The sequence below is a fragment of the Lycium barbarum genome, chromosome 3 (assembly GCF_019175385.1).
Source record: "Lycium barbarum isolate Lr01 chromosome 3, ASM1917538v2, whole genome shotgun sequence".
In the NCBI taxonomy this organism is placed as follows: Eukaryota; Viridiplantae; Streptophyta; class Magnoliopsida; order Solanales; family Solanaceae; genus Lycium; species Lycium barbarum.
Genome location: NC_083339.1, coordinates 123842466 through 123914554, shown reverse-complemented (window position 1 = coordinate 123914554; position 72089 = coordinate 123842466). Strand labels below are relative to the sequence as shown.

General features: G+C 36.1%; 3 protein-coding genes and 1 pseudogene across 6 annotated transcripts in view; 3 read left to right on the top strand and 1 right to left on the bottom strand.

Moving 5' to 3' along the window:
* The window catches only part of LOC132632220 (aluminum-activated malate transporter 4-like), a 7527-nt gene extending 3 nt beyond the window's left edge, over positions 1–7524 (top strand). The window contains exons 1-6 of the mRNA XM_060348067.1: positions 1–628; positions 1261–1398; positions 2758–3021; positions 3116–3252; positions 3708–3854; positions 6600–7524. The exon at positions 1–628 is cut by the window's left edge and continues 3 nt beyond it. Of these exons, the coding sequence (XP_060204050.1) occupies positions 256–628; positions 1261–1398; positions 2758–3021; positions 3116–3252; positions 3708–3854; positions 6600–7259 (1719 nt within the window). The 5' untranslated portion in view covers positions 1–255 and the 3' untranslated portion in view covers positions 7260–7524. The remainder of the gene's footprint in view (positions 629–1260; positions 1399–2757; positions 3022–3115; positions 3253–3707; positions 3855–6599) is intronic.
* Positions 7525–26233: 18709 nt separating this feature from the next.
* LOC132632219 (uncharacterized) lies at positions 26234–31951 on the top strand. 2 transcript variants are annotated; one of them, XM_060348065.1, is made up of 10 exons: positions 26234–26628; positions 27493–27571; positions 27654–27748; positions 29054–29158; positions 29286–29365; positions 29566–29656; positions 29773–29880; positions 30266–30352; positions 30936–31004; positions 31345–31951. In XM_060348065.1, the coding sequence occupies exons 1-10, from the start codon at positions 26413–26415 to the stop codon at positions 31498–31500; spliced, it is 1086 nt and encodes a 361-aa protein (XP_060204048.1). In that variant the 5' UTR covers positions 26234–26412; the 3' UTR covers positions 31501–31951. The 2 variants fall into 2 exon arrangements, with proteins under 2 accessions (XP_060204048.1, XP_060204049.1); XM_060348066.1 differs by having other exon boundaries at positions 26517–26628; positions 27467–27571.
* Positions 31952–33872: 1921 nt separating this feature from the next.
* Positions 33873–45530, bottom strand: LOC132632217 (uncharacterized). Of its 3 annotated transcripts, none has more exons than XM_060348062.1 (12): positions 45429–45530; positions 43386–44631; positions 41956–42108; positions 40653–41174; positions 39677–39832; positions 38743–38991; positions 37655–38104; positions 36746–37048; positions 35920–36111; positions 35297–35509; positions 34875–34936; positions 33873–34606 (listed from the first exon to the last, which is right to left on the bottom strand). In XM_060348062.1, exons 2-12 carry the CDS (start codon positions 44578–44580, stop codon positions 34136–34138), a joined length of 3966 nt encoding a protein of 1321 aa, XP_060204045.1. In that variant the 5' UTR covers positions 44581–44631; positions 45429–45530; the 3' UTR covers positions 33873–34135. The 3 variants fall into 3 exon arrangements, with proteins under 3 accessions (XP_060204045.1, XP_060204046.1, XP_060204047.1); XM_060348063.1 differs by lacking the exon at positions 45429–45530 and adding an exon at positions 44801–44929; XM_060348064.1 differs by lacking the exons at positions 41956–42108; positions 45429–45530 and having other exon boundaries at positions 43386–44899.
* Positions 45531–56772: 11242 nt separating this feature from the next.
* On the top strand, positions 56773–63311 carry LOC132631263 (ABC transporter B family member 19-like; annotated as a pseudogene).
* The last annotated feature ends 8778 nt before the right edge of the window (positions 63312–72089 follow it).

Genomic DNA, 72089 nt, shown 5'->3' with positions numbered 1-72089 from the left:
ATTAAATCCTTTTTCTAATTTTTTTTTTTAAAAGTTGGAGACCAAAAACAACCGATCTCGAGATCCAGTTGACGACAGCAAACCAATTTAGAATCTCAATAAATTTAGTAGTTGAATTCAGATCACACTAATACACCATTAATTTCCTTACCAAAACAAGAGAATATGAGCATCTAAAAAAGAGAATCATGCAACTCCCTTAAATCCTTATCAACTGATCCAAAAAAACAAGAACCAAAAAAAAAATAAAAAAAAATGGCAACAGGCAATGCATTTTTTGGTTCATTAAAACAAAGTTTTCATGAACAAACAAACAAACAAAGATTACTATCCAATAAAGGGTACTCAGAGTTAGGAGTAGGTGGTGCATCTTATACAGAAAACGAGAATTTTCTACAACGTTTGCGTTATGGAGTTTATCAGTACTTTAACAATGTTAAACAAGCTGCAATTAAAGTAGTTCAAATGGGTCATAATGATCCAAGAAAGATTATCTTTTCTGCCAAAATGGGTTTTGCTCTTGCACTTGTTTCCATCCTTATTTTCTTTAAAGAACCACTTCCTTATATTGGTAAACATTCCATTTGGGCGATACTTACTGTTGTCGTCGTGTTTGAATTCAGTATAGGTACGTAAGTTTTTTTTTTTTTTTTTTTTGCATCAAATTTGCAGCTCTTTTACTCTTTCTGTTTCCTTGATTTATGTGATAAGATTCAAACTATGAGTCTGTTTGGATTGACTTATTTTAGGTTTTTTTTTAAGCCAAAATAACTTATGTGTCACTTTTTGCTTATCGAGATTTAACTACAACAACATATCCAGTATAATGTAATCCCACCAGGTGAGGTCTGGAGAGGGTAGAGGGTAGGCAGACCTTACCCCTACCATGTAATGGCAGATGGGTTATTTCAGATAGACCCTCAACTCAAGGAGAGAAAAAAGACCAGCAGTAATAATAGTTTTCGCTTATTGAGATTCAAACTTTGTAAATTTTGACCAACATTTTAAAAGATTTTTTTTTTCATCGTACTGACATGAGAATAATTGCAACTTAGTTTTTTTCGTATAGTTTTTGAATATCTAAATTTTAATTTTATAATATTGAGTTGATCGAATCTAACTTAGCTTCAAAGATTTGTCAAATTAAATCTCGAGAAATGGAAAAGTGCCACATAAATTGGGACGGAGGGAGTATATGTTTTGTTCAAGGAAAGGAAAGGGTTATTGCTGATTTGAGATTATTATAAATTAAATGTGTAGGTGCGACACTTAGCAAAGGATTTAACAGGGCTTTGGGGACATTATCTGCTGGAGGATTAGCTTTGGGCATTGCTGAACTGTCTCTTAAGGCTGGAGAATGTCAAGAGATTGTGATTGTGATCAGTGTATTTATCGCAGGTTTGGTTTCAATTTTAGTATTTAGTTTACTTCAAGAATATCATAGAAATTTTATAATTGGTTTATTTATGAATCTTGATGAAACAGGTTATGTATTCATTTTGTTTCTAATTTTATCTTGTTTTTCTCTGCTTCTCTTTACTAGCTTAGAGATTGTAAAAGTAAAGTGAGAATCAATTAGCCTACTGATTTAGCTAGAAACTTAGTCAAAACAGTAAGTGATTGAATACTTTGCATTATTAGTTAATAAACTTAAAAACAAATGACAAATTGGACAAAAAATGGAAGTTTGACAATATGTCAAGTTTCCAATTTTGATGAAACTTGAGCACATAATTCGTGTCTCTCCGTTAATTAGGGTTCAATTCTTGAACTGTTCAATGCAATGTGAATATTACTTAATTTATGCTCTTAATAGATTTCATGACTTCAGAATATTGAAGGGGGCAAAAGGCCAAAATATCATAATCATGGCATGAAGGCAGCGGCTTATGCATAAAGGCGTGAACTTGCTTCTTCATATAATGTTTATAGTAGAAGTTAAATTTGCAGTTATATTGCTTGTCTCACTTTCTGCTTGGGGTAGATTTTTTTTTGGAAACTTAAGTTAGAAGGATCTTTGAATAAAGGTGATGAACAAGGAAAGTAATATAGAGAGGATCTTCTTCCAGCCTGGAAACTGGGTGACATGAACAAAAAGAAGAAATTGAAGAATCTGACCTAATAACTCCTCAAAATAGGCTCCTACATTAGGCGCAACGCCGCAACTAAACCTTCATTTGATAACTATGTAGACAATAGCCTAATTCTCCACTCTTGAATAGAGTGAACCTTTTGAAACATATATGCTCCTCAGGTTCTAACTTCGTAGAAGAATGAACCACTCAGTATCCTTGATAGAATGCTTAGATTCAATAGCTTACTGAAGAACGTTGCATTAACTTAGATTTCAAGACAATCACACATATCTATTACACTGATTGAAACTTCAAAGTAAAGGAAAGCGTTTTTCAGCTTTTCTCTCCTCACATACCTTACGCATCGATATTACAACCAGAATCACCATTTTTCTTCTTGTATCATTTATAAGCGTTAAATGAGCCATCGAGAGGAAGAGTTTACTTGATTACTACATGGGATAGAAGCTAATAAAGCCATTTACTATATATGTTCCAAGGCTAATACATACTATATCCTAATCTGCAACCTCTCCCTCTTGCTCCCATAATAAATAACATACACACACACACACTCTCTCTCTATTTCCTTGTATGTTGTGGTGAAAATATGCATGTATATATTTTTCGGGGGAAACAATTTCTATACTGCGCTAATCTCTACATTCTCTCTTCCATTCAGGATTTTGCACGACTTATTTGAAACTGTATCCTGCACTGAAGCAATATGAATATGGATTCCGGGTCTTCTTATTGACATATTGTATAGTGCTAGTATCGGGGACTTCAGATTTTGTTAATACAGCTGTTTCTCGATTGTTGCTAATTGGTGTTGGAGCTGCTGTTTGTTTGCTTATAAATGTCTGCCTCTTCCCCATTTGGGCTGGTGAAGATTTGCACAAGTTGGTGGTGAAAAATTTTAATGGTGTCGCTACTGCTTTGGAAGGTGAAGATTCTTTCATCTGTTATCTTTAATTTTGTCTTGGGACATAACATAAACATGATATTCTTGACTAATATCTTCCTTGCTTCTTTTTTAGGTTGTGTCAATGACTATTTGCAATGTCTTGAATACGATAGGATACCATCAAAAATTCTTCTTTACCAGGCATCCGATGATCCCATCTACAGTGGTTACAGGGCTGCTGTAGAGTCCACCAGCCAAGAAGAGTCTCTGGTAAACCTATGTTGCTATTGATGCTTAACTGTGAATATGTTGAGTTTCCTCCATTCCAAATTGAATGTCCTATTCTGGCACTATATTATGCTAAGGTCTGGAAGTGTTCAACTTTAAATAGGTAACATGTGGAGGCTGGTAAGTTTTCTGTATTAGAGAAATTGAAGAATAAAGGTAGAGCACATGTAACTTATTAGAGTAGCTTTACATTATTTTGGATGGAAAGAGAAAAAAGATGAATTTGGACATTCATATGGGATGGTGGAAGAATGCCTATTTTCTTGGGTTGCTAATTTTAGAGAAATTGAAGAATAAAGATAGAGCACATGTAACTTATTAGAGTAGCTTTACATTATTTTGGATGGAAAGAGAAAAAAGATGAATTTGGACATTCATATGGGATGGTGGAAGAATACCTATTTTCTTGGGTTGCTAATTTTAGTATCCTCGTTCAGTTAGCTTTTGCTGTGTGGGAACCCCCTCATGGACGTTACAGAATGCTCAAGTATCCTTGGGGTGAATATGTTAAAGTCAGTGGTGCACTAAGGCACTGTGCTTTCATGGTCATGGCAATGCATGGGTGCATTCTTTCGGAAATACAGGTATGGTTTTTTCTAATCTTCTTTAACTTAGCTAAAGCAATAGGCAGCGCAGATTCTTTTATTATTCTATATTCCATAAATTTGAAGCCTAACTCATATCTGCCACTTCTTCTTTTTCTGTTTTTAGAATGATATGGAATTAGGCAGCTTATGAATAAATAGGAATATTTTAGATGTCTATGAGAGAAGTACAATTAATCAGCATATGCATAGGAGAGAAGTACTTAAATTAATCAGCATACTCGACCTGTGCAGTTCTACATAACTTTTTTTTATAACGGTGGTGTGCCAGTTGGCTTACATGCACCTCGACTATTCCACCAGGCCTGCTACCTCACACCAGCGTAGGTACTAGGTAACTTTGCCCACCAACATTTAGGCATATACGAAAAGATCACCTAGCGTGTTAGATTTGTACCCTAGTCTCCAAGGTTTTCACCCACTCCATTGACTTCACGCAAACAGATACATAGGAACTAGACTAAAATTAGTACCTGTCAAGGGTTTGCCCTCCCTCTATGGGTTAAACATAAAGGTGTACACAGAACTGTTTAATAATTTCTTCATCAGATGAAAACTCAATTGATTCTTCAGTACTGAATGTTTTCGAAATTGTAGACATTAGTTAAGTAAGTATGTTGACAGGGTTCATTTATTTAACTAACCTATTTCGGGATAAGAAGTAAGAACTCAACCGTGGAACTGCAGTTCTGGTCTGCTATTTCATAAAGTGTTCAGAGTTTGCTCCTGTTTTAATAATTTTACAGAGTAGTCAAATATTGAATATAAGTCTTTTTGTGGCATCACAAAGATAAACACCATCAGGGCCGGCTCGACCATAAGGCCAGTAAAGCCATGGCTTGGGTCCCAACTTTTTGAGGACCCCATTTTTCCTAAAAATTACATATATATATATATATATATATATATATATATATATACACACACACACACACACACACATACTAATTTCTCGCTTTTACTGTTCTTATTATTAAATATTCTAATTCCGTACTGCTTTAATATGCTTTGCCTTGCGCCGAAGGTCTGTGGGAAATAACCTCTCTACCTCGCAAGTTAGAGACAAGGTCTGTGTACAGATAAGGTCTGCGTACACACTATCCTCCTCAAATCTCACTTATGAGATTACCTGAGTATGTTGTTGTAAATGTTCGAATTCCAAAAAGAGATATATATATTTTGAAATAAATAATTAGATCTCAAAAAGGGGCCCTAGATAGCCATATTATCAATTGAAAAGGATTTGTTAGAACAAATAGACTATAAAGCAGTAGTTAATGACTTCACATCTAAAACAGCTAGAAAAGTATACTTTAAATAAAACATATATATGACGATCTTTCATTTCTTTAAAAACAAATTAGGGCCTCTCTGTGAAGTTTGGCTTTAGGCCCCCGATCTTGTTGAGCCGGCTATCAACACCATGCCACTGGATTGTTTAATAAATAAATTTAAGAATTACTTACTGAAAGTAGATGCCCATCTTAGATCCAAAGATAAGTTGAGGAGATTTTAAACCTTGAAGCTGCTTGAATCTTTAGGTCGAACGTTTGGCCTTTAATACAAACACCAAGGCACTGAGGCTTTTTGCTTCTTGAGAGTGGCAAGAAAATGGAAACCTAAGGGAGGGGTGGTATCAATAACGGCCAGCTACGCCAAATCCTTAATTTGAGGATATATTCTATGCTATTTATGGAATTAAATAAGTAGTAGTAATAAATAAGTTACTACTTTCTTTGGACCTTGGGAGGATACGAGAATCGAATCCGCATAGCAAAGTGATTCATAAATTACTAACAAAGATATGAATGAATGTTTTAATGATCAGGACTAATAAGAAATTTGAACTGGAGTTAAAAGTTTAATATAAGCAAACCAGTTACTCAATACTTTGAACTACATCTTGACATCTGAATTAGAAATTTGAACTGGTTGAGCTTTTACTCTTATATTACATATGTAATTTTTCTTTTTCCCTTCATTAGCACCTTTCTTCGCTAAAGCCCATGCTTTAATTGCACTTTGTACTTAATGCCCTACCTGGTCGTGGTGCTTTTCACCTTTGATACTTCTGGCTGAGATTATCAATTAAGCATCATTTCTGAATGCCAGCTTGGCTGAACCCTTGCATTTTGGCTGTAACCTTCCCTTCTGTTAATTAGCAAATTTTCTTTTTTGCAATAAGTGTCCTAAAAATGTTGAGATGACCTTTATCCGTTAGTGACATCCTTTTGCTACCTAAACTGTTTGAAGGAAGCTTATAAAGAAGTATTTATACAGATAACCTCTTAACGTCAGCTTCAACTAAGTAACATGACACAATAATTTCCTCTAGCTTGATGGAAGTTCACCAAGCAATGCTCTGATCTCGAAGGAGTTTTGTCCAAACATATGTCATCTCACAAATCGCATTATATTTGACTATTGATTCAAAATATGAAAGTGATCTTGTAAATACAATTTTCTGATTCTCTACTTAATAGACATAATATACATGTTATATCCATTTTAATATCTTTTCCTCTTTTTTTTGATCAAGTTAATGTCTTTTCTTCTTAATAAACTGAAAATTCAAGACATCAGTGACAGCTAGCTGCATGAAATATATAAGACTGATCTTGCAGCTATATTTCCTGTTTGAACTTGTTATGGTCCTGTTCTTGATTTTAGATAAAAAAGATTGAGAATTTATGCTCTCTTCGTGCAATTTCTTTTGTCTTGTAGGCAGCATCTGAATTGAGGCGGACTTTTATGAAGGAGATTCAGAGAGTTGGGATTGAAGGAGCCAAAGTGATACGGCAGCTTGGAGAGAAAGTAGAAAAGATGGAGAAACTAAGCCCTGGAGACCCTCTCAACGAAGTTCATAAGGCTGCTGAGGATCTCCAATTGCTGATTGACCAAAAATCTTATCTTTTGGTTAATGCAGAGAATTGGGAAAGTTCAAAAAGACCTAAGAAGTTTGAAGATCCTGAACGCCTTCAAGAACTGAAGGACAATGAACCTAAACCCATGGTAATTAACTCCCTCAGTGAAGCAACTCTCCATTTAAGGTCTGCTCACACGTTGAAACACATGGATACTCTTAATCCAAATGTAAGTGTCAACTTTTCTACTTCACAATGGGGTTCCTCAGCAGATGTGTTTGGGCAGCAGACAATGTGGCCTTCACGGCTTTCACTTATTGGAGATGTGATTTTAAACGAACGTGAAGTACGGACTTTTGAAAGTGCTAGTACGTTGTCAGTGGCAACATTTACTTCCTTGTTGATTGAGTTTATTGCAAGACTTCAGAATCTTGTAAGTGCATTTCAAGTGCTCAGTGAGAAGGCAAAATTTAAGGAACCTGTAGATGCATCTGATACAAAAGAGGCACCCACTCTTTGAGGCAGGTTAAGGCTTGGAGTGAAATCTGCTTTTTTGAAGTTAACAATGTTTTGAGATGATTATATATGTACTATATTAAGAGTTGTAGAAATGTCAAGGACAGATTTCTGTTCTGCAGCTTGTTTTCAGAGACTGTATGAGCTGTTAATCCAGGAGATAAAGATTTCCTTGACCCAAAAAGTGTATTAGTGCGTGAAGTTACATGTACATAAAGATTTATACTTGTTTCTGATGAATCCATAAATCATGCAAGATTTTTAAAGAACATTAGCCGGATAATATGGCCTTGTTATGATATTCAGATTGCATCACTAAAAGATGCTTTAAGAATGACCTACGTGGATTCTTAAGTAATTTGCCAAGTTATAGAAGTTGCCATTCTAACCATCTTCTTTATTGGAAGTTTGTGTTTTAAACACCCTAAAAGGAGATGAGAAAGAAATTACCAACATACATAACATTAATGTGTAACTTTATTAGTGTGAATTATAAACTAAGGTAGCAGCTTCTTTTATACATTCACAGTTTACACAATCATACATTACCCTGAGAACTATGAACAACTATTACACAATGCTCTACCAGTGCTAGAAGTTGTTTGGAGCTAAGCAAAAGCATGGTACCTTTTCAGCATCAGCATAATTCAAGTGAATAGCACTCTCAAAGCCCTAAAATGCAACAAAATGCTGTCACTGTACTTCCCATTTCCAAAATGTAGAACTATTCAAGTTTATACAATCACCCGTGTTTTCCGATGAAAACGGATAATCAGTTAGAGATTTGTATTTCAAGGGTTTAAAGACAAGTGGGTCGTATCCAATCCCGGAAACTCACCTTTCGGGTATCGTGATTACGAGAGTTAGATTGAAAGAACCAAACATAAAAAAATAAGAAATCAAGCAAGATAAATATGTTCACAAGAATAATCGGTGTGCCCGGATCAATTGTTTTTGAGAAATAATTAGGAATATGTTATAAGAGATGAGATGGATATCCCTTAGCTTACATGATAAGTTAATCTATATAGAAACCAAAACAAGATTTTTCAACCCTAACAGTCGGCTGATGTGACCTAACTGTACCCCACATGCTTCTCTGCCACAACACACTGATCAAGATTTGTTGATATGACCCGAGTAGGTGGAAGTGGGTGCCAGCTATGGAGACCTCCCGATCTCTCCGAGCTCTCGGTTGCGGAAACTAGCTGAATACGGATTTTACCCAATACAGCCATTGCTCCCACAAACGCTTATAGGGAAGCAAAAGAAGTAAAGACATTGAGGTAAATAAAAATATATGTCGCAAGAAATAAAGACTCCTCTCAAATGCACATCACGTCCAAATTCACACTCCATTTTGCATAATTAAAAACGAAGTACGTTAAGGAAACTTTTTTTTAATCAAAATTAATCATGCAAATAGAAGAGAGAAGGAACAAAAGTAGTAAGTGAATTATTTTTAGATCTGATATGGCGAAGACATAGCTCACGTGTAATACACCTCCCAACATGCAGCTGATTTTATATGTCCTAGGATGGCGTTAATTCCACTTAAAATAAATATAAGGATAATAAAATAAGAATAAGGGTATTAGTTTGAAAATCTTTATAACTAACGCGAGTTATATGGCTCACCTTTTTGTCTCACAAAATTGTGAACCCAAATTTTACATTTTGGGTCCACATTTTTGTGAGACAAAAAGATGTCTCACACAACTAGTGTAAGTTGTGTAACACATATTAACAGAAGTGTAAATTATTAGGTCAAAAGAGGAGACAAAAAATAACAGAAGTGTTAGACAAATTTAAACTTCAAATATGATGGCTCCAAGACCACAGGTAGATCAAGTACAATAAGTAGGTGTATCAACAATATTTCAAATTATGATGGAATTTTGAGTTTTACGGATGAAATTCCATGACAATCTCTTAAAATTTCACATGTAGAATTAAACTTTACGATATTAGCTATTTTTTTTTTTTCAATCACATAGGCTGAAAAGTGACTACTTATGAATCTATCCATAGTCAACTATTGAAGCTACATCCTACAATATAGTGCCCTTTACAATATTGTGATTTTTTTTGGAGATATAATCCAAGAGAAAGCATATTCTTTGACTTTTATAAATTTAATATAATTGTATAATATTTGTCTGGCCGAAATTATCATAGATATTGTTCAGTGGCAAATAGTATTAACGTTTGAACTTCATCAACCTTAAGGTATGGAACCAATCAGCCATATGCAAGCTATTATGGGCTCTTAGTCAACAGAAGGAGAAACTCTGGATCACATGGGTGCATACATATTACATCAAAAATCAAGATTGGCTGACAATGGGGGTGCCTAAACAGGCCTCGTGGATGATCAGGAAGATATTTCACATGAGGAAATTCTGGCCAGTGCTTACAAGCAACCAAACACTATTTAGCAGGGACAAATTTCAGATTCAAAATGCATATAAGATGCTGCGGGGGGACATCACGATAGTACCATGGAGAGGACTAGTATGCCACAATGTAGCTTGTCCGAAACATGTGTTTATTCTCTGGCTAACACTCCTGGGCAGATTACGTACCAAAGACCTGCTATTGAAATGGGGAATGGGCATCAATGGAACCTGTGTACTCTGCGACAACCAACTGGAGACCTTGGACCATCTTTTTTTCGAATGCACATACTCACAGGAGGTCTGGCAGCAGATACTGAACTGGTTGGGCTGGAAACGACGTATCTTAGCATGGGCACTGGAATGGCAGTGGGTACAGCAACACAGCAAGCCGAAGAGAGCAAAAAATATGTTACTAAAGGCTTGTTTTGCAAGCGTGGTTTATGAAATCTGGTGTGAAAGAAACTGTCGGGTATTTCAAAACAAGAAGAGTACGACGACAATGTTAATACATACGATACAGAACCATATATGCATACGAGTTAGACGAAATAGGAACCTTTTTGATACTATTTGTTCTTTATAGGAGTTAAGTTTGGTAGGAACATAGGAGATATGCGATGAGCAACCGGGATGTGGTGCGCTCAGGTTATGTAAAGCAACACTTTGGTGATTAATAAAATCTGTTAATTGCCAAAAAAAACAGTTACGAATTTTAAAGCAGGACGAAAAATCTCAAAGAACAACATAATAAATGAACAATAAATGGGGAGAACTGAGCAAGTACAGGTTTGATTTTATTTGTAATGTTTTAGGTCTAAAATTGAGGCTATTGATCTAATAGTTAGTCAGAAATGGTTTCACGTAGGAAGGCAGCCCTATCGAATTTTCAAGGCCGCGTTTGTTTAAAGTTTTGTTTTGAAATTTTGGAGCAAAGTGTTTGTTTGATTTTTGCACGATTTTCACACTCAATTTTTCAAAAGCTCAATACAGGTTAAACAGAAATGATACTAGTGTACTAAAGAGTTCAAGGATTTAACTTTTTTTTATCTCCCGTTCCGTATTGGTATCCGTATTGGGATCCGATTAAATTTAAATTGACGTCAAAAAATCTTATCAGAGATCTTTGATTAAAGATACTTATCCCATGACCACAATCCTTTTTGGTCATGATCTAGGTCTACCTTATTGCAACTAAAGGTTTGGCATAATACTTATTACTTTGTTGTCATTCTCCCTTCTTCATATTTCTTTTTCCTTCTATCCCTTATTTCCTTTTTCTTTTTGGTCGTCGCACAACCAAGTTAATTCCATTTAACTTGTACTACATCAGTTAGCTTAAATCTTGGATAAATTCGCACTATTATTCAAATTAATTGCAGTCTTTACGTTTTCTTTATTTCATTGCGTAGAGATACTCAATGATCCCATTTGTCAGTGGAGCTATTGGTCCGAATTAGTATATGCATATTTTCCTTCCTTCAAAATTCAAATGAATCGATTTTATATATATTTCACGTGAACGGAAGATTTATTTTATAAATTGCAAAACGTATAGTTTGAATCAGAAAGTAATTTAATACTCATATAAGTATTAAATTTATAGAGTATAGTTTTTATCAGAAAGTAATTTAATACTCAATGAAATAAGGTGCCAAACCAGTAATAGCAATAAGGTAGACCTCGATTATGACCAAAAGCAATTGTGGCAAAGTGATAAGTTCTTCTTTTCTCTAAATGCCTGAGGTACTACTTTCGTGACAAATTATTGAGATTTTAGGCCATATGTTATTAAGATCACCGTGCTAATTTTTACTCCTTCCATCTCAATTTAAGTGTCTTTTTTTTTTCTATTTAGGAAAGGAAAATGGGGAAGGAGATTACGACATGGGGATTCGAACTCTCACCAACAAGGTGAAAGTTCAGGTAGCCAATCAACTGAGCTACTAGATTCCTACAATTTAAGTGTCTTAGTTTGATTGAGTACAGTGTTTAAAAAATATAGGGAAACTTTTGAATCTTGTGGTTTAAAATTAAAGATGAATGTAGTCATTTAAATCTTGTGGTCTTAAAATTGTCATGTATAATTTTGGAATTGAAAAACTTTCTAAATATAAAAAGAAATACTCTTTTTGAAACAGACCAAAAAGAAAAGTAAAACACTTAAATTTTACGGAAGGAGTAACATTTTTATTCCAGTTTAGTCCCTCGATATGTTTTTTTCGGTTGCAAATTAGTCCTTTAATTTGCGAGTTTGTTTTATTACGTGTCTTATTTAGCTTTGGCAAGTCTAGGAGCTTGGGCCTCCATATTAATGATGTTGCATTGTTGGGTAGCGGAGAAACACATTAATGAACAAAAATAAATTCTGATTTCTTCCCCATTTTTCTCCTCTCTCACTTCGTTCTCTTTTCCGCCTATGCTATTACTATACCAAATTAATTCGGTAAGTTTCGATATTTTCATAGGTTTCGATTTATTATTTATGCCGATAAGTTGGTAATTATGAATTATTCGACTTTAACTTACACACGTGGAGGATTACTCCCTCCGTCCCATTATAAGTGTTGTTTTAGCAAAATAATAGTCGCTCTAGAAATTCAAGACAAAAATTAGTATTGTTTCTAACTATATCTTTATATGGAAGAAAATTACTTCTTCTTCATAATGCTCAATTTTCAAGAAACATTTAATAACTAGGATTATTTACTAAACTATACGTTGTGTTTATTGATTTCTTAATGAGAGTTGTTTGCAACAAATTTTTGATATGAAGAAAATAAATCGCAACCACAGACAAAATATAAAGAAATAAAGATTTTATTGATGAATATTTGTTAGTACAAATTTGCTTATCCCTTGATTATCTCCGTGATTGAGGGCGAAAGTAGCGTCTTTCTCGAACTTATTTAATCTCCATGAAACGAGTATTTTGTGGATCTTAATCTCTCTGTGAATATTACATGAGTTCATGAGATATTCGAGGTATGTCTTTTTCAAGAGAATATGTTACACTTTATATAGGCGTGAGCTAAAGTTTAGAGTAGAGTAACCTCCAAGAACCCTAACAGAGATTGGACTCGTCCTGTAAAGTCCCACAAAAATTCGATGTCTACCAATACCCCTACTTCGAGGCTTGTCGGAGTGTAGACTCGCCGAAACACAAAGACGAGAGTTAAAGTAACCATAAAAATGGAGCTTCCCATCTTTGTGATTTTATGGCTCCAGATTTTGCAGATCTGATTTGTGAGAGAAGAGATAAAGGCCAAATTTGGTCACACTGCGCGTGCCAATTTGTTTGCAATAAATTTTTGATATGTGAAAAATAAAATGCAACCATAATAAAATATGAAAAAAAAAACATAGATTTTATTGATGAGTATTTATGAGTACAATTTTGCTTATCCCTTAAGTCTTCCCTCTTGATTATCTCTGTGATTCGAGGGCTGAAGCATATTTCTCGAACTAGGATGATGCAGACCTCCTTCAGATTTATTTGATCTTCATGAAACGAGGATTTTGTGGATCATGATCTCTTTGTGAATATTCCATGAGTTTATGGGATATTCGAGATATGTCTTGATCTCTTTATGAATACCTAATAGTTTATGAGATATTCGATATGCCTTTTTCAAGGGAGTATTTTATCCATTATATAGCCGTGAGCTAGAGTTAGTGGTATCCAAGAACCCTAACAGAGATTGAGCTTGTCTTGTAAAGTCCCACAAAATTTGATGTCTACAAACGTGAAATGAGTTAAAACGAGACTTATTTTGAGACGAAGGGAGTAAAACTTTGGTAATAGTAAAAGCTTTTTTCACGCTTAAAGTAAATGAAAATTGCTTCGCGATTGGTTGGAAAGGACACACATTTGCTCGACTTATAATGGTACTCCCCCCGTCTCATATTACTTGGCTACATTACTAAAAATATATGTCCCAAATTACTTACTCATTTACAAAATAAGATAAGATTAATTAAATCTTTCCCATCTTACCCTTAGTATTAAATGTTCTTGAAAATAGTCAATATGGATTAGAATGTATTTATTGAAGAGAGATATAAATAAGGTAATAAAATACATCTTTTATTTATAATTTATTAAGAGACGGGCAAAAAAAAAGTGATCAAGTAATATGAAACGGAGGGGAGAGCCTGACACTTTTGTAACCCAAAAAAAAAAAAATTTGGAACCAAACTAACCCATTAAAAAAAAAAGAACCAAACTAGGCTTCACGCACAGATTCTGTCTGTGCGTGAAGGGCTGTTGACACCCAATTTTGTCCCGCCTCTCCTCCGAAATACCTATTTACGCTTCCAATATTTTGGCAAATTAAAAAATATATTTATATTTTACTCTTATCAATACTGGCGTTTCATTATTCTATTACAGTTACTAGCTATTATTATTATTATTATTATTATTATTATTATTATTATTATGATGATGATGATGATTATTATTATTATTATTCACAATTTTTATCATTTCGGCATTTTACCAGCTTACGCACACGCATCGCATTTATCTTCGCATAATTAAATAATAGTGTTTATTTACTATGGACTTTCGAAATATTATTGAACGGCTATTACGACGGCATATAATTTTATTATCTGAGCACTAATAATTGCATATTTTATATTAAGTAATATTTTAACACACTTTAGTATAGAGTTATTTAAATAGGTCTTTTATTTAAATGTAGTAGCCCAATCAACTCATACTATTTTCGGACCAATTCATAAAATCAGCCCACATTTTATTCCCAGCCCACATCTTCAAACCACCAGCCCAAATAATTACCCAAACGGACTAGCCCAAATAATTATCCAAACGGACCAGCCCAACCTAAACACACCACCGACCCGACCCGCCCCTTTCACTTAACAAAGGAAACCATTAGGGTTTCCTTCATTTTTCTCCTCAGCCGCACACCCCTTCCTCCGTCTCTCTTCTTTCACCTCTCTCTATCTCATCCGCTCCTCTCCACGACGCCTCTGTCCCCCACACTCCTCTTCCCCCCCCCCCCCCCCCCCCCCACTTCTTTCTGTCCCCCACACTCCTCTCTCTCTTCCACTTCCCTTTGTCCCCGCTCATCTCAAACGAAAACCCTAATCCACCCTATAAATAATCCTGTCTTGAGTCGTTTAGGACAGGGTTCTGGAATGGCAAGAATCCCCTGAAAATACGAGTCCTCAGCCGCACAAGATTCCCAAAATATTAAGCTTGGCAGTAGTTGTGATAATTCAAAACATCGAGTCAAAATACTAGAACATTTGTTTTCTGCTTTTCATCTGCTTTGTGTTGCTGTGAATCCGAGCATCGCAAGCTCGAATTTGGTAGTTTTAGAGGTAGATCGAAGATTCGAGGCCTCACTTCGCTGCACCCAAAGAAGGCAAAACCTCCTCCTTATTGTTTAGTTTTCAGTAGTTTTAAGGGTGTTCGCGGATTTATATGTATTTGTGTGAAATTAGTTTGTAAATTAATTATTGGTTCAGCCTGTTATTAGTTTTCGCATTAGAAATCTGCTTTGGTTTAGTCTGATATAGTGTCATTTAAATTTTTTATGTGTTGGCTAATGGTTGTATTACATGATTAGTTTGATTTAGTTTGATTAGGGTAATGTCAGTTTAAGTATGTACTGTTTAATTAGTCTTTACGTATGTCAAATCTAAAATTCGTATATGTTTGAATGTCAGCCAACATTAGTCTAGTTCCTTGTTACATAAACATGTCATTTGTATCACAAGAAATATGTTGTGTTAAAATGATTGGCAATGTTAAGATTAGTTTACAAGCTGCATGTTTATTTAATTCATTTACCTTGGCCTTTGTTGGTTAATGGCAGCTCAATATGGTTATACACTCAGATTCAATTGAGGTCTAGATAAGGATATAGAGATTTGACTTTTAAACTATGATGTTCAATGCTGTTGTTAATCTATATCCCATCTTCAGCATGCTTAAGGGTCCAATTGACATTCGATGTGTTTAGAATGCTCGTCATTTATTGATTCCTCAATGGTATTAGTCCAGTCAATGTTCAAATAGGGACTGGGTTCATTACCTAGGCTCTCCATTTTGTTGGAATTAACTTAAATGGCATGAAAACTGTCTAGTATAGTTTTGGTCATGGTTTCACTTATATTTGATAAAAGAAACTGCCAAATAGCATTGTATTGAGTTAGTATGCCTCTATTGTGGTCTGTTAATGAACCTTCTTGTTTGCCTTCAATAAATTTGAGCCTAGTATGGTATATGTGTCTGGTCTAACTCTATAAAGGATGATATGTTGGTATGTGCGTCTGTTTGATGTCTCGGTGCAACTCGATGTATGTATCAGTGTTGGGTTGTGCTTACTTGGACTGGTCTGTATGTCCGTTAAGCTAATCTCACATGTTATAGGACTTTGTAATCTTGCTCCTTTATTTCTTAGTTCCTTTCAATGTAATTTTTTACTAGTATGGTGTGCATTTAGTTCATAGTTTTGCTTCTGTTTTAGATTTATTGATAAGTAGCTCTCCCTTCCCTTTTAATTTCCTAAATTCTATGTTTATCGCATTTTTATTTTAGTCTCTGCTTCTATTGTATGGTGGTTTCCAGTTCTGTTTTAACTTTATTTCCAGCTCTATTTTCTCTTTACTAGAATATGTTGGCAGTTTAAAAAATATGGTTGAGTCTTGTGTGTATAGATTTAGTTTTTCTCTGTAAGTGCAAAACATATGCAAAAAAAAAAAAAAAAAAAGTCACTTTTAGTATATGCTATAACATACAACAACAACAACCCAGTGAAATCCCACAACGTGGGGTCTGGGGCAGTTATATGCTATAACATGATGATAGAAATTTGGTGTTGATTCCTGATCGTTTTAGTGTGCGATTTCAGTTGTTATTTTGCCATTCCTGCCTCGCTTGTCTGTTGTTGTATTATATGAACCATGAATCATCTCAAAATCTGCAGACCCAATACTGCTAGTGCTAGGCAGATGTTGCCTTAGTATATATGAATACTTTAATGTTGTTTGCCTTAGCATATTGGGCAGTTTTTCTTGCAATATTCACTGCTATTGTTGTGTCGATGTTGTTTGCCTTAGCATATTGTATAATTTTTCTTGCAATGTCCACTGCCATTGCTGGGCAGATTGTATGCCTCAGTACGTTATAAATGCTTTAATGTTGTTAAGACAGTGAGATCGTATACCTATGTATACATGAGAATACTTCAAATATACATAGAATATACACGATCTGCTGATTTGTTTGAGTTTATATTTTACATGTTTTAACAGTATACACTGATCGTATACTAATTATTTTCCTTTTACTTTTTTTTTTATGCATGACCTTCGCATACGAGTCCGAGGAACTCGTCTTCCGCATTCGGTGTTGGGCCAAGGCCCAACGAAAATACGATTTCCCCTTCTGTCCAGTTCTGTCCGCAGCCAAAGAAATAAAAAGTGGAGTTCTGGGTCAAAGCCCCAAATAAAAAAAAACAGCAGCAACAGTCCTTAAAAATGGGCTGAGCCCATTTAGCTTATTGGCTCTTCTATTTTATTTTTGTGCATTTAATTTGTATGGCATGATTAACTCTTTATTTTGTTTTTTTGTTTTCTTAACTTAGATGAATTCTAGTAAATTTAGTGGGGTTTAGTTTTAGTCATGGGTAGTTAATTTAAGATAAACATAACCATTAATTCCATAAGTTTTATTCCCTTCTTTTCACGTTAAAACTATTTATAATGTCTAATATTTATTTTATTTGGAATAATCGATTTGCAAAATGGCAAGACTATATATTTTAAGTAAAGGGAATCATATTTTATTCTTATTATCATATACATTTTAAAACGTCACTAATACGCAAATATAAACTCTAGTATATTTTATAAATAACTCTTCAAGTTTGAATCAATCATGCGTTTTTAATTAAGCATAGTTAATAAAAGATAATCAATCGCGTATTGTCTATATTCCTAAACTGCAAAATCAATTAATACCTCGCCATTTGAGTTGTTTCAAATATTTATTAAAACGTTGTAACCCACATTCTCTTCTACTTATATGCAAATTATCATATTTATAAATCTTATTTTAAATAGCATTATCATATTCTTTCTTCAAAATCTTAACAACCTTTATAAGTTTTATTTTAAAATAGCCTTTAAAGTTCTCCTTTTATATAAATTGTTATATTTTTTGTAAATCTTATTTTTAGCTAACATTATTTTCCTTTAAAACTTTAGTAATATTTGTAAGCCATTTTCTAAAATTTAAGCACTATATTTAACCTTAATTAATTAACCTAAGTTTGGTCGGATAACCGTAGTTAACGGATTCTAAAGGATGCCTAACCCCTTCCCTTTAGGATAATATAGAACCTTTACCTAGAATCACACTGATTAAGCAGACTATTAACGGAGGTTTAGTTAGCTTTACCTTAGTTAATAAATTGGGTGTCCTAATTCACCGTTAAATTAATTAGGTGGTGACTCCTTAAAATAAAACAAATAGGAATCACCAATATCTTGTACTCTAAATTAACCCGTTTAAAATAGGGTATTTCACAAGGGCCAAAGTGTACATTTATATTTTGTCCCTTTCACGCACAGAATCTGTGCGTGAAACCCTTCCCTAAAAACCCCGACCCACCACATGCATTCTCTTCTCTTTCATTTCCTCCATCTTCACCCTTTCAACACACTTTTGCACTTCCAAAAACATGTCTCAAAGTTTTAAAACTTCAATGTTTGCTATACAACCCGATATTTGCGAATGCAGTTATTACTGTAAACTAAAAACATCAAAGACCCAAGATAATCCGGGTCATCATTTTTAGCGTTGTAAAGTGCCTGAAGTAAGTGTTTTTACATTTTTTACTTTTTTTTTTTTCACGTTATCCACATATTTTACTTTAAAAAACTGATTTTCTTGTAATGTTTATAGGATATGGGCGGTTGCAAATACTTTCGATGGGAAGATAACATTCACGTGGATAAAACGGTAGCGGCGAAGTTTAAAAATCCAATTTTGGATAGAGATACAACGACTTCACGTATCTCTAGAGATACCGCTAAGTTGGACTCAGAATTGAAGCTTGTGGAAGCTGAAGAAAAAATTGAAGGTTTGGAGGTGTTGCTCACCGATTCCGAAAAAAACGAAATTTGCTGAAGGCTAAACTTAGAGAGGCTCAACACGAGAAAACAACTTTGAAAGCAAAACTTAAATTGTGAAAGATTATTTGTGCTATGTTGTTGTTGTTAATTATTTATATGTATTTTGTTTATTAAGTTTAATATTTCTATGGATTATGTTTTTTACAAGTTGTACCCTTTCCCCTATAATGTAATCCGCACCCTTTATGTACTAATTTATTTGTGTTTATTTGTGAAATTGTCAATTAATAATAGACTTTAACAATAAACATTGAAGAATTAAAAACATGCCAAACTAATTCAAATTTATGACTTCATCATAAAATAAAAATACAAATTAACAGTCTTAGTCCGAAACTTAAATGACCCATAATCTAAGACAGTGAGCCTAAATAGACCCTAATCGTCATCAGAATAGAAGTCCTCAATATCGTCCTTAGAACGATATTGGCGGCCTCTTAACACACATCTTTTTTCAGGAGATGTTAGTTCTCTACCGGTTGATGATGCTTGTTCTTCAACCAACTTTAGCATGTAAAATCTACAACATCTTGCCAGCATTTTGTTGTTTTCTTTTCTAATCCTTTGTACGACTATCTCGCAAGTTACTGGACCTCCTCGAGGCATGGTTAGTGAGTACCTTGTTGGGATTAGAGCGTTGAGATTTTCCAAGTCACGAACAAGACGTTCTGATTCGGCAATCCGATGTGACCATTATTGGCGTAAACTGCAATAATATTCTCGCGGATATGAATATTTCACACTGCAGAAATCATCATTACGCTCTACAAGAAGGTGCGGATTTAGCTCGTCTAGTTTGAAATCACTGGTATCACTCGAAAAACTGCTATGATTTGAACTCTCATCATCACTCTATTTGGTTCTTTTGGAAAGAGTAAAGACCAAGCTGAGTTTCTACTACTCGACATTGAATATGGTGTAGTCTAATAACAAAATAAAGGGCTACTTATATAGTTGCAAACCCCCAAGTACCCTCGGGGGGGGGGGGGTCTTTATGACCCTACCTACTTACCTTACTATAAGAAAAATATTAATCTTCATTGGACATTTCACAATCCGAATTCCACTTGGATCTAAATCTTGTGCTACCATGTATACCATATTCTACCCTATGGTAACGTATTTGCATCCGACTGTTCTCTTCGCGAAAACGATTAAGAGCAAAATTAAACTCTTGTGGAGTTCCGCGAGGCATTGACATAGCAACTTTTTTTGGGCGTTTAAGCCCTATTGAAGCTAACTTTTGCTCCAGTGCTTCAGCCTCCCTAACACGCCAATTCCACTCCTCTCTCATTGTTTTATTGTATTCTTGATTGAATCTTTTGTTAGGGTTATTTGAGTAATGAAAATCATCATCATCTAGTTCCCATGTACTACCCATTGCTTCAAATATTTTTGCTAGGGTAAAACATGTAATAGAATCCAGATTTCCAAATTGGTTGTAGAATGTCATGATAACTCGTTTTAAAGTGAATACTAGTTGTTTGTCAATTATGTTATATATAGTCATGCATTTTTTGACCGTTTATTTGAATTAAATTCATATTATGCAATGTTCTTGTGCGCAATAGGACATGATTTGACAACACATCATGCATGCCAATTTCAGCTTTTTTTTTTTTGACACGTAAATGACCGATTTGACAACACAATGCTGCATTTTTGACCGTTTATTTGAATTAACTTCATAATTTGACAACACATCATGCATGCCAATTTCAGTTTTTTTATGACACCTAAAGGACCGATTTTGACAATACAATGCTGCATTTTTGACTATTTATTTGAATTAAATTCATATTACGCAATGTTCTTGTGCGCAATAGGACATGATTTGAAATCACATCATGCATGCCAATTTCAGCTTTTTTATGACACCTAAAGGACCGATTTTGACGATACAATGCTGCATTTTGACCGTTTATTTGAATTAAATTTATATTACGCAATGTTCTTGTGCGCAATAGGATATGATTTGACAACACATCATGCCTACCAATTTCAGTTTTTTTATGACACCTAAAGGACCAATTTTGACAATACAATGTTGCATTTTTTACCGTTTATTTGAATTAAATTCATATTACGCAATGTTCTTGTACGCAATAGGGCATGATTTGACAACACATCATGCATGCCAATTTTAGATTTTGTATGGCACCTAAAAGACCGATTTGACAACACAATGTTGCATTTTTGACCATTTATTTGAATTAAATTCATATTACGCAATGTTCTTCTGCGCAATAGGGGTGACTATGAATCTATTTAAGAAGAATGTTGGACGAGGTAAAAACTCATCCATTTCATAAGTTTAAGTCTCTTAAGTCATTCAAAAAAACCTATCTTAAGTCAGACAAAAAATGGCTCAAGATATTCCACCAGTTAAGGTTTCAATACATTGGGATGGTATTATCCTTGATGACAATAGTATAGTTCGTTACAATAAAAGACCAAACGTTTATGTTAAATGTCCACTTGAAATGTCTTATGAATCACTAGTCACTTACATATATGAAAAAAATGAAGGTTAGTACAGATGAGTACGAAATCTCTATAACAGGCAGATATCCACAATCAGTTTCCAATGGTATAGTGCTTTATGGTAGGCATTATATCAATGATGATGATTCTTTAAGAGATTATTTGAATGCGCCAGAAGAATTAAAACATTTAGTCGCTCTTAATGTTCTGGAGATGTATGTTGAAAAGATAACCAGAGAGGTCCCGCAAGAACAGCCCAGTCAAGCTAACACGTATGGAGATTTTATGTCTTACGGGGATATTTTGAGTGGCCAGGTGCCGCTGAAAAATCTCACCCAACAATTAAATCAAACTTGGTAAATATGCATTCTTATATTATTATTTTGTGCAGTAGCACGTGTTTATTGTATGTATTATTAAATAACCATTTTTAAATCTTTGTAGGGGTTATAGACCTGATATGAGTAATATTGGCCAGTCATCTCAATTTAGTGGAGAAAGTCATTATTATCATAACTCTCAATCCAGTGGAGCTGATTATTACAATAATTCTCAGTTTAGTGGAGCTAATTATTATAATAATTCCCAGTTCGGTGCAACTGATTATTATCAAAACTCGCCAGTGGTACCAACTGTGAATGAAAGGCAGTCCTCTCAGTTTGGTGGAGTTGATCATTCTCCACACCATGCTCATCACCTAGATGCTAAATAATATATATATATGTGTGTGTGTGTGTGTGTGAATTTGGAATTTAACATATACAATCTATCGTGTAGGAGGAGGCCTTTCTTAGATGGCGCTGATTGTCCAAGTTATGTGGATACATCAGAGAGTGATGGCGATGAACCAGCTAATAATGCAGAGGTAACCGATGATGAAGATAGTGAAGGGGATGAAGAAAATACACATTATAGTCCCCAAAAGCAACCAGAACCAACTCACCACCACGTACCACCTCCGATGGCCGAAAACCCAATTCCTGACAGCTCAATGCAATGGCATTCTGACTATATTCCATATCTTGACAGTCTCCAAGGTCGTGAGGATGCATTTGCCTTCACAAGAGATGATTATCAAAGTCACCAAAAAACGTGGATTGAACCAAAAAATCCCATGACTGATGAATGCGTCATTGCAAAGGAAATGCAGTTCACATAAAAAAAGATGTTGCAACAGAATGTCAGAATGTATTGTGTAAAGGATATGAGGGAGAAGGTTGAAGACTCAAACGGATCGGTATGGAGGCTGATTTGTAAGCGACATACTCAAGGCTGTCGGTGGTTGCTTCGGGGAATTGCTAAGCCAGATGATCTGTGGGAAATCACAAAATTCCATCCGAAGCACACTTGTGATATGGGACAAAGTCAAGCAGATCATTTTAATCTAGATATAAACATGATTACTCATTTGTTAACTTAAACACATTGAGGAAACTCCAAGGTAATTTATCTGACCGTTTACATTATATATCTTATAGCAATTAAAATATCATTGTTAAATGTTGTTTGTTTAAACTTATGTAGGATGCCTATCAAAACTTGTATTAGCATGGTCCACTCAAAATATGGTAAAATCATAAGCAAGAGAAAGGGATTTCTCGGGCGTAGACGTGCTTTTGAAACGATCTTTGGAACTTGTGAATCCTCTTTTCAGGCGTTGCCGGGGTATATAACGGCTCTACAACATGCTAATCCTGGCACTGTTGTACAGTGGCGACTTTTAGAGGGCAGAATTTTTGACTTCGTCTTTTGGGCATTCAAACCAAGTATTGATGGTTTTGCTCATTACCGGAATGTGATATCGATAGGTGGGACCCATGTATATGGCCGATATGACATTAAGCTCCTAATTGCAGGTGGTATGGATGCCAATGGGTCAATATTCCCTCTTGATTTGGCAATTGCCGCCAACGAGAGCAACGAGACATGGGGGATGTTCTTGACTCATCTAACAAACTCATGTTATTAAGGGTCGTCAGGGCATATGTGTCCTATCGGATCATTATAAAGGCATATTGCACAATATACATACTCTGGAAGGGTGGCAGCCTCCACATGCTTACCATCGATATTGCTTAAGGCACTTAAAGGCTAATTTCCAAACAAAGTTTGCAAATGGCACTGTAAACAAATTGATTTGGGGGGCTGCGATGCAGCATCAACAAAGAAAATGGGCTGAAAAAATGGAGCTACTAAAGGAAGTGAGTGAAGAGGCATATGTTTGGTTGATGAAATTAGAAGTTGAAAAATGAACGTTTTATGCTGATGGAGGAAGGAGATGGGGCATGCTTACAACGAACAACTCAGAGTCTTTCAATGGACTCCTTAAATCTACTCGAGGACTACCTGTCACCGCAATGGTAAGACTAACTTTCAGACAGGTCGTGGAGCGATTTGCGGATAGGACAAGGCAGGCAAGAGCTATATTAGACGACGAGAGAATATAGATGCCAAAGCCCTATAAAAAGATGGAGCACCATAGAAGAAAGGCAGAGGGTCACCAAATGACCGAGTATGACGTCGTTCAACGAGTGTATGAAGTTAGAACGGGTTATTGCGATGGCAAAGGAGGAAACAAACATATCGTTACTGAGCGTACACAATCATGCACTTGTGGTAAGTGGCAAACGTACCACATGCCATGTTCTCATGCAGTCAAGTGCTTTGAGAGAATGACCAGAAATGTAACTGATTATGTGGCGGAGGAATATATGGTCGTAAAATACCTTAAAGCATATTCGGGCCAATTCCGTCCCCTTGGTGATCAAACTTATTGGCCAGCCGCGCCGTTTTCTATGATTGCGAACAAGAACCATATCCGTAAATTGAGAAAAAATAAGCTAACCCGTTATCACAATCAAATGGATGTTAGCGAAAAGACTTACTCTCGCAAGTGATCGACATGTAAGCAATTTGGGCATGATAAGTGTTCATGTGGGCAAAACTCCCATGGTGGCAGCACATTTGGAAGTAGAAGAGTGTCTAGAACTTGATTTTTTTTTTAAGACTATTGTAATTTATGATGTATTTCGTTGCTAATGGAATGAAATATTTTTCAATTATTATGAACCTCTCGTCTTGAACCAAAAAAGTACTTTCATAGCTTTGGGAGTAAAACAAAAGATATTAATCAAAACCCTATAAAATATGACACTTAAACCTAAATATAACAAGTTTTCAAACGTACTTCGGAGCACTTTACAACCCCTAAAACGACGATCCAAATGTATATGTATACTTGATGTAATGAGCCGATATTATTGTACACTAAAAATAATATTAAATTCTATATAAAATATTTATATTCCAGTGTTTTGAAACGTGATTAATATTCGGTCAAAGTACGCAAAAAACCTTAATTTTGAGTTTGATTTCCAAAGAATAAAGGTTGGGTCGGGGGGTTTTAGGGACGGGTTTCACGCGCAGATTCTGTGCGTGAAAGGGTCAATATGTAAATGTACACTTTAGCCCTTTCATGCACAGATAAATGTAAATGTACACTTTAGCCATTTCACGCACAGAAATTCTGTGCGTGAAGCCTAATTTGATTTTTTTTTTTAATGGGTTAGTTTGATTCCCAATTTTTTTTTTTGGATTACAAAAGTGCTAACACATTGCAGCACGACGGCAGCGCGACAAAATAGACTAGCACACTCTTAACTAGGACACTCCAAATTTGGGCTATGTCGACATTACGACATAGGAGTTTCAAATTTTTATGACACATTGATGCTGTTCGCTATGAAAGGTGTGCAAAGTTTCAAAGCGTCATAATCATATTGATGTAAGTTGCATCAATATTTTATGAGAGTTCGTAAATTATTACACCAATTTGATTTAAATTTGACCATATTTATATAAAAATTATCATAATTTTTATTGTATAATTTTAAATTAAGATAAACTTTGAGAAGAAAAGATAGAAATGATATTAAGTAACCATAAATTATTAAATTTAACCTAAATAATCATATGAATTTACCCATTTATATCATTGTGGCCAAAATAGTGCGGCCAAAAAACCTTATTGATATTTTATTCTAAAACAAGCTTTTTGTTCAACGTTATGGATTAGATTTTAGACCAAAATTACACACTTAGCCCACCCAATTTCAAGCCTACCCTAAAAATACACGTGTAACTACAGACTATAGTATGGGATATAGTTGGTGAATTGAAGTCTTCAAGTTGTTGGAACTATTTTGAGCTTCCCAAAACAACTAACCTACATCAATTTTATGTGAATTTATTTATTCGTCTGAACATATTATATTTAAAAAGTACGTTTTCCATTTTATTTTATGTCATGTATTTAATTGGATATAATTTTTTTTAAATTTATAATCTAAAATAAGTTATAAATATATTATAACTATAACTCATTTAATTAAGAGTACAATGAGAAATTTAAAGTTAAAAACTATCTAAGAATATAACAAAGTATTTTTTTTTTTAAAAAAACAAACTAAAAAGGAAAGTGCTCAAGTTGGGACAAGAATAATTTTTTTAAATTTTGTAATATAAAATATGTTATAGATATTCTTATAGTATAATCAATGAACAAAGCACTATTTAAAAAAAAAAAAAAACTAAAAAGGAAAGTGCTCAAGTTGGGACAAGAATAAATTTTTTAACATTTGTAATATAAAAATGTATTATAGATATTCTTATAGTTATAATCAATGAACAGTTTTAATTTATAAGTATTATTTTTAAATATATTATTTTTAAAATTACCTCCTTTTTAAAAAAAATAAAAAATTACCCTGAGTATGAATTAAATCCTCATTTTTGGGGAAAACAAACACAAGAAATTAAATTCACTCCTTTCAGCTAACGCTGATCGGTCTGTGACTCGGTGGGCCCATCTCTCATATCACTTGGTTTGCCCTTTTTCTCCCTCTTTCTAGATACCCTTTTTAGCTGCTTCACACCTCTCACCAAAATTTTATATCTATTTAATTCAACGACGTACATACATACATACATACATATATATATATATTTGTATTTGTATTCAATTAGATTAACGGTGGATGTGAAAAAATTATTAGTTTTAACCATAGAATTGGATCGAGATTGTTGTTGTTGTTGGCGGAGATGGGCGATTCTACGGGGGAACGAGATTATGTGGAAGAAGCTTCTAGAATCGTGGAACAAGCTAAGGAATTGCAAGACGCTGCTTCTTCCTTGATCTCGAGAACCACTCGCGAAGAAGATTCGTTAAGGCAGAAAGCAAAGTCGCTTGATTCCAGCGTTCAACAACTCCGTTCTTCTGTTAGGAAAAGCAAATTGGATTCTAATCAAGCTGAAAAGGTAATGATATTTTAATGAAGTGATTATTTTGTTGATTTATGTGCACATGCATGTGCATTACAGTCTTTTGGTGCTCGTACATGTGATTTGTGTTAGAGATAATGGGCAAAAACACACATCGACTATATTTTTTTCGCGAGTTTCACACACTAAGTATTAACTGTTTCCTTTTTCCTACCTGAACTATCACCATATATGAGTCTATTTGGATAGACTTATAACTTATGGCTTATAAGCATAAGCCATAAGTTAGGAGTATGACTTTTAGCTTATACAAAATATTACAAAAGTGCTTAAACGTTATTTTGACTTAAAAGCACCTAAAACAAACCAATCCAAACAGGCTCTATGTAGTAAAGCACACCTAGTTGATAGTTCAGGTAGGAAAAGTTGGCCTAATCAGCTTCGAGGTGTGTTTTAATACATAGATGGTGGTAGTTCAGGTAGTAAAAGGGAAGAACTAATAGTTTGCCTAATCTGTACTATTGGTGTAAGGAGGGCTTGTTAGAGGATATGGATCAATATCTTGATTTTCTAGAGTTGTTAGGGAGAAGCATGGAATGATTGATTGGTCTGAGTTCCTCTTTCTGTACCAACTTGGTACTTCATTAATAAAATTTAACCTACCTTTAACAATAAATAAATAAATAAATACCCAGATGATGATAGTTCAGGTACTAAAAGGGAACAATTGATAGTTGGCCTAATCAGCTTCGAGTGTGTTTTAATACATAGATGGTGATAGTTCAGGTTGGAAAAGGGAACAACTGATTGTTGGGTGTGAAACTCGCAAAAAGTAGTTTAGGTGTGTTTCTAACCATTAACTCTTTGTGTTAAGCTCTTTTCATGCTTATCCGTTCTCAGTTGGAAGAGGAGTTGTTTAAAGCTAGTTATGTACTGAGCGAGGGAGATGCTGCAGCTTTTCTTCCAAGCAAATCTCATGGTACGCTTCATTTTCCTCTTTGTTAAATTTGAGATTCTATTAGTAGTTTGTTAGTCTTGAATCTTGATGTGGTCAATTGCAGGAGGGTTCTTGAGGATGTTTTTGGGTCCAATCAATGTTCGTGCTAATAGAAAGGATGTGCAATTTAAAGTGAAAGAGGAATATAATAGTTTCAGGGTACGTCTTCCAAGCTCTAATTTTTAGTGATTAGCTCTGTTTAAGTTCTGTCGTTTAACTCTGTGTAATTTCTGCATTGGTGTGGCTGCACGGGTGATTAGTTACTCTTTGGATCATTGATATATCAATCTAATGGTAATTGGACACGAATTGGTACTCCCTCCATCCCAATTTATGTGAAGGTGTTTGACTGGACATGGAGTCTAAGAGTTAAAGGTGACTTTTGAAACTTATGCTCTAAGAGAAACCATAGATATTTGTGTGGTTATAAATATCTCATTAAGGGAAAAATGAGAAGTTTAATGATAAATTGTTACTAAATATAGAAAGGTGTCGACAACATCTGGAAAAAACTCGATTGGAATAAAAGAAATCAGGTAAAAAAAAATACCTCGCTGGTCACATAAATTAATCACCGAATTGGAACAACAATTGGGTGAATTGAAAGAGGGCGTATCTTCTTTTTGGGACTGACTAAAAAGGAAAGCGTGACAGATAAATTGGGACAAAAGGAGTACTCTTTTGGAGAAGTCGTGTTACTGTTAAATAATTTAATTTGCATATGCTATCTACTTGTCAGTTGAAAAAAGAGGATGGTGAGCATGATTTGCATGTACTATCTACTTGTCAAAAATAAAAAAATAAAAAGTGAAAAAGAGAATATGGTGAAGTGTATCATGTTCAAGTTACATTGCTTCTGCATGCGTAGAACACTAGAACTTGGATATGTTTCAATGCAAGCCCAGCTTTTGAGAATATTGTATTTATCAATTGTTCATATGTGCTGTGCCTGTGCATGTTACTGAATGATAATTGAGGAAGTTTAAGATTTCCATATTGGTGGATAAATTTAGCATCTCCTGTAAACAGATTCTTGTATATGGAGTAGACCTTGAGGCCAATTTCCTTGACAAAGCCTGGTTATTGTAAGTCCCAGACAATAGTTGGGATAAGCAGGAAATTACACCCAATGACCTTAGAAATGGGTGATCTTGAACTTTTAAGTTTTAACCCCCGTTTGCCCCATGGGCAAAACTTCAAGGTCAAAAGGCAAAACTTGTTGACTTTCAAGTTTTGCCCATGGGGCAAGCAAGGTAAAAAATTCAGGATCACCCACCTCCAAGGCCATTCTTGGAGAAATCACCTGTTTTTCAAGAATTGTTCGTTCAAGTTCTTTCTAACTTGAGCTTGAAATGATTCCGCCCTCCTCAGATAAAATGCATAAATGACCTGGGATGCATGAAAAGCATCAGTTATGTGGAAACCTCTTTCTTGTAATTACGACATCCAATCTTCTCTTGACAGGACAGGACAGCATATCTATTCCTTCTTTTCCCATCGTTGCTACTAGGCTTGAGGTCTTGGATGTGGGATGGATGTTTACCAGCGTTGCCAGTGCAACTTTACCAGGTAGTACAATTTAAAAAGAAGTCTTTCTCATTCAACTTCATACCAGTGGTGGTTTTGTTTTCCTATCTATTATAGTGAAAATTTTACATTTGACAACCAAGAATTCTGAGCTCCTCGATGGCTTCAGGCCTGGTTGCTTTACCTCTACACAGGTTTGGCTCTGCGAGAGAACATTTTGAGAGCGAATGGAAGTGATATTCGTCCATGGTAATTGAATAACATTCCCTATTTCTGTATGAAAATTTAACATCTGTCTTTTGTTTTATGTTTGTCGAGTAAAACCCTCATCTTAGTTGTTTATGTAACTGAAGTAGCAGTTCTAATGATTCTAAAGTTCGTTACGAATATCATATATGTTGATCACAAAAGACAGCTAATTAATAAAAATTATGGTTGTACTGATGCAGGTGGATAAAGCATCACTACTGTGCTATGGCCATGGCACTTATAAGTCTTACCTGGGAAATAGAACGACAACCTGACTGTTCACAGAAGCAGGTTTTTTTTCGTTTAAAAACTACTTGTATATTTAATCAGCTGCTTATCAACAAAAATGTTCTCTATAATGTTTAAGATTTATAATACTCCTAATTTTAATGTACTATCTATTGCAGAGGGGTGTGCAACTGTTCCTGAAATGGGCTATCATGCAAGGTGTTGCAATGCTCCTTCAGAATAGATATCAAAGGCAAAGACTGTACACTCGTATTGCATTAGGAAAGGTACACAAACAGCAGAATCAGTAGTTTGACTGAGAAGCCCTTAATCACTAATCCTGTGCAATAAACTATTCCTTTTTATAAGTCAAATAAATTTTAATAATAAGCACCACGATGGTGTTTGGTATCTAGTGCAGATAGGCTTATATATTTCTCTTCACAGGGCCCGGACACCATGGTTATCCAAAAAAATATAAAAATTTCTCTGCCCTGTGGGTTGGATAAATAACAGAGGACCTTGAGGATTGACTTCAAGGTCACTCTTTTCAATCCCTCCTGTTGAGGGCATTGCTTTGCCTTGTGGTTGAATAAAGCAAAAGACATTTGAACTCCCTATCATCCAATAAACTATCCTAATTGTGGAATTGTCTACTGAATTTTGTTTCAGGCCAGGAGAATGGATGTTGTGTGGGGAGAGACTGCTGGAGTAGATGGTCAATTGTTGTTGCTCTTCCCTGTACTATTTGTCTTGCAGGTATACTGAGTTCAATTTGGATATTTACTAACCGCAACTACTTTTTCTCTAGAAATTTTGCTCCTGTTGTTTCAGGAGACTGGGCCTTTAGATTCAAGTTGATTGATTTTAAGTAGTCTAAGAGCAGGAAATGCTAGAGTAACTTTTACATGATTTTGATGTACCTAGTGAAATGCATGTTAATAATAAAAATGGCCCCCCTAGTGACTGTCAGGTTCAAAGGTAACTATTGACTGTCAAGGATCCTTTTTCTCTTTAAATCTCGCCATAAGCTCCCTTGTGTGTTCTGGGTCAAGTTTCTGAATAGTGGAGTGAAAACATAATTTCATCCGAGCTAATAGCAACTAGTTACATTAGATGGGTGACAATCTGTAGACTTTTATGGCTTGATATCAACTTTTGTGGACGATACTTCTTTTCTAGACTTCACATTCAACAATAGGTCTGTATCCTTATCAGGAAAAAAAGGCCGGTTTAATTGATTATCCCTGCGTACACAGAGTGTTCCACGAAATTTATAGGTGTAGTTTTATCTTTTAAGGCTGGCCCCAAATGACTGCATGCTGTTTGTTCTTGGTGTCAGGGATTTGAAGCATATGTTGGAGTCTTGTTGCTCAAGACAGCATTCATTGGTGTTGTTTCTGAGTGGCAGGTAAGATAAAAACTCTCTTCCACTATATTTTATCTTTCTTGGTCCGGAGGTTAAGGGAAGACAGGTTCAAATAGCATAGTGCGAGTTGGTTAGAGGATTGTTTAATATAAAAGTTTCAGATGTTAAAGGTGAAGTTCCTTTTACATGTTCTCTAACAAATTATCTTGGTGTGCTTGCTTGGAAATAGAACGTGGAGTACACAAATCAAACAATATTACTAACTAAATTAGACCTTCCCGTCTGTAATATCCAAATATATATATCCAAAGAAATCCTGCCACTGTGGCAGCCCGTTCCTATCATTAACTAATCTGTTTCTAAAATTATGTGATTGTGGCAGGTTGTCACCTGTGGGATCCTTCTGATTATCATGGCAGTTGGGAATTTTGCCAACACAGTGCAGACTCTTGTGACAAAGTCTCGGGTTAAAGCCAAAATGAAGAGGGGTAAAAGTAAACAAGATCTGAAATCTGAATCTGGCACCAAAAGTTCGTGATAGGGATGGTTGGTCCAGTCTAGTATCCTGATGGATGAAGATGCTAAGTTATTCTTCATTTACTGTTTTACTCGTTCATATGAGTAGGCGCCATAATGCTTCTCTGACACGACTTTGGGCTTCAGAGGACAGTTGCAGGAAATAGTCATGCATGCAGTTCCTCAAGAAATGATTTTGTTTGGTTCTTTATGTTTCAAGTGTTTTCTTGTCTGTGTTTAAAGTTCTATGATGGAAAGCGATGTGTCCACATTAAAAGAACTTTGACCGTCAGTGATTTCCATTGTTTCTAAATTTTGGTATTACTGCTCAAGTATTGACGATAATTGCAAGCAGCAGATGCGCAGAGCCTCCTATGGTTTTTGCTTGAAGACTTGCTCTGACGTGTGCTTCTGTATTTTTGGTATGTATCAGTTCAATTCAAACTAATAAAATAATGCATGTTAAGGGAGTCTTTCTAGGAATGCTTCAGCTCAGTGATTTACTTCCTACAGTTTGATGACAATTAGAAAACACAACACTTGATCAGGAAAACGTTGTCAGTGAGGATTTAGAAACCATTGTCAGTGAGGATTTATAGTGTTGACTTCAAATTGATTGGGTTGAGGCACAGTTGTTGACCGAACGCTTGATCAGGACACTTGAAACATGGAATCTACACGGACTTGATATAACTATTTTTCGTCCAACTTTTTGTCCCAACGGTTGGTATTTTTTTCTTCTTTATTCCTTTGGTCTTTCAATAGGGCAATTTGCGGGATTACCCTTCGCTGGGGTGGTCTTTAATTTTAATCCCTCAAAATGGTGGTCTTTAAATTTTGGCCTTCAAGCAGAAAACATGGATAGATTTGCAAAATTTTGCCTCGTGATTTTTTTTTTTTTTTACTGAGCTGGAGTTCGAATCCACAATCTCGGGGTATTAGCTGAAGGGCAAAACTTAAAAGACCACCAATTTGAAGGGAAAAAATTAAAGACTACCCCAAATGAAGGACAATCTGCGCAAAAAAAAGCTTTCAATATTATGAACAGCGGAAACATTGGGCCTTGTGTTGTTTGGATGATGAAATTTAGGACCATATGCACTTTTATCCCTATTTTGTGCTGTTCTTTAGTTTTTGTCCTTCAAAATTGAACTCAAGCCTAGGCCTAGAGAGGCATAAGTTCTTCAAGGAGTTGGTATAACTTGTGGATATTGTGATGCGTAAATTATGCCCCTCTAAGCATGAATTCGATTTTGAAAGGTAAAAATTAAAGACCAGTGCATTTGAAGGGAAAATCGTGCAACTACTTCTGAAATTTACTCTGATTATTGAAATGAATTTGATGATTATGTATTGCTATTTGCACAAGTAGGCACTTCCACTTTGGGTATTTAAAACACGGCCATGTATTGCGATTTTGTCTACTCCACTCACATTCTTCACCTTTTCTTCATTGCTACACCATAAACCCAGCATGTTGTTCCTCTATCAAAATTCCCTCGGAAAAAACACATCTTTATTAGCTTTCCCAATAATGTCCCACATCTTCCTTAATCCCAATCAACTATATATGTGTGAAAAAAGTGACTGGACCCCTCAATTTTTGGATATCTGTGACATTTTCCTCCATATTCTGTCACGTTGATGCAGGAGTTTCAACATTATCCTCTTATCCATATTCTTTTCATTCACCCACCATGAATAATGGATCAAGATCTTTCAACTACAACTTTTTCCCCCATGTCAAAACAAGAGAATAGAGAAAACAAGAAACTTACCTATCTCTTTCTTATATATGTCCAATTACTAAAAGCTGACGATGCGCTACTCCAGTTGTCGCTAGAAATGGACAGCAATTCTCAAGTGGCAAAAATATAACGTGCTTATAATAAAATAATTTACCCCAAAAGGAATAAAAGAAGATCAAAGGGTAAACAAAAAGGACAGAGTGAAGGGGCTTATGAGCAATTTTAGTTAATTGGGATAAATGTTTAATTGCACTCACGGTCTATGTTGCTCGCACTCTTCGAAAATAATGTTGGGTATGTATCAGGTCCTCAAAAAGCTATTCATTTTCGGAAGATCTGACATGGTGCTGAAGCATTTTTAGAGGACACAACTTAACTATGATGGGGGTACTTTTTTTTTCCTGAAGGAAAAAAAATGAAATGCATAGTCTTTCAACATATATTACACTTTGCCATGGTTAAGTGATTGGTCAGGGTTCTCTATTTGTTAGGTGGGCTTCATAAGAAATACATGAATGTATTCTCTATATCAATCATTTGACAAAGCAAGAGAAGACTATAGAATGTACTGTGTTTTCTCAGTTTACCGAAAGAAATGTTACATATCTGAGTTTCATTTCATATTCAGGCAGAGACTCAGCAGAGCTTCTATTCATTTCATTCGCTAACAGCTACAGGGTCATTTGGTTTAGTAAAAAGTTATGCAGGAATTGTAATACATGAAATTCATGCAGGGATTATTAATACAAGGATGTAATGCAGATATTATTTGTTATCAAGTGTTAGTCTAAGTAACTTTAAAGAACCAGCGGAGAGACTAAAGCTAAACAAAATGCCAAAAAAGCAAATCACAAAGAACTAGAGGACATTCCTGGAGGTTAAAAGTTTTTGGTTTCATCATTCTGCTCTTCATAAGGATGCCCATGCTGCTCCACTCCCCGGCATCTCCGGAAGGAACAGGTTTACTGTTGAACTTGGCTGGAAAAGACCAAGCTTTTCCAGCAGTCTCTTGAATAGTATGCCTGCTGCATACGATACACCCGAAACCGTGAAACCTAAAATAACATAAGCTGCTATAGTTTTGAAGTAAGGTTTAGGTGCTCTCTGAACATAGGCCTTTCCAGTAGACAGCATTAAGATGCATACAAGTGAAGCTGCAGCAACTGCCACAATCTTGAGTTCCTTATCATCGCTATGGCGGAATGAGAACCCGTAGATTACGGGAGGCACTAGTCCAAATATGATATATGATAGTACAACAAGTACAGCATGCACTGTGAAGTTTTCTCTCCGGCCAAGTTGTTCTCGATACCGATCTACGTGTTTCTCCATTATCTGATTGCTGGCTTGCTCATAACGATCTCTTTTCAACTCCCAAAGCTGCAACTCAGCAAGAGTATACAGTAAATTGAACAGAAAGCATAAGGAATAAAAGATGCCCCACAAATTGATTGATTTGAGTAAATTTCATGTAAGAAAGAAAAGTTGGCATCAAAATGTCATTAAACTTGCCCACATATTAGCACCTTTTAGTCCCTCAAATGAAAATGTTGGCTAAAGCTTCAGGTTATCATGTTTCTTCTGTGCCATAACTAAGTAAATAATTCGTTCTAAGAAATATGAGTGCAAAATGCACAAGTCAACTTACATTGTGGAAAATGATGAAAAGTCCACCAATCAGATTAGCCATTGCCAGTACTACAATGTTCACTGCAGGAAGACATGACAGTACCATCAAACCAGCAGAAAGTTCAAAAGCCAAAGTAGGGAGCTAGAGCCATTTATAAAAATGGTCTTTTTCTCAAATAATTTTAAGACATTCAAGAAACTGGAAACATCCCTAGCGAAATCAAATTGTAACTGATCATTGACAACTTTTTAAATTAGCCAAAAGTCAAATAGTAGTATTTAATAATCCTATAAACAAGATTTTGGATAAGTTGGTCAGAGGCACTATTACTACTTTAGTGAGGATAAATGAATAAATATCTTGCAAAAGTTCAGATAAAGAATCAGTTGAGTAATGAAACAATGTTATGGATGATTATAAGATCTGAGCTCATCTCTTACATGTAGTCGCGTCACCACCGGTTGCAGATGATACAACACTTAAGCTTGTAATTGACTCAGCTAAACCCCCAAATATAATGCTTTTAACGATCTCAATTTTGTATTCTTCTGCAGCATCAGTTCCTTGTCCTTCCTGGATTTGAGTATCTAGATTTGCTGAAGCTGTTTCTGTAGTTTCATGCCCCGCTTCCATATTTATAATAGTATGGTTGCCTGCCACAATTGAATCAAGAAATCTAAGCTAACATGAAACTTCGTTTTACAAAGTAGCTGTGCTGAGAATATGAACCATCGTCTTTATTCAACCTCTCTTCAACATAATCACATAAATTATTCAACATAAAAACACAATAAGATGATACCTCAGGTTATGAAGTTCTTCTACTTTTTAAGATCTGTTAACTTTATGCATCAACTAGTAATGATTCCACACTTAATAGTCCTTCAACTATTTGCACATACTTTTTCATCGACTCACAGCTTTAGGAGAGAGCTTAGTACGAAGCTCACAAGTAGCGAGAGGGTAATGAAAAAGCCTTTTCGGAGAATATGTGATCCCTCCCTAATTGGAACCAGATTTATTTATAGTTGCCATAAAGTATTGAAATACGTCTAGTTCTTACCTGCAATGCCATTTGCAGATGCTCCCACAGAGATGTTGGTGATGTTATCTGGTTTATCTTGAACTGATAAAGCATCCTTTACCGATGAAATTAAGGCACCCTGATCAACGTTTAAAGGCTGCTTTGAGTGGATCTCTATATTGGTCTTTGTGATGGTGGTATGCTGAGATACTTCGTAATGATGGTCACCGTCTGCCAATGGATGGGCAACACAATAAGCAGAGCAATAAAATCAAACATTAGTAATGCATGGATTACTTATGCAGGGACTATTTATTCATGTATTAGTTATTCCATCATCTATCCTGCATAAAATAATGCGTAGATTCCCTCATAACTTTGTATTAGTTACGCGAGATTCTAAATAGCTAACTAAATACCGTATTCGGTGTATTGAATTTTATACATAGCAAAAAAATGCTACTAACTTAGTACAAGTTATGCAGGGGATTTAATACATGAATAAATCACCTCCTAATCAGTAACCAAACGACCCCTAAGTACCTAAATACCTACTGAGGTAAATAGGAAATTAAAGCTTCAGGTGACAAGCAAAACCCTCGTTCGAGAGATAACCTATTTCAGGCAAACCAATCAGGATTTGCTATACTTAACACTTTGCTGATATGCATTTGAAGAAAATGTTTTGATGAAGGTTATTTTAGTTCATAAATGGAAAACATTCCACTTCCTTTCTTGGTTCGCATCTCACTACAATTTTGTAGCTCAGCATTGATAAATATGCAAGTTTTTAGAAGTCAACGGTGTAAATGTTTGGAATGAGCTTGCGTTAAACAGAGAATTAAGAGGAGGTTTAGTTACATACCATTACTACTAAGTTGAACACTGTTTTCCACCAGAGAATGAAATCTATTGTCACTGTTTTCCACCAGAGAATGAAATTTATTGTCACTATTTTCCACCAGAGAATGAAATTTATTGCTACTGTTTTCCACCAGAGATTGAAACTTATTGTCACTGTTTTCCACCAGAGACTCAGAGGGAAGCATGGCTTCGATATGTTGCTCATGCTCTTCAGGGATTTCTGTCAAAAATTTGGGTTTCCCGTTTCCATCTGAGCTGTTGAGTGCAAAAGCTGTGGTTGCCGGAGACAGAAGGGACTCATTATCTGCATTATTGGAGTGTTATTATAATAGACAGGTCATTATGATCACATCCATGTTACCAAAGACATATGATACACATTTTCAACCTCTTGTACTATTACTGTCCTCCATTTTCTTATGAGTCAACAACAAAGAAAAGGGATCTTCAAATATAAAACAAAGATAAAGCACTTTTTTCTCCGGGGGTGTAGGGCCAGGTGAAAATTGAACATTGCCCCTAAAGGAAATGCACCCTTTTTTAAAAAGAAACAAAAAAAGAAAAAGAACAAAAAAGGTAATTCACCTTGAGTGAAAATAACATGTCTTCATTTCAGAAAGAATAGCACCCAGAGAGTGCAATGAGTAGTACAACTATTTTCTACAACTATTTTCCATATGCATCTCAGTACAACAACTACATGTGAAGATAACATTTATCTTAAAGGACAATCGACTGACCACTGCAATAGTTGAGGGAAGTTGTGGCAAATCCTTTTTTTTTTCATAACGTTGAGGTAGAATGTTTAACGGGCAACGCATTACTTGTTTTCAGTTGAAATTAGCATGAGCAGACATTGTTTTTCTGTAAACTCTTCTCAATAGAGTGAATTTCATACTAGAAACACTACCTGGACCTTTATTTAGTACTGCCACTTCAGATTTTGAGTGAGTCTCTGATTTCTCTACAGTTAGAGATTCCTCCTTTGTTGAAGTTATCAGAAGGTTTAGTTCATTTTGTTGAGATGCTGGCACACTGTCCTGCACAAGATTTCCATTACTAACTTGAATTCTGCCACCTGTTCTTAACAGCTCATCCTTCCTATCATTAGATGCTGGCAGACTTTCCTGCACACGATTTCCATTTCTAACTTGAATTCTACCACCGGTTCTTAACAGCTCATCCTTCCTATCATTAGATGCTGGCAGACTTTCCTGCACAAGATTCCCATTACTAACTTGAACTCCACCAGCAGTTTTTAACAGTTTATCCCTATCATTTCCTTGAACTTCCTTAGAAGAGGCTGAGGCGTCTGGCTGATTACGAGTCTCTACTTCAAAGATGTCAAGGACAGAAACTCCTGCACAAGAGAAAACAAAATCATAAAGAAAAAAGTGCAGGAACATGCATCAAGGAGCAGAAAAACCCGAGGGCAAATTAGTAATTAGACATGAAACAGAATTGGATCACTAAACTTATCTACTCATCCATGTTATGAATGCTTTTGAACTTGATCAAAACCAAAGGCTATTTCTTTGACTATCCGTGATAAGCAGAAGATTTAAATCCTTACACTCCCTCATTTAAGCACTCACAGTCAGTCACAATTTTACTTTACTTCAGCTATTTCATTGAACCACGTGGTAAAGAAACACAAGAAGCATTTCTTATTCGTAACTCATTTGTGGTTATCAGATACTTCATTCCAATTTGATAATGATGTTCACATAATTTTCAGCAGGCCTATGTTAAACCTGAATTGTGTAATTAGTTTACAGATTCATCATTTCAATATTTTCTGGAAAATACTATAACGCTGACAACAAGATACAGGCATGGGAATTTGACATGCCCTTCAAAAGAAAGCCCACAATAATAACCCAAATGAACACATAAATGGATATGGCTCAAAGATTTTCAATTAGGCCACTACTTCACACTAACAGGATAATACCTCTGTTTGCCTTATAAAATCAAAGGTGAACATGTTTACTATACCTTCTTGATTCGTTGCTGCATTCTCTGATTTACCCACTGTATTAATCATCATTTTCCCCTTCATGTTTGCATATTGATTCTCCCATCCTAAAAATTTCCCTCCAGCTTCCTGAGTGATTTCACTGCTGGAATATGCAGGTGGGGCAGATTCTTCAATCAGTAAGGGCTTGGCACTCTGATCTTTGAAATTATCTGATGGCGTAAGTACTCTGGCATCATTTTTCACTGCATTTGCCCCACTACCACTTCCTGCATGAGAATCTCCATCAGTTTTAACTTTTAATAGCATGACATAATCTTTCTATTTTCTCTACATTATTAAAGGTTTAGTTCTGATATTTTCCCCCTCCAAGCAATGCATTGACCAGAACTGACTATGTGATACCGAACTAAAATCTAGACTCATAACTTTTTCATTATCAACTCCAAATATTTGCTTCAACAATGGCAGAGGTAGAGTTACCAGCTATAAAAAGTACCTCATTTGGTACCCTTTTTTTTTTTGGTAAGGTATGTATTCTCAAATAAAGGAAACCAGTACCAAGAAGATACTGCAGGACAAAAGAGTAAACAAAAATAAGCTGGATTCTCCTGCTGTATCTCTAGGCCATCTAAAGGATTCATCATTGGCTCTATGTCATTTACATCATCCCCTTCCCCCAATACTTTAAATTGTATAAGCATCTGTACTTTACAATTGAAATGTTTCCTATAAGAAGGCATTTTTGCAATTCACACTTCACACAATATCCCATTCTTTATGAATGATGGAACAAAGTTTGTGGTTTCTGTTCTTTTTCTTTTGAATAAATTTTGTGGATAGATCCTTATAAAAAGAATTGTGGATAGATGCTACTTTGTGTGGAGTTGGGAGTTGTAATGCTCATTAGGTAAACACAACTGGAAAAAGAAAAGTAGAAGTGGAACTCTGTACCTTGCTCAACTGATGCTTTTCCCTTATCTAATGCAAAGATAGAGGAGAACCAATTTTTGTTCGTTGTAGGTGTCTGTTCACCTTTGACTTTTTGTTGTTCAGCTTTGACAGTTTCTTTATCACCTTTCTCTCTTCGGAACAATCTGAATCCATTCCCTGAAGGTTTGGGGAAAAGGTCATTTGCTTCATTCATCTAAGTCGGCAATAACAAAAATTTTGCATGCAGTCTAATGATTGAACTTGTTAGTTCTTATTTGCTGAGTACTAACCACAGTCTATCCCCCAATAGAACATAACAGACTGAGACTAAAAATACAGCTCCTTTTTGAACCGTATCGCAAACTATAGAATACTGGGAAGACTGTTTTGCATTTATAAGCACATGCATCAAAGAGAAGAATCACTTCTTTCTCTATAGTCTACATCTCAAAAAAAAAAAAAATCATCTTTAGTTCCACTTTAAAAAAAAAAAAAAATTAACACCAACATCATATGTCATTCAAAGATCTCGCAATGATATATATGCTATATATAATAAGACATGATCACAAGTTTCTGGAACTCTTCAAGTAATAGGGGAGTATAATTCATTTTAACAGTATATGAGCTAATCCCAACCCAAATATTGAACGCCAATTTCTTTTCTTTAGTTTTGTCCATTTTTCACTCTTCTTCCCAAAGAAAGAAGTTTCAACCAGGCTTTCAGGAGTCCTGAAGCAAAGAAGATGAAGTCATTTCCATTAAATAGCTATAAACAAAGTAATAAACTATCGACTTCTTTTATCTGCTATTCAGCTGCTAGATTACCAAACAATGGATAACCCTGAAATGACAGTATAAACAGAAATTTGATCATAGAGAAATTTGGAGTAACGTATATTTCATGTCACTGGACATGAAACTGTTTGCGATAAACTGCACCGCAAGGACAAAAACCAGATTTTATGTTGACATCAAGGTATGCAAAGGTTTGTACCTGTTGGAATAAAAAAGCTGAAGCAAGATAAGCATCTGAATATCTCTGGTTCTCTATCAGGCTGGTAGTCATCTGCTGCCAATGGTGGAGTACCATCAAGAGAACTGTGGGCTCCATCACGTACTTCATCATCAGTTGCCTGTGCATGACTAGCATCCCCTTTGGAGTCAGCTACAACTTCAAGTTTGTTACGCTTGACATCATCACCAGAAACCCGAATTTTACGCTTTCTTTTACGAAGAATAACCCTCCTAGTGATGCATGACTTGCAATTAGGGCAATAAAGATCATGAGTATTCTGCTTCTGAATTACATTCTCGACATCAAAATCTTTTACATCAGTGTCACTGTCAGTTTCTGCACTTTCTATTTCATCAATGGCTGTGGACTGACGAACAATGCTGTGATATTCTGAAAGATCTTTTGAAGGCTGAGCACTGGAACTTGACAAGTTGTCACTCTTCAAATACCCATTAAGTTTGATCTTCTCCTTTATGGAACGTGTAGAAATGAAGTTACTATCTGCATTCATATGAGAGAATTCAACTCTTCACTTCAAATGACTTTGCCAACTCTTAAAAATTTAGACAGAAGCACAACCGTGAATCTGAAACTCAACTTGAAACAAGTTCAACAATAAATCAGGAAGAAAACTTTTAGATTTCTGCCATTCACGAGAGAAAGCTAGTTATAACGCCGAGGTTTTAACTGAAGTTCACCAAATTTGCTAAGCTGAAAACCAATATTACAATCAATCAATTAACTGGGAGTGTAAGACTATATTCATTTAGGATAAATCATAGTACAGGAAAAACAGAAGACATAGAGACTGAGGACCTTAGAATTGAAACCATAACCTCGCTTGCCCCATGTAAAGAGATCAGGTAAATGATCTCTTTCGTTGTACTCTTTCTCTTTTCTTTTTTTGATTTTGTCAATGTCAATTTGTATGCTTCATCCTACAGTAAACTTTTATACTCCATGTAGCAACTTAGAAGCTCTTGCGCGAAACATGGCTATCTCCAATTCCATGTTTCTACACTTCGCAAAAATTAATAAGATAATGATTATCACGATGCAAATGTACCCATAAGGAGCAAGAAGAAAAAGGACTCACCTATAATAACATTTGCTTGCACCCTAATATGTAGCATTTGCAGATATTAGGCCCATTCATCACATTGAAAGTAGATTCTGAGATCTTGCTACTCCTTAAATTTCCATAAGAAACCGTTCTGTTAATTGACAACATCACTTTTCTATCAGTCATGGTTGTTTCCTTAAAATCAAAGTATCAACTGACCTTTACTTCCAAGACTGAATAAAAGTCCCCTCTGATCTAACATGGGGTAATTCATCAGCTTATCCAAGTGGTGGCCCCTAGGAATCTTTGTCCAACCAATACCTAGGCTTTTGCCTGGCAAAGTCCAACTGCAGGTTCGACACTTCCATATTCCTTCAATCAAACAGAAAATATGATTGCAAAAATTGCATGTTGTGCCTAATGCATGAGGAAAACGAGGATCATTCATCTAAGTGCTTCAAAAACAAGGGGTAGAATGTTATTTTTAAACACTTCGTAGTGGACTACTAGTGGATCTCTATATCTACTACTAGAATATACATAATCAGTCACTTGAAAGTAGCATCCAGTCCTTGCCAGCAGATGAACTCAAGGAGTGGCAGTACTTCTAATGCTGAGTCAATATCTTATTCGGAAAAACTGAATGCAAATACTATCTCATCGAAGGATCCCATAAAGTAGAACATGCTTCAGCTTTCATTTTAGTGTACTCGTTCCGCTATAGTTTGAATGTTCGAAGGCCTCATTTGCAATGACTATGGACTTGGATTTTCAAACACGAGTTAGGGTTAGCTACTCTGCTGGCATTAACATATGCTCTTATGGTCTCAATGGAACTGCCCCAAATGAATAGTTATCAAATTTTCCCCAACATGGCTTAGCTAATTCTACTCATCAGTCACACCTAATCAATTATTCCTTTATACAAAATATTTGTTGGGTCGAACACCTTGATCATAAAGGGATAAATTTTTCAGGTCTATCCATTCTAAAGAATACTGAAATTTTCTAATGTCCCCAGAAAAGTTCATCCTTTTTAAGGGATCTAGATGGAAATAAATCTTAGAAAAGATTCCTTACCACAAATGTTGAAGATTAGACAGCATGTGGCAAAAAATAAAAGATAAAAGGAACAACTGTCTAATAGAATATTTTCTGGAATTAAGACTAAAACTAAGCAATGAAGTTTCTCAACTTCACAAAATTCAATGGAAAGACAAAGTTCATCAGCTCAAGTAAGAAGCAAGAAGAGAATCAAGAGACGAAATATGCACAACCTCAAATTCCAAAGCAGACTTATCCTTGAGAAATTTCACCCCATTACCATAAACTTCAGCACAGTGACATAAATATGCAACACAAAAAACCTTTATGATGATGTATACATACACCCACACAAAAACAAACAAACATCTGCATCAAGGGAAGGTCCCTTTGCAGTAAAGAAGAAATAGTTTCAGACAGGTAGGGTAAGACATAAAAGGAGTGGGGTTCAGAAGAATTTTTTTATCTCTCCCCTGAATACTGTATACTTTACCCTACAAAACCAATGAAGAAGACATCTAAATCTCAAAAAAGCAGAATCAGGAGAGAATTTCACAAAGATTTTAAGTACAAGAAAATTGCCAAACAGTTGATGTAATGTATACCTTCATCTTTTTCATAATAGATAGAATGGCCTGATCTGAAGGGCCCTTCTTCAGCTTTAGTTCCCTCTTCAACCCCATTAGTTGAAGCCACAAGATGCTGGTTTGACACTTCTTTAGCTTCTGTTCCCTCTTCAACTCCATAATTTGAAGCTACAATCTGCTGAACTGACACTTCTTTTGGTTCAGTTCCTTCTTCAACCCCATTATTTGAAGCTAAAATTTGCTGAACTGACACTTCTTTTGGTTCAGTTCCCTCTTCAACCCCATTATTTGAACCCACAGTGTGCTGAACTGACTCTTCTTCTTGTTCAGTTTCCTCTTCAACCCCATTATTTGAAGCTACAAGATGCTGAAGTGACTCTTCTTTTGGTTCAGTTCCCTCTTCAACTTCAACCCCATTGTTTAAATCTACAATCTTGTGAATTGACTCTTCTTTAGCTTCCTCTTCAGCTTCAACCCCATTATTGGAATCTGAAAGCTGCTCCTCCTCTGACCTTTCTTGTTCATCACCAAGATCAGATTTTTTTGTTCCCTCTTCAACCCCATTATTTGAAACTACAATCTGCTGAAGTACCTCTTCTTTAGCTTCAGTTCTCTCTTCAACCCCATTATTGGAATCTGAAAGATGCTCCTTTGACCTTTCTTGTCCATCACCAAGATCAGGTTTTTCTGTAACCTCTTCAACCCCATTATTTGAAACTACAATCTGCTGAATTGACTCTTCTTTAGCTTCAGTCCCCTCTTCAACCCCATAATTGGAATCTGAAAGGTGCTCCTCTAACCTTTCTTGTTCATCACCAAGATCAGATTTTTCTGTTTCCTCTGCAACCCCATTATTTGAAACTACAATCTGCTGAACTGACTCTTCATTTTGTTCAATTCCCTCTTCAGCTTCAACCACATTATTTGAAGCTACAATTTGCAGAACTGACACTTCTTTTGGTTCAGTTTCCTCTACAACTTCAACCCCATTATTGGAATCTAAAAGCTGCTCCACTGACCTTTCTTGTTCATCACCAAGATCAGATTTTTCTGTTCCATTAGTGATCTCTAGGAAAGAATTTGCATGCCCATTTTTCTCAATTTTCCCATTGGTTACTTTTTTAGTAACTTTAGAGCTTCGTAATTGAAGACTCACCTCTTCTTCTTCAACTTCCACCTCATTTTGCTCCCATTTCAACTCCTCTTTCTCCATTATTCAACCCCACTAGCCTTCACTTTCTCCCCTGCTATATTTATGGTCTTACTATAAATAGAAAGAAAGAAGAAGATATTAGTGAAATTCAAGTGCCAAGAGAGGAGTAAATAAGGCACTGAAAGCAAATAGCAGATCACAAGATATGTTGTATTTAATATTTTATTGAAATCATGAGCCAGTTGAGGCAGATGATGTTACACAGACAGAGTGACTTAACTGCAAGATGGGGTCTTTACCTACCCTCCTCAACTTTAGAGAAGCAACTAATAATTAGGTGAAAGACCAAACATAAAAAAACAAGTGCTACATTAAGTTAAAAAAAAAAAAAAAAAAAACTGCAATTTCTTCGAGATCATATTTGAATGGACCTCAGTTTTTCACTTCTCAATATAACTATTAAACCTCATGACACACGTGTTTTACATTTCTACTTTGTTCCGGTCTCCAAGACAGGAAGGAGGACAACATTAAAATGATAGAAGTACAACTTTCTGGCATCTTTTTCACGCCTATGTTAGTTTATCTTCACTTTTTTTTTTTTTTTTGGAATAATGGTAAAAACTGAAGTATCACTTTTTTTTTCCAGTTTTCTAAATGAACTAGTCACCTACTAGTTCACAAAACACACATTAACTATTATAGTTCAATTTTTGAACTAATATCGATTAGTTTATAAAACACACTTCATTAAAAGTTAATAACTAATAGTTGAGCTGTATTTTGCAAACTAATTAGTGATAGCTTAGTAGTAAAAATCTAGAGGTGTGTTTTGACCCTTTAAGTGTTTTATTTTGGAAATAATTATGCTTAGTAAATCCTAAAAACTAGAAGTTCAGTAAATTTACCTGGTAGTGGCTGCCATGGCTAGAGAAGTGAAGAAAAGTACTGAATTCCAAATTCGTTTTTTTTTTTCGGAATGAGAGGAAAAGATCATTGTGGATTGATCATTTACTTGTTGGGTGGAAGATATTGACTTTATTTTACAGTTCTTAAAATAAGTAGTTTGCATAGTGCCTTTATTGTAAAAAAGTTAAAGTAAGTCGTTTGCTAATAAAATAACTCGTATTGGTTACCTACTTAAGTAGTTTGTGACCGCGAGTGATAATTGAAGCATGAACAAGATAACACTGAATTTAATATTGAGAAACATAATAACAAGATTAATGAGTCTGATTTTGATATTATGCGAAAAGTGATACTTAGACCTAACTTCAAAATTAGCTTATAAGGAAAAAAAATTGCCCCATATTATATTAATTTAAAGAAACCACAACTCACTCCCTCAACGGAGCTTAATAACTGTTAGATTATGTAAATATTTAGTCAAATATATTTTATAATCTTCTATTTTAGGATAGCGTATGTTAGAATTAATTAGTCAAATTAGTTCCTAATTTGTAGCCTACAATTATGTTGTAAATGCTATATATTAACCTATTCAAGGAATGAGAATGATCACGGCAAATATTATCTCACATGGTATCAGACTAGGTCTCTCCTAAAACCCTAGCATCCTAAACTTAGCCGCCGACCCTCCTCTTCATTTTCTTCCTCTTCGGCCCTTCTTCCTCCTCTTCTCAATGGCTGACGCATCTAAGTTGCATCCTGCGACTACAGTCACCAATATCAAATCATGCATTCCTATTGTTCTTGACTATGAAGGAAGCCAATACAATAACTGGGCTACCCTCTTCAAGCTCCATCGCCGAGCAAACTTGGTGATCGACCACATCCTCCCTCCTGCCTCCCTCACCGAGCCACCACCGGCAACTGCAGTCGAGAAAATTGCTACAAAGGCTCTATGGGAACGGCTAGATGACATTGTTAGGCAATGGATATATGGTACGATATCGAATGATCTTCTCAACATGATCATTCATCAAGAGGACACCGCAGCCGAGGCTTGGAATCGCCTTGTCCATCTCTTTCAGGACAACAAATCGGCTAGGGCTCTTGCTCTTGATGCAAAATTCACCAACACCAAATTGGTGGATTTTTCGAATGTGAAAGCATACTGCACCAGGCTGAAAGTTCTTGCAGACAATCTCGCCAACGTCGGCCACAAAGTTTCCGACGAACGGCTTGTGCTTCGTCTTCTGCGAGGGTTATCGAAAGAATATAAAACTTTTCGAACAACGGTGCAGCACTGTACTCCTCTCCCATCTTTTGACGTTGTCCGTTCGATGCTCGAACTTGAGGAAGACAACCATGGCGAGGACGCCATTCACGACTCCGGGTCGAATGCTGCTCTCGTTTCCCAGAATATTAATCCTCACAATTTCTCTGGTAATGGGCAGCCCAACAATTCTGAAAATACTTTCAACAATCGAGGAAATTCTCACAATCGTGGAAAGAAGAACAACCGCGGTCGCAACGGCGGCAACCGCAACAACAACCGCGGTGACGCCGGGAATGGGCAAAGCAGCGGCGGGGGCAGCCGAAACAATGCCCAGGCAAACCAGCCCACCGCGTCGCGTCGCCAGGGAGCCACTGCCCCGTCGTGGTATTTTCCACCGTGGGCTACTTGGGGGCCACAGCCGTGGGCCACCCCATCGTGTTCGTACCCTACCGCGGGTTGGCAGCAGCCACGCGGCTGGCAGCAGTCACGCCCAGCCCCAACGCAGCAGGGAGTTCTTCGTGCTCGTCCTCCACAGTCGTTCTACTCGGCAGCCCCATCATCACATGGTAGGTATGCACCCACGGATATTGAGCAGGCTATGCACACAATGTCTTTGAATCCGCCCGATGACAACAATTGGTACATGGACACCGGAGCCACATCTCACATGACTAACTCCCAAGGTACTCTTTCGTCTTACTATCAATTGAGCAAAAATAATGGCATTGTTGTTGGTAATGGTAACATGATTCCGATTCGTGGTTATGGTCATACATCCCTTCAAGTAAACCCCTCCTTAAACCTGAAAAATGTTTTACATGCACCTAAACTCATCAAAAACCTTATTTCCGTTCGTAAATTTACTATCGATAATATGGTTTCTGTTGAATTTCATCCTTTTGGATTTTCTGTGAAGGATTTATGGACGGGGAGAAAACTCATGAGATGTGAAAGTTCGGGTGATCTTTATCCATTCTTCAAAAATTATCGAGCCATCTCGCCTTCCGCACCATCTGCTTTTACCGCCATCTCTCCTCATATTTGGCACTCCCGTTTAGGTCATCCCGGGGATGTAATTCTTAGTTCTTTACGTAGTAGTAATTTGATTGAATGTAATAAGGCTCGAAACAATGTTTGTCTTTCTTGCCCTTTGGGGAAATTAATTAAAATTCCTTTTTATGACTCTCTTTCAACTACTACTATGCCTTTTGACATTGTTCACAGTGATTTATGGACTTCACCTGTTCTTAGCTCTTCTGGTCACAGATATTATGTTTTGTTTCTTGACAATTATACTAATTTTCTTTGGACTTTTCCCATCAAAACAAAGTCCCAAGTTTATGCTTGTTTCTTGTCTTTTCGGATTTTCATTCGCACTCAGTTTGAAAAAGAAATGAAAACTTTTCAATGTGACAATGGGCGTGAATTTGATAATGGTCCTTTTCATAAATTTTGTGAACAAAACGGGGTGCTTTTCCGATTTTCTTGCCCGCACACCTCACCTCAAAATGGTAAAGCGGAACGGAAAATTAAATCCATAAATAATATTGTTCGTACACTCCTTGCCCATGCATCTATGCCCCCCTCCTATTGGCATCACGCCTTGGCCATGGCAACGTACCTACACAATATTCTCCCTTCTAAAATCTTAGCATATAAGACACCCACTCAGATTCTTTATCAAAAGAATCCATCCTACTCTCATCTTCGAGTTTTTGGTTGTCTATGCTTTCCTCTCTTTCCGTCCACACAAATTCACAAGCTACAATCTAGGTCCACTCTGTGTGTTTTCCTGGGGTATCCTTCTAATCATCGGGGGTACAAATGCTATGATTTATCGAGCCGAAAAATAATCATAGCTCGGCATGTGTGGTTTGATGAAAACTCCTTTCCATTTTCACAAATAAATAGTCCATCTTCTACCTCATATGAGTTTTTGGGTGATGATAATTCCCCATTGAGAATACATTTGTTGCATGACCAGGTCGCTGCTCCGCCTCCTGCAACCCAACACCCGAGTCCACCCATCTCCTCTCCTCCATTGTCGTCTGTCCAGCCGGCAGTCACGCCACTGCCAGCCCCTCCGCCTCCCTCGCTGCCAGCCCCCCACGACGGCAGCAACCCCCTCTCAGCCAGCCCCCCACCTGTTCCTCGCACGACTACACGTAGTCAACATAGGATATTTAAGCCGAACTTGAAATACCATAATCAAGCCTTAAGTGCCACCAACAATTCCATCTCCCCTATTCCCCGGAATCCCGTCGGTGCACTTAATGACCCGAATTGGAAAAATGCTATGCAAGATGAATATAATGCTCTTATTGATAGTAAGACTTGGGAGTTGGTCCCTCGTCCTCCAAATGCTAATATAATTCGGTCTTTATGGATTTTTCGACATAAAAAGAAATCTGATGGTTCTTTTGAGAGGCATAAAGCCCGTCTTGTAGGTGATGGCAGGTCTCAACGGGAAGGTGTTGATTGTGACGAGACTTTCAGTCCGGTGGTCAAGCCGGCAACTATCCGTGTGGTTCTTACTATTTTTTTATCTCACTTTTGGCCCATTCACCAACTTGATGTAAAGAATGCTTTCTTACATGACAATTTGAATGAGACCGTCTATATGTATCAGCCTCTGGGATTCCGGGATCCGGCTCGTCCTGATCATGTTTGTCTCTTGCGTAAGTCTCTTTATGGCTTGAAACAGGCACCACGGGCATGGTATCAGCGTTTTGCTGAATATGTGGCAACCATTGATTTCTCGCATAGTACATCTGACAACTCTCTCTTCACTTATTGTCGTGGAAAGGATACTGCTTACATTTTGTTATATGTGGATGATATTATTCTAACTGCATCTTCAGACTCTCTCAGACTAGGTATTATGTCCAAGTTAGCTACGAAATTTGCAATGAAAGATTTGGGTCCGTTGAGCTATTTTTTGGGGATTGCCGTCTCCCGGGACAAAAATAGCCTATTCATGTCTCAGAGTTCTTATGCAGAGGATATTCTTGACAGGGCAGGCATGTCACAATGTAAGTCTTGCCCCACTCCAGTTGATACAAAAGGCAAACTCAACGCTACTTCGAGCGCCCCGTATGAGGATCCTACGAAATATCGTCGTCTGGCAGGTGCTTTGCAATACTTGACATTTACTCGGCCAGACATATCATACGCGGTCTAACAGGTTTGCCTGTTTATGCATGATCCCAAAGTTGAGCATATGGAAGCATTAAAACGTATTTTGCGTTACATTCGAGGTACGATTAACTTTGGTACACACTTATACAAAACCTCTCTACAGTCACTACTTTCATATACAAATGCTGATTGGGGTGGATGTCCAGACACTCGACGCTCCACATCGGGTTATTGTGTATATTTTGGGGATAACTTGATTTCTTGGTCTTCCAAGCGCCAACCTACTCTGTCTAAGTCTAGTGCTGAAGCTGAGTACAGAGGGGTTGCTAATGTTGTCTCTGAATCTTGTTGGATTCGTAATCTGTTGCTTGAACTCAATTGTCCCATTCGTAAAGCAACTTTGGTCTATTATGACAATGTGAGTGTCATTTACTTGTCTGGAAATCCGGTACAACATCAATGTACCAAGCATATTGAAATGGACATTCGCTTTGTTCGTGAAAAGGTTAGACGTGGAGAGATTCGTGTCCTACATGTTCCGTCCCGTTATCAGATTGCCAACATCTTCACCAAAGGTCTTCTGCGCGTACTATTTGATGATTTTCGGGACAGTCTAACCGTTCGTAAACCTCCCGCTTCGACTGCGAGGGTGTGTTAGATTATGTAAATATTTAATCAAATATATTTTGTAATCTTCTATTTTAGGATAGCGTATGTTAGAATTAATTAGTCAAATTAGTTCCTAATTTATAGCCTACAATTATGTTGTACATGCTGTATATTAACCTATTCAAGGAATGAGAATGATCACGGCAAATATTATCTCACAATAACTTCCAATAAATTATTATTGCGATATCTCTAACATGAGAGCAAATCTCTACGAGAAGTGCAAGCCATGTTTACACAAAAAAATGTATAATATGTGATAAATTTCGGTCCTTATCTACATGTCGCTCTCTATATTATGATGGGATAAAAATGTAAACTCAAAATCCAAAGTTTCACCATCGAATGCACTCACATTTCGTTATCAAAGTTGGTCAATGTTAATGCCACTTGCTATTATGTTTTGTTAGGCTCGTTGAAAATGTCCAATATTTCATCGTCAATATTGATCAATTAATTGGACATATATATTAAGTCACCAGAGACGTCTTTGTTTTTTGGTACTCTCTTGTCCTAATTTATAAGACACTATTTTCTTTTTAGTCAGTCCTAAAAAGAAATGATACATTTTTATATTTAGTAAATAATTAATTTAATTTTACCTTTTTACCTTTAATGAAATGATTTCTGACTACAAAAATTTCTTTGGCTTATTTTAGTAGGCGTTTGGTCATGAAAATCAAATATTTTTTACTTTATTTGGAATTTTGGAGTTGGAATTGAAGATAGAGTTGTGTTTCGTTATAAGTTTTGCAAAGAATATTTGGTTGTTTGAATGTATTGAAAGTGAAAATAAGGTTTTAGTTGTTTTCCAAATTCTGGTATTTGGAATTTTCATGGTCAAACGCTGATTTTCAAATAAAGTGAAATAATCTTTTGAAAAAAAGTGAATAAATTTCATGGCCAAACGAGCCCTTAGACCACAAAATTCAAAAGTCTTCTTTTACTTTTTAAAGTTCGTGCCTAGTCAAAGACCCTCATATAAAATAATGGGACGGATGGAGTACAATTTATAACCAAAAAATTCACATATAGTCGTACTGTCTCTCTAGGTACAAACGTTCACTCTTTTCCCCCGAATTGGCTATCATAAGTCATTTTTGATAGTCAGATTTAGTTATTTTGATGCATTTAGCATTATGCAGTGAAAATCTAATTAGTGGGTAGCAGTGGCGGAACCAGGATTTTCATCCAGGGGTTCAAAAATTCTAAAAGGTAAATATACGAAGAATTCAGGGAGAAGTATTTTGAAATACACTGTAATTTTTTGCCGAGAGGGTTCGAATGAACCCCCTAGACATATGCTGGCTCCGCCCCTGGTGGGTAGTATTCTAAATCATACTGTAATATAACAAACACCATCATATTATTTTCAAAAATCCTAGTAGGATTTATCATCTAAGTACAATATCATACTTCTATTATTAATTTGCTCAAGTGGTTCTCAAAGTTATCTTTATAAGACAACAAAAGTGGGAAATGAGGAATATATTTTTTTCTAAATGAAGGTCAGATTCGCATGGACGTATCCTTTTCATATTTGGTCAGATTCACATGACGTATCCTTCTATTATTTCTTTCATTGACACATTGCTATGTGAAAGGCGTTCTCTTATTTGTCTCATCCTTAAAGTCCCATCCCCCATGTGGTCAGAAATTAAATTAGGGATTTTTGCCCAAAAGGGGCGTCTGATCCCGATAAGGCAATTCCCTGACCACACTCTTCCACCCCACCCCAATCCCCCACCCCCAAAAATGGAAAATAAATTCAAAAATTAATACTCCCTCCAATTGCGTTCATTTAGCCTTTCTATTTTAGTCCAAAATACTATTCACTTACAAAATCAAGAAGGAATTGACTTTAATTTTCAAATTTGCCCATATTTATTTCAGACAATAAATAAGCAAGAGTCTTATTAATTAAAGATAGTTTAGTTTTTTTTTTTTTTTAAAGTTAATATTTTCTTAAGAAATGTGAAGAAGGTTGAGTGGACATTTATTCTGAACGGGAGGCAATATGAGTAGTTGGTTGTTGAAATAGCAATAAATTAGTTTCTTGCAAATACCAGCTGCCAAAACCTATGCTTTCAATGCATGGAAATTTCGTCCATTCGTATTAGAATGGGGCGTAGGACAGAGAAATAGCGCCTACTCATTATTTTTGGCTTTGGTTTTAGAAAATACGGAGTAACGAGTTTCAAATTATATTTGTGGAACTTTATGAGAATATTTTGGTTGAGAATTTGACTTTTTATATGATTTTGGACAGCCTTCACCACTAGGATAGTTTTTGAGTTAGGCTCAAAGTTCATTTCTTATATTAAAATTAGACTCGTCTAATTCTTATTTTACCCAATGTTTGGATCTTATATTATCTTGTCTATGCTCTAGTTGACAGACTTAATTGTTCTTATATTATCTTGTCTACGCTCTAGTTGACAGACTTAATTGTTCTGGGCGTTTGTAGCCCCACATCGGTGGAGGGGATGAAAAGCTATCCCTTTATATTAATTTTTAACTATTTTCACATTTTGGCTAACTTTTAGGTTGAGTTAAAGATCTAATATCACTTCCTGTGAAATCCTATGATAGTAGTAACTACTATTCTTTAATTAGTGGGGTTGAAAAGAGGTTATGTGACTTTTACCCGCATAGCACTGCTATAGGTTTCTACATGTTCTGTTTTTATTTATGTGGAATTAATTATTGTACCTGCATGAAATTCTAACCTGCTCAAAAAATTAGAAGAAAAACACAATGAAAATAGATTATGCTCATCTTTATATTTTGTGTTTCCTTAATGTTTTCAATTTTTTTCACGTTTGGTTAATCAAATTATTTTCAAAATATTTTTATCTAAGAAAATAAGTTTCTTAAATAACGGGAAAATGACTTCCTTGGAGTAGGGAAAACAGTTTTATAAGTGGCATTTCAAATTCATTATTTCATCTCCCCCTCAACCCCCGATCCCCACCTCTTGACCACCCCCACCTCCCGCCACCCCATAGTATTTTCATTTTTAAATTAATATATATATATTTTTTTATGACAAGGAACCTGCAGCCGCTACTTTTGCATACTTACCAAACAACAAAAATAGATAAAAGAATCACTATTTTTCATAAAAACATTTTCCTTCATACCAAACACACCCAAAATGTCTGCATTTGCCAAACTTTGCCAAAGCCTGAAAAATGTAATCCGCAGTCTGCTAGTGTAGCAAAAGAAGGAAAAAAGAGAGAGAACATACTTGTAGTGGGGCTCTAGTGAAAAAGCTTATCCGCAATAAAATTTATACTAATTCAGTTAGGGCTAGACATAAATATCGAAAACCGAAAAATCGAACCGAACCAAATTTCAAGAAACCGAAACCGAAACTGAAATAGTCGAACTGAACTTTGACGAAACCGAACCGAAGAACCGAAATTTAAACCGAAATTTAATACATTACCCAAAAAAATTAAAATAGTCCACGCCCATTAAGTTTAAGCAAAAAAAAACCCAATTGTAATAAGCCCTCTTTTGCTTTTGTATCCCTAATTTTTCACTTCAATTGAGAAAATCAATTATCTTTAACAAAGAAATGTGACTAGGATGTGTCTTTAGGATTAATGTATGTCCTTTATGTGTTTTCTTAATTATTCTTACTGTATGTATATAACACCTATTAATCATATATTATTGTTATGGTTTTCTATTCTTGTGTATCCTATTTGTTTGATATTGATTTTAACTTGTCAGTTTTATGTTTTGTTGCTTTTGAGAATATGAATTAGTGTAAATGGAATCGCTTCTAATATCATATCAAAAAAATCGAATTGAAAAAATCGAAACCGAAACCGAACCGAACCGAACCAAACTTCAAAAAATCGAAACCGAAAGAACCAAACCGAACTAGTTTGGTTCGGTGTTCGGTGTCCATCTTCAAAAAATCGAAACCGAAATAGCCAAACCGAAGTTCAATAAAACCAAACCGAAGAACCGAACGTCCACCCCAAAATTCAGTGAATACATAATAGTATGTGTTTTAGAATTAACTACTAGTCTACTACTATATATTTTCACTCATAATTAGTATAATTTGGTTAGGTCAGGTAAGTTTTATTGTGGGCTGTTGTATCTAAGTGATCGTGGAAACGCAACAAGTCTCAGTCTCCGCATATGCTGGTCGGGTCCGGGTCCATGTCACGTACTAACTTATTTTATGAAGCAAACAAAACCCAGAACATAAAGGTGCAAAAATAAAAATAAATACAATAATTCCCTAAGGATTTGGGAAGAAATCATACCTGCCGGTTCCTTTTGATGCTTAGTCCAACGAGTTCGGCATTTTCAATTAAGCAAAACATTTAAGTTATACGCATATAGCGTCTGACAGGGCGGCACAATACTGTTGGATCTAAAGCCGAACTTTAATGAGGGATTTTGATTTTTTTATCACAAAAATGAGAACAGGAAAAAAAATCATACGAGTATTTATTTTTTCTTTTGAAGTCTACCGGATCTATGTCAGATATCTCACTAACTTCTTCAAGAGCTCCTTTTTGAGATTGTATCAAAGATGCAGTACTTCTCTTTTGAGTTTTGAACAATTGAATTCATATTTTCTAGTTGACATGTTTTATATTCTAACAAATAGTTAAAGAGACAATATATATTACATAGTAAAATATTAAAGAAAAGCAAATTTTAAATGAAAACAATACTAAGAAAATTGAAATAATATAACCCGATTCAACAAGTTATCAACTTGATTTGAGAATACTTATTTGGTGCTTCAATATACCTCTTGTACTATTCGGTGACCGAGAAAAAACAAAAGTAGCAAATTCACACATTGTAGCTCTTGTCTTTGGTCGCAATATGATCAAGACTCTGTTGAAGAAACAAAGAAGAATATGAAAGCGTTGAAGTATACTAAAATTTAGAGAAAGCTAGGTTAAAAGTAGGTTGAGTATTGTACAAACACCAATGGGGGGCTTTCTTTTTCGTCAATATATTAAATATAAATTGAGTATTTATATACTATACGTTACTTACTGATTTAGGGGTCGTATTTTTTGTCAATTAATTAACTATTTCCTGTTAATGACAAAAAGTACTCAAAATACTTTATAATTTTCCCAAAGAAAAAAAAAACCTATATTGATGAAAAATGAGGGGCCTAAAGTCTAGGCTTTAGAGGCTTCATCCAAAAGCCGCCTCCATCTGACGGTGTTTTTTTTTTACACCGTCTTGTATATGCTTCATTTTCTGACTTATGTGTATTGATTTAAACACTTCTATTACCGAGGAGCTACAGGAGGATCCTAAAATGAGATGAGTTTAACTATTATATATGATAGTATAAAAGAGTTTTTACATTATCGGGTCGTCTAGAAAATAATTATCTAGTCCATAACATGGTGTAAATATTCTCTGCGGTCTACAGATTAGTGTATATAGGTTAAATCCAAAACCAACACAAAAACTGAAGCAAAATCATGACCGAGTCTAATAAGATACTCCAGTGCTCGGATGGTGTCTTATATGTGGATATTCTCCATTTTCTGTCTCCGGCAATCAAAGAATGTCACAGTCATTTGTAAACAAGACCACAAATTTAAGAATTCTGTTAACTGATTTGAAGTCCGATAATAATTCATTGAAGTTAACGTTGAACACGAGGAATGTAGCACTTAAAGTTACAAGGTAGGCACTAGATGCTTAGATTTTTCAGCCGTGTAAAGAGATTTAAGAGAGTAAGCTATTGATCAAGGAAAATGACGCAATCATTAACTTTATAATTCTCACTCGTTTCTTACCAGACTAGATACACGACGGATTCAGAATTTTAAGTTTATGAGTTACTGGACTATAATATTTTCTGCTTACTGAGTTTTGAAAAAATTATTTATAGTACATAATAAGTGAATTTCTTTAGGGGTATGGAACAATGCTACTGGCCAACGGTAAATCCGCCCTGGATGCCTGCCCGTATGCCAAATCCACTGTCGACGTCAGATCCCATATTTATTCCCATATATGTACTTACTAGTTAACTAGTTTATTTGTTACCTTGTTCTCTAGCAATCCCTCATTTGATGGCAGCAGACTGGCATTGCCATGCCTGCCAAAATACTTATGCTATATCATAATGGATTATATTTTTCATGTCAATTTCTTACTATTCCTTTCAGGCGTGACTAACGAGATGTTTGTATGACCTAAACAACACATGCATATAAATATAGGTTAATTAGTAAGTCTGCATGGCAGGAAAAATGGAACCTCAAAGTAAACAAGCAAATCACAATGAATATGAGAAGAGAGACAAGAGCAAGGAGTATACTCTGCCGTTCCACAAACTACTGAGCCGAGCAGATGCAGTGGACTGGACACTAATGACTCTGGGGACATTGGGCTCCATCGTCCACGGCTTTGCCCAACCTGTTGGCTATATGCTGCTAGGCAAAGCCCTTGACGCATTTGGAAACAAATGACACTGCTGCGATGGTCAATGCCCTGAAAAAGGTACGTTCTGACAAGTGATGGAGGCAAGATTTCATCAAGGGGATTCAAAAATAACAAAAGTAAACAACAAAGAAACCAAGAAGATTCAACGTCTAATATATATATACAATAAAAAAAAATTGATCTTCTATACACCGTGTAAATTTTTTCGCGAAGGGGGAACGGATGAACCCCCTCTGCCCCTCTAACTCTGCCCATTGTTCTGACCCTTGCTTCATCTCGATATCATAATTAGACTGTTAGCTTCAGGAAGGTTCTTGAGCTTTTTTTCCCGTGCTTTATTGCAGGTCATTCCATTTGTCTGGTATATGGCATTTGCCACCTTCCCTGCTGGAATACTAGGTAACTTCCTTCCAGTCACTGATATTTCTACTAGCAAGGCTCAGAACAGCTCTTTGTCAAGCTCACACACATGCACAAACACAACTGATAACAGCAGGCTATTAAACAAAAAAACATAAAAGAGCAAGGAAAAGGTCAATAATTTCTTATTAAACCGACATGAACCAAATATATTTTACGGCATTAAAAATATAGAAACTGAAGTATGCTAAAGTAACGAAGTTAATGTATGATGCAGAGATAGGATGCTGGATGTATGCTAGTCAAAGATAAGTAGCACGTTTAAGACTGGAATTTCTGAGTGCTATTCTCAAACAGGAGATTGGGGCGTTTGTACGGATTTAACTAGTGGGAAAATAATCATTGGAATAAGCAGCCACATGTCACTCATACAGGATATGATTGGGGAGAAGGTACAATGCTCGTGCTCACCTATTTATGGCCCAGTCTCATCTTTTAATCTTAATGTGCCCATATGTGCATCTCTGCAAGCATAAGTATATCAAAGACACAGCTAGTTCACCGGGTTTCAAGCCTAGGTCAAACATGCTCCGCTGACCTTTCTACTGGCAGTTGGAAAGACCAGGTCACAAAAATCTCATCATAGAATCAGACATCTGATGTCTCCAAATCTCTAATACAATCAAATATTAACATTCAAAATAGCAACGATTCAGTTATAGCTAACATCTTGACAGTTGGGACATTTTATGTCATGCATTTCAGCTTTCTTTTGCGGAGTCCCGATTGCATTCATATCCAGCTAGGAAGTGTCACTCCTATCCTTACTTGTCGTCCCACTAATCTTACTAATTGGCGCCAGTTATACAAAGGAAATGAGTGCAATTGCAACCATGAAAATGTCTTACCTGTCACAAGCCACATCAATGGTAGAAGAGGTAATAAGCTTATCCATTTGTTTGGTGACAACATGTTATCAAATTGTAGACTATTCATACTGCATTTCTGCTCCTCCGTGACAGACAATCTCTCAAATCAAAACAGTTTTTGCTTTTGTTGGAGAGACTTTATCAATCAAGTCATTCTTAGACTGCATTGAAAGACAGACGAATCTAAGCAAGAAAGAAGCATTTATAAAGGGTCTTGGAACAGGCATGTTCCAGACTGTAACTTTCAGTTCATGGGCTCTTATTGTGTGGGTGGGAGCTGTTGTTGTCTCAGCCAGGAGATCAAGTGGTGGAGATGTCATAGCTGCAGTTATGAGCATTCTCTTCGGTGCAATGTAAGAGCCAAAATATTATATTTCACAACATAATCTACCATGTTATGAAGAAGAGGAAGAAGATATCGAAGTATAGACTTTCAAAAAAAGATGGTTTCATCATCTTTCTTTTAATTTCAGTTCACTTACATATGCTGCACCAGATATGCAAATCTTCAATCAAGCAAAAGCTGCAGGAAAGGAAATCTTCCAGATGATCGAAAGAAAACCACAATCAGTGCTGACTCGAGAGGGGAGACACTGGATGTGGTTAATGGCAATTTTAGTGTAAAAGATATACACTTTGTTTACCCATCACAGCCCGAAAAGATGGTTCTTCAAGGGTTTTCATTGTCAATTCCAGCAGGAAAAGCAGTGGCACTTGTGGGAAGTAGCGGTTGTGGTAAAAGCACCATCATCTCACTAATGATGAGATTTTATGATCCAAAGAGAGGTTCGGCATCCTTCCGCTACTAATTAGTACTTTCAACTCTTACATGCTGAACTTGCAAGGGCATTGACAAAATATAAAAGAAAGTTTTCATATGTAAATGTCTAAAAGCTTCTTAATATACATAATCTGCATAGTCAAATAAAGTTGCCTGCATTATATATGAATGTCAGAACACTAACTCAGTATGAAACCCCTCAGGTGACATTCTCCTTGACAACCATAACATCAAGGATCTTGATTTAAAGTTTCTCAGGAGAAATATAGGATTAGTTTCCCAGGAGCCACCACTATTCGCTGGCAGCATTAAGGACAACATCAAGATAGGAAAAATGGATGTAGATGATCGGGAAATTGAAAGAGCATCATCCTTGGAAAATGCGCATTCTTTTATACAACAGCTCCCAGATCAATATCTAACAGAGGTCAGACCAATATCCCTCAGACACATGAAAAGTATTCTATGTTCCGAAGGAAATCTGACTTAGGTTGATTCTAGAAAGAAGAAATATAGCTACTCCACAGTTTTGTGGTGTTGAATTCGAGAGGTTCAATAGCAAAAATTAATAAAGTTTTCATTTTTTTGCATATAATGTGGTCAAAGTCATGCTGAAAGGACATATTGTTGAAGAAAGTAACACTCGGCTTGAACTTACATGCTTGTTCATAGCCACTAGATCTTCTAAGGAGTTAAAGTTGAGGAGTTTCAGAAACTGTGGATCACCAAACAGCCAATTCTTTTTCTGAAACATCTAAGATTCAAAATGAAACTAAACTAAACAAAAGTATTGGCAATTAGGAATGCACCCAACCTGCACTTCTGATATAAAAGAAATTATAACTTCCCAGTACTAATGTAGCAAAATTTCATCTGAGACTTCATGAGATCTGGCAGCTGGCCTCTTTTATCCAATACTTCAAGTATAATTGTATTACTTTTTATACTATCGTAGCTCAAAGTCTTTCCTAAGTGAACCCACAATTAGTTGAACACCCAATAACTAATTAAACCAAGTTTCATTAGTTGGAGTAACCAACACCTAATGAACTGTTAAATAGATTCGAGGTTACACTTTAGTGGGAAAGTAAAGGTAAATAAAAGAATGTTTTTTATATAAGCAACACCCTTAGAATTATTCTCAGAAGTTATTCAATTATGAATAACAACAACAACAATAATGATAACAACAACAGCAGTGAGCTGGTAATTTGCTGATATGGGAGGCTATTTGAACAATATGCCTTAATAATCCAGCAACTCTGACGCTTGTCATCAAAGAACCTACTTAAACCTAACAAAATGATGAAGATACTAAAACATCTAGAATATTAACAAATAATACCTTCGGAAACTAATTGCAATATAAAATAATTCAGAGTACGCTTGAGGTGGAGGCTACTTGAACAGTATCCTGTAAGAAGTACATGAGCAAAGCTTCTTTTTCTCTCTCACATACAATGGCTGTAGAAAGTACAAGCTAACACAGTAAGAATATCAAAAAAAATCACTGTCACTAAGCCAAAAAAGGTTGGAAAAAGACGGCAAAAATATGCACAATAAAATAAAAATACTATGCACAGAGGGGCTGCAAAAGCTGCTACATTAATGTATAATACATATACACCTTTCACATATATCCTTCACTCTGGCATAAGTCATGAAAAATCACTGTGAAGCAGGATTTTTAGGTACATTCAGAACAATGTTTTGATTTCTTAAGCAGAAGTTTCATGAAAACTAAGACTTGATGGTTTAGCTTTCATGTCATATATTCGCACTCTAGGTAGGGCAAAGGGGTCTTCAGTTATCAGGTGGACAGAAACAGGTAATTGCAATAGCAAGAGCAATATTAAAGAACCCTCCAATTCTTTTGCTTGATGAGGCCACCAGCGCTCTTGATACAGAATCAGAGAAACAAATTCAAGAAGCACTTGACACAGCAATGCAAGGAAGAACAGTCATCTTAATTGCACACAGAATGTCAACTATCGTTGGTTTAGATATAATAGCTGTTGTTCAGAATGGAATAGTTGCAGAGACAGGAACCCATCAGAACCTATTAGATACCAGTGAGTTCTGCAGTGCCTTGGTCAACATGCAGAACATCAGCCAAGATTGTCAAACCAGGTCAGATGCAACTCAACGGCATACTTCCCATTATAAGATACAAATTAAAATAAGTAATTGATTGATTCAAAATGAAATACATTATAATTGACAGGATTAAAGCGACCGATGAGAAAACTGAATTAATCCAACAAGACGATGTGCCTCAGGACCATCAGCAGCCTCATGAAGAGCTTAAGCAACCTTATGAAAGGAAGCAGAAAGGAAAAAAGGAAACACATATATTCTTCAGAATCTGGTTTGGCTTGAATAAGAGCGAGCTCATAAAGACTGCTATTGGCTCTTTTGCAGCAGCTTTTGCAGGACTCGAGAAACCTGTTTTTGGATTCTACATCCATTACCATAGGAGTGGCATATTATAATCCTGATTCAAAGGATAAAGTAGCTCGGTATGCAGCAATCTTTACCTCAATAGGACTGCTTTCTTTGTTTGCCCACACTCTACAACATTACTTATTTGGAGTAGCTGGAGAGAAGGCCATGATGAACCTCAGGCGAGCTTTGTACACTGGTACGTTCTTTTCGCTTCCTCCTTTTTTTCAACTTCTTATGACATTCCAAAAACTGTTTGCAGCCATCCTACGAAACGAACTAGCTTGGTTTGAAAAGCCTGCAAACAGTATTGGGTCAGTTACCTCCAGGATAGTCAATGAAACATCCACAGTCAAGACCATAATAGCTGATCGCATGTCTGTCATTGTCCAGTGCGTCTCCTCCATAGTGATCGCAACAACTGTGAGCATGATAGTTAACTGGAGAATGGGTCTGGTAGCCTGGGCTGTGATGCCATGTCATTTCATAGGTGGGCTGGTTCAAGCAAAGTCAGCTAAAGGTTTCTTTAGCGATAGCAGTGTAGCACATTCAGAACTTGTTTCCCTAGCTTCTGAATCTGCTATGAATATAAAGACTGTTGCAGCTTTCTGCCACGAAGCACAGATACTTGAGAAGGACAAACTGTGTTTAAAGAGACCATTGAGGAAAGGGAGGACAGAAAGCATCAAGTATAGAATCATACAAGGCATCTCTCTCTGCTTATGGAACATTGCTCATGCAGTGGCCTTATGGTACACAGCAGTTCTGGTTGACAAGAACCAATCCAGCTTTGAAGATGGCATAAGGTCATACCAGATATTTTCCCTAACAGTACCCTCAATCACAGAACTATGGACACTGATACCCACTGTTTTATCAGCCATCGGTGTTCTAAAACCTGTGTTCCAGAGCCTTGATCGGTGCACAGAAATTGTACCAGACATGCCAGAAAATGCATCATCTGAAAGCATCAAAGGGGAAATTCAGTTCCAGAATGTCCAATTTAATTATCCATCAAGGCCAGAAGTGATGGTGCTAAACAATTTCAGCCTGCAAATTGAAGCTGGATTGAAGATGGCGATTGTGGGGCCTAGTGGAGCAGGAAAATCTTCAATCTTGGCGCTGTTGCTGAGATTCTATGATGTGATTGAGGGAAAGGTTCTGATTGATAGCAAAGATATCAGAGATTATAATCTTAGGAAGTTAAGGGCACAGATTGGACTGGTGCAACAGGAGCCACTTCCGTTTAGGTGCACAATTAGGGACAATATCCGCTACGGAAATGAAAAAGCATCTGAAGCTGAAATAATGGAAGTGTCAAGGGAAGCAAACATACATGAGTTTATAAGTAACTTAGCCAATGGATATGATACTGTTCTGGGGGAAAAGGGCTCTCAACTTTCTGGAGGACAAAAGCAACGCATAGCCATAGCAAGGGCCTTGCTAAAAAAACCAGCAATAGAGCTGTTGGATGAAGCAACAAGTGCCTTAGATACCGAGTCTGAAAGAGCTGTTGTAAGTGCATTGGAATCAATGAAGCTGAACAACTATGGAGGCACAAAAGTGACTCAGATAACAGTAGCACACAGGCTTTCCACGGTAATAAATTCAGATACTATAGTTGTTATGGACAAAGGTAAGCTTGTGGAGAAAGGTAGCCATTCAACCCTAATGGCGGAGCCTGACAGTGTGTATTCAAGACTTGTTAGGCTCCAAAGTGTGGAATAAGTTGATAAAAACTGATAACACATAAAAAATAAGTTGGGATTCACTCCCATGTAAGTTATATTTTTGTGTTAGTTGTTATACTTACTCCACCGTGCTCGTTTCTCAATTCAGTGGAACCTGATATAGTGGCTTCTTCAGGGTGGGGAAACCCCTTTTTATTAGTGTTGTCTAGCCAACCATTTTTCTGAGAATCTACAGATTCTGTTTTCGGAGAAACGGGTACTACAAAAATATAGTGGAATTTGTCATAAGCAATAAATATGAATAAAGCACCAATACAGGCATTGATTTCTTTTAGAAAGCTAATTAGTTAAAATAAAATTGACCAAAACCAGAAGACTTTTAAAATGTTTGACCTCAACTAAAAGGAGACCAGAAAGCTTATGGTAAATAGATTCATTTAATTGTTTTTAACATCTCAGTGACAAGGTAGAGGGGAAGTAAGAAGAGCACATCAATAACTACATCTATCACATATGTTCAGTATTTCCAACCCCATGCTTTTAACCATTAAGTGATCGGATTTCCAATACTTAAAGCAAATGTTCTACAAAAAGGAACTTCTCCTTCATATGTTTATATTTGCAAATAGACCTTTTTATATGACATCACCACAAAAAGGGACTTCTCAAATGTGCTTATCTATGTTGGAATTAATGCATTCACAAGGATACCATCCTTGTCTTTTATGTTTTCTAGGAGTGCTTTATTGTTTCAAGAATATCATTTAGTCTTTCAATATTATCTCTAAGTTTTTGAAGAAATCTTTTAAAAGTTTGTGATACATGTATTTAGTTATTTGTGCAAGACTTTTGAATTGGTTTTTTGAGTAGTATAAATAGAGATGTAATTGATGATTGTAATCATCTCAAGTGGCCTTAAGTAGCCTAATACAACTTGAGCATTCTCTAAGAAAAATATTCTCTTCCTATTCTTTCCTACAAATTGGTATCAGAGCAGTTTTCGTTCTTAATCTGGGGTTAGGTGAAGAAGAAAAAATTATGACATCTAAAACAAATTATGGTGCTGATTCTTCAATTGTTCTTATTCCATTTTTTGACGGAAATGACTTTGAATACTGGAAGATAAGAATGAGAACTTATGAAAGCTGAAGGTTTGTGGACTATTGTTGCAAATGGCTATGAAGAGCCAGAAGACGATGGTGAACTTTCAGTAGCAGAGATGAAAAATCTTGAGGCTAAGCGTTGTCAAGATGCAAAGGCTTTGAGCAAAATTCAAATGGGAGTCTCAAGAGCATTTTTGCAAAAATTTCTACTTGTGAGACTACAAAGCAAGCTTGGGAGTCTCTGGAAGCTGAGGTGTATGGTGACGAAAAGGTACGCACTATCAATCTTCAAACTCTTAGAAGAGAGTTTCAAAATTTGAAGATGATAGAATCTAAAAAAATCGATAAATATTGCACAAGAGTCATGAATATTGTTAATGAAATGAGAAATCATGGTGATGAAATTTCTGACCAACAAGTTGTGGAAAAGATTCTAATTAGTGTCACAAAAAAGTATGAGTATATTGTTGCTATCACTGAGGAGACGAAAGATCTTTATAAGCTTTCCATCAAAGAGCTAGTTGGATCGTTCCGTGCACACGAGAAGCGAAGATTTGTTCGTGAGAATCAACCCAAAGAGACGGCTTTCCAGTCCAGAACCAATGAGAATTCTATAAATTTCTCAAAGAATCAACAAAAAAAGAAGTACAATCCAAAAAAGAAGCAGGACCGTGATGGCTCTACTAAGAAGGTTGAAGAAAAAGGTGAGAAAAGTACTAGTCTTTTTTGTAAAATTTGTAAAAAGATTAATCATAATGCAGAAAAATGTTGGCACAAAGGCAAGCCCCAATGTAACTTTTGTAAAAAGTTTGGCCATATTGAGAAGGACTGCAGGCACAAGCAACAGGAGCAAGTAAATTTCTGTGAAGGAAAAGAGGAAGAAAAGGAAGAAAACCTTTTCTACGCTTCTCAATCTGATGCTTCAGCAAAAAGCAATGAATGGTATGTTGATAGCGGTTAGACCAATCATATGATTGGAGATAAAAAGACTTTCCTCTCAATTAATCGCAGCATCACTTCTAAAGTGAGAATGGGGAATGAAGCCTTAGTTGATGCAAAAGATAGAGGTACCATTTCGATCAACAGAAAAGGGAGCGGTAAGCAAATTCATGATGTCCTTTATGTTCCTGACTTGGAAGAAAATTTGCTTAGTGTTGGTCAGCTCATGGAAAATGGTTATTCTCTTGTGTTTAGAGATAATTGTTGTAGAATTTATGATAAAATTGAGCCAAATCAAGTCATTGTTGAAGTAAAGATGATAAAAAGAAACTTTCCTTTACAACTTCATTATAATGCATTCAAAAATGAAGTTGTAGATGATTCATGGCTGTGGCACAAAAGGTTTTGTCACTTGAATTTTCATGGTTTGAAGCTTCTGAAGCAAAAAGACATGGTGCAAGGCCTTCCTGAGATACATACTGAGGTGGATCCATGTGAAAGTTGTATTATGGGAAAGCAACATAGAAAGTCTTTTCCAAAAGGGAAGTCTTGGAGAGCAAGTGTACTTTTGAAACTAATCCATACAGACATTGTGGACCAATGAAGACTCCATCTCTGGGAAGCCAAAGGTACTTTTTATTTTTTATTGATGATTTTTCAAGAATGACTTGGGTTTATTTCTTGAAAGAAAAGTCAGAAACATTTGCTACATTCAAGAGATTTAAAGCCTTTGTTGAGAAGCAAAAAGGCTGCAGCATCAAAATCATTCGCAGTGACAGAGGAGGTGAATACACAAGTCGAGAATTTGAAGAATATTGCAAAAATGAAGGCATTGAGAAGCAACTTACAGCAGGGTACACTCCTCAACAAAATGGTGTATCTGAAAGGAGAAACAAAACCATTGTTTAAATGGCCAGAACGATGATGAATGAGAAAGGGCTGCCAAAATATTTTTGGGTAGAAGCAGTACATACAGCAGTGTACATCCTCAATTGGTGTCCGACAAAGGCATTGAAGGATAAGACACCAGTTGAAGCTTGGAGTGGACTGAAACCTTCTGTAAGTCATTTTAAAATTTTCGGGTGTATTTGTTATGCTCATATACTTGCTGAAAAAAGAACAAAATTGGATGAAAAGAGTAAAAAATGTATATTTCTTGGTTATAGTGATGTGACAAAAGGCTATAGGCTTCTCGATGTCAAAACTAACAAACTTGTTGTTAGTAGAGATGTCATTTTTTATGAAAAAATAGCATGGAATTGGAAAGATAAAAAGGTGGAGAATACTTCTATCATTTCTTTAAATGTGCCAAGTCAAGAAGAGGATGAGGAAGAGGAAGATGTCCCTCAAGGGGGAGAAATCTCAGATCCAGAAGATGAATAACCACCTCCAAGAGGAACAAGAATGTTGAGTGACATCTATCAAAGATGCAACTTTGCCTGTATTGAGCTAGAAAATTATGAGGAGGCAATAAAGCATGATGTTTGGAAGACAGCCATGGTAGAAGAAATTCGGATGATTGAGAAAAATAATACTTGGGAGCTTGTGAATGTACCCAAAGAAAGAGAAGTTGTAAGTCTAAAATGGATTTACAAAATCAAACTCAATCAAGAAGGAGGAATTCAAAAGCACAAAGCAAGGTTGGTTGCTAGAGCTTTCACTCAAAAGCCAAGTATTGATTTCTACGAAACTTTCTCTCCAGTTGCACGTCTTGAGACAATTAGAACCTTGATTGTTGTTGCTGTACAAAAGAAATGGAAGATTTTTCAACTTGATGTTAAGTCTGCATTTCTAAATGGAAAACTTGATGAAGAAATTTATGTTGAGCAACCTCAAGGATTTTTTGTTCAAGGGGGAGAAGAGAAGGTGTATAGGATAAAAAAGGCTCTTTATGGGCTGAAGCAAGCGCCAAGAGCCTGGTACAATGAAATTGATACATACTTTCTGAAAAATAATTTTTAGAGAAGTAAAAGCGAAGCCACTTTGTATGTGAAGCAAGAACATGACAGCATTGTCATTGTTTGCCTCTATGTAGATGATCTGATTTTTACAGGAAATGATCTGAAGATGATGCAGAAATTCAAGCAAGATATGATGCAAACCTATGAAATGAGTGATCTCGGGTTGCTACATTATTTCTTGGGCACTGAAGTTTCTCAAGTGAAAGAAGGAATTTTTATTTCTCAAAAGAAGTATACTAAAAGTATTCTTCAAAAATTTAAAATGATGGATTGCAGGTCTGTGGCCATACCATTAGCAACAAATGAGAAATTCAGAAAAGATGATGGAGCAAAGAAAGCTAATAGCTCACTTTACAGGAGCTTGATTGGAAGCCTGCTATATCTTACTTCAACAAGACCTGACATTATGTTTGCTGTCAGTTTATTATCCAGATTCATGCAAGAACCAAGCCAAGTGCATTTTGGAGCTGCAAAGTGTGTTCTACGCTACTTGCAAGGAACAATGGATTATGGGATAATGTACAAATTTGATGGAGATTTGGACTCAATTGGCTATTTTGATAGTGACTGGGTTGGAAGAATAGATGACATGAAGAGTACTTCTGGTTATGCTTTCTTATTTGGTTCAAGCATTTGTTCTTGGTTGTCAAAAATGCAAAGTGTTGTTGCTCAATCCACTGCCGAAGCAGAATATGTCTCAGCAGCTAAGGCTACTTCTCAAGCTATTTGGCTTAGGAGAATTCTTGAAGATATTGGTGAAAAACAAAAAGTAGGGACTGTTTTTGTATTGCGATAACAAATCAGCGATTGCCATTGCCAAGAATCCAGTCAATCATGAAAGATCGAAGCATATTTCCATCAAGTACCATTTTATCCGAGAAGCACAAGAGAAAGGTGAAATTCAGTTGCATTATTGCCAGACAGGAGAACAACTTGCTAACATCTTCACCAAAGCACTTCCTAGAGAAAAGTTTTGCTATCTTCGAGAACGCATTGGAGCTGTCAAGCAAATGCATTAAGGGGGAGTGTTGGAATTAATGCATTCACAAGGATACTATCCTTGCATTTTATGTTTTCTAAGAGTTCTTTATTGTTTCAAGAATATCATTTAGTCTTTCAATATTATCTCTTAGTTTTTCAAGAAATCTTTTAAAAGTTTGTGATTTGTGCAAGGCTTTTGAATTGGTTTTTTGAGTAGTATAAATAGAGATGTAATTGATGATTGTAATCATCTCAAGTGGCCTTAAGTAGCCTAATACAACTTGAGCATTCTCTAAGAAAAATATTCTCTTCCTATTCTTTCCCACAATCTACTCCATATGCAACAATTGCAGTTCTAGTTGTTATCTGAGAACATCCTGAACAAGTTCTTGAAATGTTAAAGTCAAAAATTCCTTATAGTTTTCCTTTTGGAACCAATTACGTATATGCAGGAAAAGTGACAACACTCACAAATAAAACAGGCAGTGGCGGAGCTACAGTGTAACGTGGGGGTTCGGGCGAATCCAGTAGCTTTTGCGTAGACCCTATATTTGTACTAGAAAATCCAGCATGTACATATATGTATTTACATGCGAACCCACTTACAAAGGCAAGCTAACGGTCCAGTGGTATATGCACTGCTAGAAAAGCCTTTCTTTTCCCCGAGATGTGCGTTTGAAACCCACCTGCGTCACTTATAGTTCTTTTTTTTTCTTCTATATGTTATCTTTTCTTAAAAAATAAAATAAAATAGACTCCTCACTCCTGCAGGCTACGCCAGTTTTTCCCTTGGCGTAACTCGTAAGTTTTTTTTTTAGCTTGAGGTTGTTCTCCCTTCGAACCCCCAAACCTCAAATGCTGATTCCGCCTCTGAAAACAGGAACCTTCGCAGTACAATCAAATTTTGGTATATTACCTGCATAATCCATTAACCGATATCTAAGGTCTCTCTTTCTTTTCTTTTTCATTTTTCATAAAAAGATAAAATCAGTTCATAAGGGAAGTGACAGACTAAGGACTTCAATTTCACCTTTGAAAAGTGTAGATAAGTACATATCTAAGGAAACTACTGCCCAAACAAAACATAAATGGATTTTCTGGAGAAACTACTTGCTTATGGAAGCAATAATGCATATGCACACATGACCAGGATCTAAGATCAATGAATTGTATTGTGTTGATCCATACTCCTGACATTCGTTTGAATCCCAAAAATGGTTCTTGAATGGCCATTATGTTGGAAGTACAAGGTCCTGTATCAATGCAGCTTATAAGAAATCTCAAATCAAAAGAAATAATAGTATACAAAAGGCCAAAGTCATAGATAGCCCCCTAAACTTTACCACATTTTCCTCATGGCTACCTAAACCGGGGGTTGTACCTATTGACTACCTAAACCACCCTGAATTTATACCACATAATCACCTTTTGCCTACATGGCAGCTAGTGTGTGCTGCAAGCAAAATGGGCGCGTGAAGGGTTGTGTTGTTGCTTATATGGCAACTCCAACGTACCTTTTTTTTAATAACCCCAAATTTAAAACCCCAATTCCAAAAATTTCAAAATCTCTCCTTTCTCCTCCTTTCTCAGTCGTTTCTCTCTCCCCCTTCTCCTCTTTTCTCCCCCGTTTCTCTCTCTTGTTTCAGTTCAATTTTTTTCGTCCTTGTCTCTTGATTTATAGTTGTTGTTGGCTGTATTGTCTCTTATTTCTGTCTTGGTTCTCTCTTGTTCATAGCAATGTCACAAAATTCAGGGATTATAGATGAAAATGTTATTTGTAATTGTGGTAATTCTTGCAATGTAAGAACTTCGAGAACAGTTAACAACCCAGGTCGTAGATTCTTTGGTTGCAAGATGCCAAAAGTGAGTACCTATTTTAAAATTTTGATTTTTGGAAATTTGATTTTCGGCCATTTTTTCGGATTTGTTGTGTTCATAATTTTATTTTACTTTTATGTAGGATAAGGGTGGATGTGGCTATTTTAAATGGATTGATCCATCTCCAGAGGTTGAGCTTTTGAAGTAGAAGCTTAAAGAGGTTGAAGAAGAGAGGGATATATTGAAATATAAAATGAAGGAACTTGGCGGCAAGTATGATTCATTGAAACAAAAATTGAAGGAAATTAAGGAAGAGAGGGACTGTGCAAAAGCCAAATCAACAGGCTTGTCGTTGTTGTTCTATGTTTTTTACTTGCAAAAATTATCTTTAGGTAGTCTAATTGTTTCCTAGTTACTGTTTGTAATGTTCCTACAAATATTTTCTTCTATGTTTGTAGTAATGTTTTGGTTATTAGATTTTGTGAATTACTTGGCTTGTGTTTGGCATTGTGAATTAGTCGCAAATATGACATGAATATAAATCAGCAAAGAAACATAGCAATTGTTCATTAAAGTGCTAGCATCATACATAGAAAAGAAAATAGAGACCTAGTCAACAACTATGACCTCTTCCTCTTCCTTCTTTTGAACATCGAATCCTATGCCCTCCCGGCACTTACACTCGCAGACCCAAATACAGAGTGTATCTCCCTCCGTCAATTGCTCGGATTCCAGAAAGTCTTTCCACCCGAGACAGAGGCGCGCGTGTTTTCTAATTTTGTAGGTCATAGTGTAGCGTTTTTCTCCATAAGCAACAACGGCATGAGTTATTTTGGTTGGTAGAAAATCAAGAATGTTAGTAGGAAGCACCTGCAAAAAAAACATGAAAAATTACTAAACTATTGCAATAAAAATAGCAAATGAAACATGGATGCTAAATTAAACGTAAGAAATCATCACTTTCTATGTATGACCGTGTTAATTTCTTCTCGAAATATGCCAACATTTTTTAGGTTGAATGAACTTGTTTTAACAAGTGAATGGGATAATTTGAATGGGATGAAGAGAATGGGGATGAAGTTAGTGGGTTTTATAGATAGTTGAAATGGAAGATTAAGCGGATTGAATGAAGTTGGATGGGGTGAATTCAATGAAGTGAATTGAATTCACCCGATGTGGTGTTTGATTTATGGGCTAATCGGTTGTATTTGACTCCAACCGTCCCATTTATTTGGTTGTTAAGTATTTTGAGGAAATTTATTGTCTTGAAATGGCACAACTGCCACGGCTGCCTATATTCCAATCCTATTAATCTGCCCCGTGCATGTTTGACTCAGTGGCATAAATTGAAGAGTAGTATTGGCACAAATTTGATTAGCACAAATCGAAAAGTACCATTGCTAATGTCATTGGCACAACAGTAATGCATAATAATAATTCTAGCTAGATAGCACTGCTGCAGTTTACATATACTAAAGACATTGTTTCAAATACCCTAAATGTGACAAATTTCCTACATTAACTACTTGTTGGAGCTTTCTTCTGCTGAAGATCTGGTTGCTTCTGATGCAGCCTTTTGGTTTCTCTTGTTGGCTCTCAATCGGGATAGTTGTGATGTGGTCATTGCATCTTTTCCTTGCCATTTCAGTCCACGAGCGTTATAACCAATATCAATATTTGTTCTTGAAGCACTCTTCAAGTTTGTTGCACCATGTAGAACCCTCTCACTTGTTGTACCAGGCTTCAATTAAAATGTGAAACATTAGTAAATTGTGTTAAACAAAGATAAAGACAAATCGTAAAGTGAACTTACATTAAAGACTTGTGCTCCAGTAACAGGATTAGAGTATACACCAAAACCAGTTGTAGGCCTACTTTTATTTCCAGTAGCTGCAGCAAAACCAACAGTAGTATATGCCCTTTTGTGGCCTGATAATGGTGGCAATTGACCTGAAGAAGAGTCTTCTCTTGCACTCACAAATTGTACTCCTCTTGCATTTGTGATTTTTTTTCTGCCCCTTCCCCTGCCAGCTCCAACTTGAGCCCTCTTTTGTGGAGCTACTGGCACAGCCCTTGTGTCACCACAAATTGAGCTTGATTGTGAACTAGCAGTTGGATA

What these genes read in the sequence shown, in the direction of transcription:
- LOC132632217 (XM_060348062.1), bottom strand. Translation starts at nt 44,580, where the DNA reads ATGGAGAAAGAGGAGTTGAAATGGGAGCAAAATGAGGTGGAAGTTGAA. An exon ending in ATTCAGTCTTGGAAGTAAAG is followed by an intron (nt 41,175 to 41,955) that starts GTCAGTTGATAC and finishes ATATGAATGCAG; the next exon opens with ATAGTAACTTCATTTCTACA. An exon ending in ATCTGCAAATGGCATTGCAG is followed by an intron (nt 35,510 to 35,919) that starts GTAAGAACTAGA and finishes CAATTGTGGCAG; the next exon opens with GCAACCATACTATTATAAAT.
- LOC132632219 (XM_060348065.1), top strand. Translation starts at nt 26,413, where the DNA reads ATGGGCGATTCTACGGGGGAACGAGATTATGTGGAAGAAGCTTCTAGA. An exon ending in CTGACTGTTCACAGAAGCAG is followed by an intron (nt 29,657 to 29,772) that starts GTTTTTTTTCGT and finishes TATCTATTGCAG; the next exon opens with AGGGGTGTGCAACTGTTCCT. An exon ending in GTGTTGTTTCTGAGTGGCAG is followed by an intron (nt 31,005 to 31,344) that starts GTAAGATAAAAA and finishes TGATTGTGGCAG; the next exon opens with GTTGTCACCTGTGGGATCCT.